This window comes from Nuphar pumila, chromosome 6 (genome assembly GCF_984573655.1).
Source record: "Nuphar pumila chromosome 6, dmNupPumi1.hap1.1, whole genome shotgun sequence".
NCBI lineage: Eukaryota > Viridiplantae > Streptophyta > Magnoliopsida > Nymphaeales > Nymphaeaceae > Nuphar > Nuphar pumila.
Genome location: NC_143254.1, coordinates 132396336 through 132460393, shown reverse-complemented (window position 1 = coordinate 132460393; position 64058 = coordinate 132396336). Strand labels below are relative to the sequence as shown.

Genomic DNA, 64058 nt, shown 5'->3' with positions numbered 1-64058 from the left:
TATAGTAATTAGATGTTCTAAAATTTGAAGATAAGAACATCGACTTTAACTCTTTCTTATAACATCTAATACTATGAAGTGTAATATATGTTGTGGCAAAACGAGTGACGGCTGGAGACAGAAGTTCTTTCTTCTTTGTGAATTTTCTCATTAAATTTAATACTCATGCATGACTATAAATGTATCTTGTAATTTTTTTTTCCTTTTCCACTGTATCTTTAAAAATTGATATCTTTTCAATATCTTCTAACATAAGATCCAAGCAGTGGGCTGCACATGGTGTCCAAAAAACATGTTTTTCCTGCTGTTAACATATTTCCAGCTGCCACATAATTTGGTGCATTATCTGTAATGAATTGCACCACATTACTTTCACCAACTTCTTTAACAACTTCTTCAAACAACTGACACAAATTTGCACCAGTTTTTTCCATGTCGCTGATGTCAACAGACTTCAAAAATACTGTCCCAGATGAGTTGTTCACAAGAAAATTAATTAAGTTTCTTCCTTTCCCATTTGTCCAACCATCTGCCATAATACTGCAACCAACCTTTGGCCACTCTTTTTTGAACTCTTTCAAAATTTCATGAGTACAAGCTACCTCGTCCTTCAAAATCTAAGTTCTGATCTCATGATAAGAAGGTGGTTTGAACCCTCGCCCATAATTTACAATAGCTTCTACCATTGCACCAAAATATGGACTGTTGCAAAGATTAAATGATAAGGCATTTGCATAAAAAAATCTAACAATGGCACAACATACATTTTTTCTTTCATCCCTTTTGAAAGCAGTGTTTATTGTGGTTTGTCGTGCTTCTTTGTTCACAAAAAGGTCCATAGGACCAGCTGCACTTGTTTTTGCATCACTGCCTGATCCACTAGCTTCTCTATTCACATTATCGTCGGTTGATGATCCAAAATAAACACTTCTCCCGATATCCAACTTGCTTTGCTCTAACTCTTCTTTCTTTAGCCTCTGATCCTTTAGATGATTCTGAAAAAATCTTTTCACGTCAGGTGGAACCGCTTTGCACATGCTTACACCATGCTTTGTGCCAGCTAAGTGATGTTTTAGCCTATAGATGCCTCCTGTAGTCTGTTTATGACAGTAATTGCAAATTACATGTCCTACGAGTTTGGGATCTTTAGTAGGATTTGGAACTTTAACTCCATGACCTCATCCTACATCTTTTGTCATTGTTCAAACTGCAAAAATACATAACACAAAATATATATTAACATCATGCATTCTGTTGACCACATTACATGAAAACAAATGCAAAATAGACAATCTTGGTGTATAAGCTATATACGAATCCTAGAAAAAAACATAATTGACGAGAAAAAAATAATAAATATAATTAGGTCAGTTTTTTAATTGGGTCTCAAAGTTCATTCAATAATGCACACTTATAGCCACACACACACATAGTAGAGATAGAGTGGAGGTGGTTTGGATCCCAGACTTCTTCTCAAAAACAAAAAGAAAACACCAACCAACTCCAAGGCACTCCAAACAAATTTTGCATCGATTGAAATGAATACCATCACAAAAAAGCACCAACAAAAGACAAAAAATATCCTTAAAAACACAAATAAAACACCAACGAAATTTGTCTTCCTTTTTTTCGAAGAAAGAAGAGCATGTTAAACCAACAAAATAACCATCCCTAGAATTCAACAAGAAGGTATATCAAGAACTTCTCCGGAGATCAACCCCAAGAAATTGTGAAAATGCCGAAAAAAAAAAACATATATTGAATATGCTAAACAGAGGTCACCATTATGTTTGAATATTTCAGATGCTTAACATAAGAAAGGGGGAATATATGGAAAATTCCCAATCAGAGGTCACCATTATGTTTGAATATTTCAGATGCTTAACATAAGAAAGGGGGAATATATGGAAAATTCCCAATCAGAGGACTGAGATCTTTTGATTCCAGCAATTCGACAGGGATAAAAAATACATATTTTAATGAAACTTAAAATATCTGAATCAGATGAGTTCACACAAATCAACACCAAAAAAAAAGATGAAACTTAATAAAAAGAGGAACCCACTAATTCTAATGAACGAAATCAGTCAACAGGGAAAGAAAACATACCAATTGCATTTAAAGATAAAAATGGTATCATTTCATTCATATTTAGATGCAAAATAACATAAAAACAAAGGAACATATTGTTCAGAAACAAACACATCTATGTATAAATCACGAAAAGCAACTAGAAAGAAAGACAGAGAAACAAAATAAAAAACGAAAAGGGTAGAAGAAAACCCAGAAAATCGTTTTAGAAGAAAAATGCTTTGGAGTTTCAGGCACACTGATACAGAACATTTGATTAAGTAATGCATGCAATAAGTGATAAGATATTTAGAGTATGAGCAAAAATTGCACCCACGGGAAACATAAAAGGTCCCTTGCTAAAATTCCTTACACACACCAATTTATCAGAATTTCAATTGTGTGTTCTCGTGAATTAAAGAAGAAAACTAGCACGAAATTTATCAATATAAGAAATTCAAGGAATGACACCACAAATCTACAATTGCAACATAGTAAATAAAAACCAAATCAATGCATGCTTAAACAATTCAGGACATCGCATATTTGATTGCATACCAAGAAATCATCATCGCTACAGTTATCCAAATAAAATTAGAAAAGGTCGTATATCCAAAGAGAGTTTCGCCTCGTGAAGCAGTATAAAGGCATTAATTAATAAACAAAAAAAAACATGCAAAGGTTTCATAATTCCAATTCATGAAAACCAACACATCTTATCCGAAAAAGGAAAACAAGGGACCGCACGATCGATCTATACATGATAGATTTTAGGAGCATCAATCTAATCACCAACAAAAAACAGAAAAAGGAAAAAACACCGATGAGGCGACGACTAATCCCAATCAAATCTTACTCCAAACAATCAATAAACCACAAAGTTGATGATGAGAATAATAGGAATAATAATAAGAAGATGATGAAGAAGAAAGAGCAGGAGGAGAAGGGATTTTCGCACCTCGACGCCTTTCCCCTTAAGAAGAAGTTCCTGAAGGAAAACGATGATCGGCGACGGGTGGTGGCCGGCGACAGCAGTGGCGGCGGCGAGTGGTCGCACGGCGATGGCTGTGGGTCGTCGATCCCTTCTCAGCAGAGGCGATGATCGGCGACGGGTGGTGGCCGGCGGCGAGTGGTGGCCGGCGATAGCAGTGGCTGTGGACGAGAGGGGACGGAGTGGAGAGAGAAGGGGCGAGGGTTTTCCCTCGCCCCGAAGCGCCTGTGTCTTTTTTAAAGACACAGATTCTCAATCTTTCGAGAATACGGGCCCGGATCCGGGTCGAACTCAGGTCTGGGCCATCCGATTTTTAATGCGCGCCTCACTTTGAGGCGCGCCTCACCTCAAGGCGTACGCCTCAAGGCGCATGAGGCGTACGCCTTGAGGCTGTTGCGCTTTTTAAGTGCACCTCAAGGCGAAAAGGGCCTCGCCTCGAGGCGAGGCGCGCTTTTTGCGCCTTGAGGCGCGTTTTTAACAACACTGGTCTCATCAGTACATGATTGCTTTCACTCACTCCATCTATCTGATATGACTGTAAGCCTCAAGCTCTCCCTCACATCAAGCAAGCGCTTCAGAGTAGTATAATGTGAAGCAAACCTTGTTTTTGTAATCTTTATTAGATTCAATTTTTTATTACTTCTAAATATTGCTAATGCTTTCGAATGATTGATGATATACTTCATAATTTCTTTACTTTGCAAATATGTCTCTCTCAACCAATGAAACTCATGTGTCAAATCCTTGAAGATCAAATTAAGTGTGTGCACAACACAAGGTGACCAAAAAATGTACTTATACGTTCGTTTCAATTCTTCACCAGCTAACTTGCAATTTGCTGCATTGCCTGTAATCACTTGCACTGCATTAGAAGGCCCCACAATTTTAAATTCAGTCTTTAAAAACTCGACAATATTTGCAGCTGACTATTGTATATTAGAAAAGTTGCTCGAATATAAGAACATCGAGCCAAAACAATTTGATGCAAATATATTTATCAGGTGTTTGTTCTTTATATTTGTTCAATCGTCTGAGACAATAGAAACTCCAAGCTCCTCAAACTTTTCTCGAAATTTACTTAACTCCTTGTAAACACACTCTTTCTCACTGTTAAGCAATGTTGCTCAAGTTTTTTCATATAATGAGGGTTTATATCTAGGCACTTTACTAACTACATATATCATCTCTTCCCAATATGGTGATCGAAGCACATTGAAAGGTATGCTATTTGCACACAAAAAACTGATAATTTTATGATTTACATGATCTCTTTCTACCTTTTTAAAGATATCGGGAATATCAATTGTGTTTCAGCTTCCACTAGAAGATGTAGTCATACTAGTAAGCTTCGGTTTATCAATTCTTGATCTCTTCAACTCAAATGCACTTGATGAAAATTTCACTCGTCGAACTTGCCACTTAATTTTTCTTGCCAATTCTGTATTTTTTGCAACTACAGGACAAAAGACATTATGAACACTTTGTCCCTTTGGAGCTCCCATGAAATGTGCAAAAAGTCGAGTATATGACCCATGATAAATATTTGTGCAGTGCCTGCACATAAAAACCTTTGTGTCATAACACTGTTGTTTTATGCATGCTAAGTGGTTCTACTTCTGGGTCATCTTCATCATAGTAGTCATCTAAGTCGTATTTTTCTTCATCTTCCTTATCAAAATAATTTTTTTCTTCAAACTGATATGGACAATCAAACCCCCTGCTCTTTCTGACATTGTCATTCCCAACAGCACTAGACGACATGCTTTAAATTGCAAAATGAATCATCATTGTCATCATAATTGTCGAGATCATAGTTTGTGATGGTCATTAATGAAGCAAAGAACAGGCAAATATACCTGCATCATAAAAGTATATGCATCAATCTAAAACACTTTAAAAAAGCTATTATTAACAACAAAGGATGGAGAGGGAAGAACACAAATCATTACTCTCATAATTTACCAATTACTAAAATAAAAAAAAATAAGCATCATTCAAGGAGATGAAAGATCTATGATTCTATAATATATTGTGATGAACAGACCAAATTAAAAAGAAAAAGAAAAAAAGAAAGGAAGTTCTTTCAAAAGTTTGCATTTATGAAAAAATGTTAAAGAAAGACAACATAACAATGAAGAAAGACAAAATTCATATTGGCCGACTATTTCTAGCAATAATGGTATTTATTTAAAATTTTAAACAACTAGCTGCAACATACTATCAGTATCAACTATTGTCATCCGTTTGCTGAATTTTGGCTTTTTGGCTATTAGGCTTCCAATTCATTTATTGTGCTGCTTATATGATATGAAGATTATGTGTTGTATCCACTAGAGATGCACAATGGATATGATATGCCCGAGCTTAGGTTGGACCGTTGGAGTTGGCTCGTTTAAGGTTGCCCCACTCTTCTGATAGAGTAAATGAGCGGAGCGGCCCGAGCCTGGGTGTGCCCAGGCTCGATATATCAAAGAATTCATGCTTAATAGGGATGATGAGCTCAATCAGGCTCAATTAGCAAATTTAAGCTCATAAATATACCAGAGAGAATTGTTTTCTTGCATAAATGACAAAAAACTAACTCTTAATAATGAGATCCTTGGTGTACAGTATACACAATATTCAAAATGGGATTTGCAATAATCAAAATGAAAAGAATAAAAACCTTGGTATACACAGAATATTCAGAATCTTTAATGGGACAGAATAGACTCTTAGACAAAGAGCATATATGGTAAAAGTGCTAAGTGGTTGTGGATACTGATGCTAATCATAACTTCTGTAAAGAAGAATTTGGAAAAACCGACTATACTATGTAACGGGCAAACAATGTTAACAATTAACAGAGACATAATACTACATAATTTTGCACTTGATATGCTAGTTAAGATTGCCAAAAGAATTGTGTCGATAAATTTCGTGCAAATAAATGATGCTTGATATGATATGGGAATGGGGTTAGTAACGTTAGACAAATTAGGTCCATAATATTCAGAATAAACAAAACCTCGGTATACACTATACACACATGCAAATAATCCCAGACCTCACGGATGCAACTCATACTGCTTAAAATGGATAGCCAGACCTCATGGATGTAAATAATCCCACGACCCAGACCTCACAGATGCAACTCATAGTGCAAATAATCCAAGACCTTACGGATGCACCTCAATGGATAGCCAAATAACCTAACTCGGCTGGGCCGAGTGGGTATTCCGTGGGAGATAGCGTGAGTTGTGAGATGGAGAGATAGAGAGAGTGAGAGGAGAGTAACATACCTGAAAATCCTCATAGTCGGTCAGTGGAGGTCGTCGGACGTCAGTCAAGGTCGCCGAAAGTTCCGGAGGTCGCAGGTAGGTGGCCAAATCTTGAGAGAGAGAGAGAGGGAGGAGGAGTCAGATGAAGCGTGAAAAACATAACCCTAAACCCCCCTTTCGAGTTTTGTTTTTCATAAGTTTTTCAAAATCTCTATTTTGCCCTCAGTAAAAAAAAAAATCTTTTAATTTTTTTTGATAAAAAAGGTTAAAAAAAAGGTAAACTTGTCCATCAAGTAAATCGTCCCCTTTCAAGGAAAACACGCTTCCTGATTTATTCATGTGCTTTCCCGTGCATTTTGGAAGCACCGCATTTCTCGCTTCCGAAGCGCATTTATAAGCGCTTTTGGTAACTCTGTAAAAACCTACTTGTGTGATAGAATCGTTATGTAACTTGAGTTGTTGAGAAAAACAAAGAATTAAAATGACATTTTATACCTCAAACAGTATTTAAGATGAGCTGAATGTAATAACTCAAACATCGCGTGACTTTTTGTTGATGGCTGACATGTTTTTTCGTAGATTGCGCGAGACTTTCATGGCATCAAATAACAATTTCCCAGCTAAACTTTCCCTGAACAACCTACTCATGTCCCATGCCTTGGGCATGTTTGGTTCCATCACATGAGAATCATTCTCTCATTTTCAGATGGCCCCAAATCTCATTATCAACCAAATATGAGATTTGCGGCTCACGTGATCATGTCAACCCGTGAGATTTTGAATCTCACTGGTTGAGTTGTGATTTCACACCTGCATTTCACGGGTTTTGTAAAAAAATCAAAGGTGAATGTTGGTGTCCTCCCCCCCCCCCCTAAACAACGTTCGTCTCCCTCATCTTATCTTCTTTCCTATATGAATAAAAAGAGCTCGAAAGAGGGGGAAGGCAGAAGCAACCAAACTCGGTCAAAAACCCAAGCCGTCGAAAAAAAAAAGCTCGTCGGAGGAAGGAAAAGCTTGCCGAAAAAAGAAAGATTGTCAAAAAAAATCAAGTGGTATTCTTTTTTTTTCTTTGCTGTTGAAGGGGGAAGGTGTGGGAGGAGGGGGGGTGCTCCATTAGCCACTTGGTGTTGAGGGGGAGGAGCTCGTTGGAATGGATTCCAGAGATCTCCATTAGCCATAGTCAGATGTGAGGCATGGCGTGGCTGCCTAGGGGGGAGAGCTCACCAGAATGGATTCTGATGAGCTCCATTAGCCCTCCCTGTGACTGAACTTGTGCTCTCGCTCATGAGATTCTATTTCAATCTTCTTCTTTTTTTGCTTTGGTTCCTTGCAAAGCACAGTGATGAGAGGAGCTCGTTTTGATTAATTTTGATGAGCTCCATTAGCCCTCCCTACGACTGAACGTAGGCTCTCGCTTGCGAGCCCCTTTTTCATTTTTTCTTTTTTGCTTTGGTTCCTTGCGAAGTACACTGAAGGGAGGAGCTTGCTAGAATCAATTTCAGTGAGCTCCATCACCTTCCCTACGACTGAAAAATGGGTTCTTGCTTGTAAGACTCTCTTTCATTCTTTTTTTCTTGCTTTGGTTCCTTGTGAAGCACAGTGAAGGAGGGAGCTCGCCAAAATAGATTCTGGTGAACTCCATCACCTTCCCTAAATCCATGGTCCATGACTCATTAAATCTATGTACAAGTCCATTAAATCCAATCCATGATCCACTAATCCAAAAATTCCATTGATACAATCCATGGTCTATTATCCATTAGATCCAATCCATGGTCATTAAATAAAAAAAACACTGATCCAATCTATAGACTGTTAGATCCAATCCATGATCTATGTATAATATGAGAAAATGAATCTGTGTCAACTTGCCAAACAAAAAAAATGAATCTCATACAAATGAGATCCCTTTCTTCAAACCAAAAAAAACATGAGAGAGAACATTCACCATTCAACATTACCAAAATACATCTAACAGAAAATTGGATGAGAGAGAAACATAAGAGTAAGACAGTCACAATTTAGATGGTAACTGTGCACAGTTCATAGTATAAGCCGATCAAACCCCCCTCTTTACTATGTAATTGAAGAGCCAGATACACATCAGACATGACCCGTTGGCGAAGCCTTCCGAAATCGAATTTGATGCTCCTAAAGAAGATGTTGTTTCTTTCAGTCCAGATCACCCACCATGCTGAAAACAACCATACCCACCACAATAATCTCCATTTTTTTTTTGTGTTGTGAAATCATGGGACTAAGCAAGAGGTCCAGAATAATGAAACTCGAACGAGTTTGAACAGACGGTGCACCCCCAAGTTTGAAAGAATAAGTTTAGAACGATCGGGCAGAGCCAAAATAGGTGAGTCATGTCCTCTACTGCCTTCTCACAAAGAACACACATGCTGGAAAATTAAATCCTCCATTTTCTGACATTAATTTGGGTTTGAACACGATCTAGAGCCACTAGTCATGCCAAAGCTTTTGCCCTTGGAGCGGGCCCCTTACCCCACATACAATCAGTGGGAAACTAGTCCATCCCAGATGGCAACAAGGAATGGTAAACTTACTTAATGAAAAACCTATCTTCGCTCGCCATTGCTCAGTGAAGCCACGGGCGGCCATGGACCGGCCTAAGATTCCTGCCACTGAAGGACCAAAGTGTCTACCACCACTCTAGCTAGAGGGACGAATGACACACTAAACTGGGCGTTGAAAGAAAGGAGTCAGGTAGGCTACCATATTTTTGCTTAACAAACGTAGCCCAAGGAGATTGAGATGTGAAAGCTACCCAGGCCCACTTCAAGACTAAACTGATGCTCCTCTTTCTCAGAGCCAGAATCACCAAGCTGCCTCGCTGCCTCGAGAGAACGATCTGTTGCCAAGAAACAAGCAGGTACTTTTTGTGAGACACGTTCCCAGACCAATGGAAGTGCGAAAGCAAACGATTAATCGTTTGTTCTATTGTCATTGGTATAATGGACATGCTCATACGAAACTCTGGTAATCTGGCCAAAATATGACGAATTAGTATCACTCGTCCTGCAAAAGATAAATATCAGGCCTTTTAAGACTGCAATCTCTCTTGCACCCGCTTTATAGTAAACATCTAAGATGAAGTTCCCACTGGCTGCAGTGAGTGCAATGATAGACCCAAGAAATTAACAAGAAGGTCGGATATTGAGCAGTTGAAGATCCTTGCAGCGGCCGATTGTAGAAGAGGGTCAACATTGAGTAAGACCAGAGCGCACTTACTCTCGTTTAGGCGAAGCCCTGAAATTGTAGAAAATACTTTAATAATGAAGCACAACCTGGACATTTGATTAACATTCGCTTGACCAAATATTATAGTATCATCTGCATATTGAATTGTGTGACCAACAAAATCAGGAATGCCCAAGAAATCCAAAAAGCCTGTTTGTTTTGCCCTTTTCACGAGAATAGGTAAACCATCTATCGTGATATTAAAAGGGACAGGGGCTAGGGGACAACCATGCCGCACACCTCTAGCCAACTTGAATTTTTCTCCTCTCAGTTTGTTGACGCAAACTAATGATACGGCTTTCGTGACCAACTCCTTAACACATGCTATAAACCGGCTGCCAAACCCCATGTTAGTTAGAGATTTAATCAGAAATCCCATGCCAGACTATCATAAGCCTTGTGAAAATTCAATTTTAGTAAGAAGTACGGTGCTCCAGTCGACTGTAAAGAGTGAAGAAGCTCAGTTGCACAAATAAAAGACCCTTGCAAACTTCAACCTGGAATAAAAGCCCCCTGGTTCGGAGAGACAAGTTGATCAATGACAACGCACAACCGATTAGCCAACACCTTAGATATAATGCAATACAGAGCACCCATCACCGAAATCGACCTGAAGTTGGATATATCTGACGTCCCTTGCCTCTTAGGAATTAAAGAGATTACTGTCACATGATATAGTTTAGGCAGCCTTGCATTACGATAGAATTCATCAAACAAGTGGAGCATGTCAATTTTAAAAATTGACCAAAAAGCTTTGAAGAAGTCAATGTTGAAACCATCAAGGCATGGGGCCTTCTATCCCAAAAGTCCGCTAATAGCATTAGAAATCTCAACTTTGGTGAATTGAGCTTGCAGAGGAACAGATTGGCTTGCCGCCAACCGCTTATAGCTCATATCGTTGATGACCCCCCTGACGCCTAAGTCGGCCAAATACAGTCTGGAGAAATAAGAAGTAATAGCTGGAAGGCAATTTTGCTGACCAAATTGGCATCCATTGTTCTCGACCGATAGTAATCGATTCTTACTATATTTATTTGATGTGTTCATGTGAAAAAATTTGTGTATTATCATCGCCATTAGCCAACCATGCAACTCTAGCCCTCAACTTTCATCTTAGCTCATCTTGTGCTCTCCGTTCTACAACGAGGGCAGAGAGGATGACGATACGCTCCTGCAACTGAAGCACTTGACTCTCTGGCACACCAATAAGATCGACTTAACATTGGGTCAGATAAGAGAGCTCAGCTTCCCACTGGCCAATGAACCTAAACTTGTTCAGGTTATTAAAGCTCATCCATCTCTTAATACATTGTCGAAGATGAAGAAGCTTTGCATGGATGAGGATGGCCGCCCTAGATCCCGTAGTCGGTTGAGCTCATGATTGTTTAACCAACTGTTGAAAGTCTGGCACATGAAGCCACCACTCCTCAAATAAGAACCTACGACACGCTTTGAAGCCAACCTCCCAAGAAACAGTCAGTTGTCCATGATCTGACATGGTCCGTGGCAATAGGCATGCAGAGACATCTGGGACTGCGTGAAATAGTTCTGGGGAGAGAAAAACATGATCAAGTATCTGCAAGCAAGGGCGAGACCTTATATTTGACCACGAGAATTGCTCCCCTACATGAGGTACCGAGTAAAGCTGGTTTCGTCAAACAAACTCCTGAAACCCCTTAATGGAGGGGTTGAGAAGAACCGGTAGACTAGAATCCTGCGTGGACAACAGACAATTGAAATCTCCTCCCAAACACTGAAGAGCTCCAAATATAACCAAAACTCAATCCAAATCAGCCGAGAGCATTGGTCGCGAGGCAAACATGATAGGGCCATAAACAAAGGTGAGAATGACATCTTGTAGCGACGACAACAAGTTTGCAGACAGAGGGATGGAAAAATGACCAATATCTACTATCATCATCTTAAGAGAAGCTTTCCAAAGAACCAGAATGCCCCCAGCAAACCCAACGACCGGTTTAAAAGCGTATGCCGCACCTCTCCATAAGTAAGATATCACTGATAACGGAATATCCTCCATTTTGGTTTCACAAATTGCAACGACGTGCGAACTTTCATACCTAATCCAATTAGCTAAAAACAAGCGCTTACCGGGACAATTCTTGTTCCTAATGTTCCAAATACACATCTTCATGACAAATAATCTGGCAGCACCCTAGTACGCCTTTGCCTGGTTGAGCGTCGAACTGAGCTGAAGCCATCTTCTTGAAGTTGGGCTTGCGAATGAGCCAATGATTTAGCTCTACGAAGACTATTTGTGTCCCTGGCCACCGATCGTGCCCGAGGAACAATCTGTTGCTGGATCAAAAAAAGCTGCCTAGGTGAAATCTGCACTCCTAGTGCCCGCGCAGCCTCGACGAAGGACATAGCCCATATGTCAAACATGTCATCAACCCCCTGCGACCCACCCCCCCGACCCTGAATTTGGGCAAGGTTGTGGATGCATGGGTTGCATGCAGGAGCCCCCCGAGTCCCTCTGACCAGATGCTCTGAGAACCTCCATGGGACATCCCCCGTCATGATCGGGCAGGTAGTCTGCCAAACATAGAAAGTGGGTTTGTTGCGGCATGCAAGGTGAAAATGAGACCATGCAGGTAAAACCCAAAAAACACGCCATGGCAGACCCCATGCACACCAGGATGCCTTCACATGGTAGGACTATCGTCAGAATATGAAGTGTAGAATCGACAGAACAAAGGATCCCACGATCATCAAAAAATGAGTGGGCGCAGGATCCATCATGGGTGATAAATGCAGCACAACTCTCGGAAGCAAGATCGTGTTGGCGGCCCAATAGTCGAAGAGGCAAACCGGATGAACGTATAGAGCCTGAAGAATTCTCAATGCAAGTGGACCCACACTCCATCTAGAGAACAGTCAGACTCATTAACTCGTCAGGGCAAATGTGATAGCTTGCCGGCTTAGAAGGACGCTTCTTGATGTCCGCTCTGGGATACAAGCGGTAGAACTTCGACGAACGTCCGTCCTCACGGAATAAACAAACAACACCAGATATCTTCAATGGTATCACCACAACAAAGCAGTGGATTAGCGACGACCACATTCCGTCGCTAACGGGCTTAGCGACGGATTAGCGACGACGAGGTGATGGTATGCTTACGTCGCGATTTTTTCGACGCTAACTGGCAACAAAATAAATTCGTCGCCAGATCCGTCGCTAATTGCGACGGAATAACGAGCGATGTATTTCGTCGCCAATCCGCCGGTACTAAATGGCGACCTCGGCTTGGCGACGAATTTACGTCTGTCGCTAAGCCGTCACTAGATTTATATGCATAGCGACAGATATTTTTGTCGCTAATCCATCGCAAACACGAAAAAAAATAAAAAAAATTTATTTGGAAATTAAATACCGAGAATGGTATAATTTATATTTCCTGTACAATTTATATTTCTTGTAAATAAAAAACAAACTACACCAAAAATTCCATATAAAAGGAATCTACAACAATTAATCGTTCCACCTTAAAATTAACAAGTTTAATTATTTATAATTCAACAATTACAATTAGGAAACAAAAATAACTAAAACTTCTTCAACACAGTTCTCTAATCATCGCCAAGATTTTGTGCGTCTTCTTGTTCATTGCCTTTATCTGTCCCTTCAGCTCCGCTACGCTGATTATCGCTAGCAACCTACACAAGAAAAGAACAATCAGTATTGATAAACAAAATATAATGAAATAAATTACACATTATATGTGATTCTATCATGTGCTCATATATGTTTTAAGGCAATAAAAAAACTTTATATGTGATTCTATCATGCTCATATATGCTCTAAGGCAAACAAAAAACTCTATATATAATTCTATCATGAATTATATGTGTTTTAAGGCATTAATAAAATTTTATATGTGATTATATCATGCTCAGATGAGTTTTAAGACAGCTAGAAAAACTCTATATGTGATTCTACCATGCTCATACGTGCTTTAACGCAGACAAAAAGTTATATATGTGATTCGATCATGCTCGTATGTGTGCTAAGATAGTCAAAAAATTAAATATGTGATTATAGCATGCTCATATGTATTATAAGGCAGACAGAAAAACTCTATATGTGATTCTATCATGCTCATATGTGCTCTAAGGCAGGCAAAAAACTCTATATGTGATTCTATCATAAATGATATATCTTCTAAGGCAGTAAAAAAACTCTATATGTGATTTTGGCATGCTTATATGTGTTTTAAGGTAGTCAAAAAAATGAATATGTGATTATAACATGCTCATATGTGTTCTCAGGTAGTAAAAAAACTGAATATGTGATTATAGCATGCTCATATGTGTTCTTAGATAGTCAAAAAAACTTTATATGTGATTCTATCATGCTCATATGTGCTCTAAGGCAGGCAAAAAACTCTATATGTGATTATAGCATGCTCATATATGCTCTAAGGCAGGCAAAAAACTCTATATGTGATTCTATCATAAATTATATGTGTTTTAAGGCATTAAATTTTTTTTATATGCGATTATATCATGCTGAGATGAGTTCTAAGGCAGTTAGAAAAACTCTATATATGATTCTACCATGCTCATATGTGCTTTAAGGCAGGCAAAAAGCTATATATGTGATTCGATCATGCTCGTATGTGTGCTAAGGCAGTCAAAAAATTGAATATGTGATTATAGCATGCTCATATGTATTTTAAGGCAGACATAAAAACTCTATATGTGATTCTATCATGCTCATATGTGCTCTAAGACAGGCAAAGCAAAAAACTTTATATATGATTCTATCATGCTCATATGTACTCTAAGGCAGGCAAAAAACTCTATATATGATTCTATCATGAATGATATATGTTCTAAGGCAGTAAAAAAAACTCTATATGTGATTTTGGCATGCTCATATGTGTTTTAAGGTAGTCAAAACACTAAATATGTGATTATAACATGCTCATATGTGTTCTCAGGCAGTCAAAAAACTGAATATGTGATTATAGCATGCTCATATGTGTTATTAGACAGTCAAAAAAACTTTATATGTGATTCTATCATGCTCATATGTGCTCTAAGGCAGGCAAAAAACTTTATATGTGATTATAGCATGCTCATATGTGCTCTAAGGCAAGCAAAAAACTCTATATGTGATTTTATCATGCTCATATGTGCTCTAAGGTAGGCAAAAAGTTATATATGTGATTCGATTATGCTCATATGTGTTCTAAGGTAGACAAAAAACTGAATATGTGATTATACCTGATAAGGACCTGCAATCGAAGATCCTCTATTCAGCACAAGATTGTTGATCTCTTCTCGGAGAAAGGGGGCGACGGTGTCATGGAAGTAGTCATTCATTGTGTCCTTAATGATCTGGCGTACATCATCACCGGAAAGAATAGGTTGCTGCTTTGAGCTTATGTTGGCGAAAGAAGTCTGTGAGTCGTAACTGGAATAAGCAATAACTGGTGAAGTGTTCAGATTACTCCCAAACCCGAACACGCGACCTTTTTTGGGTTCACCTGCTGCAGTCACCCATGCTGCAGGATCAAATGATAGATGCTGAGTAGCGTCATCGTATCACTTTACCATCTATTGCTCATATGTCTCCTACAAAATAATGTTTAAAGTATGCATTAATAATTAATGACAACATTATGATAACTTGCATATTGCAATGATTATTAATAGAATAAATACATATTGTTGTCGTTCTCACCTTCTCTGATACGAAGACTCCCATGATTTTCCGTTTATGTGTTTCAACAAACACATCCTTATATGGTACAATGCCTCCTTTTTCTGCTTCCTTCGAAGTTAAAGGACAAAAGATTTAGTTCACAAGTTTGCAACAATACTTATAAAATTAATATTATATATTAATGAGTTACCATTTTCTTTAGGTGGCTCCCAAATGTCTTAGATCCACCTGTGTGTAGATGGGCTTCGAACAGTTTTGCTCGATTTTGTGCAGCCTTCGCAGAGCGATTTCGAAATGCATCTCTCGCCCACTTATCGCACATTTCATCCCAATAATCTCTTCTGATAGTAATAGGGTCATGGCCCTTCCACTGTAGTGGATCATTTATTACGCCAGATGCTTTTTTTGCTGCAGTCTTCATATTGTGCAGCATGTCTGCAAATCGATTGACAGCCACCTTCTGCCATACCTTCCTTGCATCATTTTCTTCCACCGTAGTTGCGAAGCGATTCAAAGCCTACAAATATTTTCAGAAAGTTAGTTGACATTGCTTAAAAAAATTAAATATAAAACACATTAACTATGATGAACAACTGTATACCGTGAATGAGGACCACAATCTGTCTAACACCTCCTTTGGGTACTCTTTCCATTGAGCAACCGGTCCTGGTAGATGTTGAAGAAGTGAATTCTTAATCTCTCATACTACTTCTTGTGGCTCAAATCTCGTGTTGCACATGAATTAGTACACAATAAATATCAATATAAAATATTTATAAGATATGCAATAATTGAAAACGAAATACTTACGGTCGATTATCGATATACACTATTCGAATGAGTCTTCTTGTGCCAGACTTAGAAGACTCTGCTTCCTGTGTTGGCTCATGACTTGTGTGATCAACTGGTGTAGGTGGGTCGTGTACAGGCGAAACATCATCTGTAAAAAAATATGTTAGAAATTTTCATAATGCGCATTTGAACTAATCAAGCATCCAATTAGTTATATGATATATCTATCACAGGAGCCCGTGAAGATGAAGGTTGAGCCTGACTACTACTGGATGAGCGACCACTGTAACCTCCACGAACCATATTCTAACAAATAACATATGTCATACAATACATTCAAATAATTCACATCAAGTATTAAAATACATTCAAGTCATTCACATCAAGTATTACAATAATTCAAATCATTCACATCAAGTATTGCAATACATTCAAATGATTCACAACAAGTATTACAATGCATTCAAATCATTCATATCAGGTACTGCAATGCATTCAAGCCATTCACATCAAGCATTGCAATGCATTCAAATCATTCACATCAAGTATTACAATGCATTCAAATAATTCAAATCATTCACATCAAGTATTGCAATAATTCAAATCAATCATTGCATAAATTACAAATCATTCACATCAAATATTGCAATGCATTCGAATCATTTGTATCAAGTATTACAGTACATTCAAATAATTTAAATCATTCACATCAAGTATTACAATGCATTCAAATAATTCGTATCAAGTATTATAATACATTCAAATAAAATTTTTAATCATTCACATCAAGTATTGCAATACAACTGAATCATTCGCATCAAGTATTACAATACATTCAAATAATTCAAATCATTCACATCAAGTATTAAAATGCATTCGAATCATTCATATCAAGTATTACAATACATTCAAATAATTCAAATCATTTGCATCAAGTATTGCAATACAACTCATTCATTCGCATCAAGTATTACAATACATTCAAATAATTTAAATCATTAACATCAAGTATTACAATGCATTCGAATAATTTGTATCAAATATTATAATATATTCAAATAAATTTTTTAATCATTCACATCAAGTATTGCAATACAACTCATTCATTCACATCAAGCATTACAATACATTCAAATAATTCAAATCATTCACATCAAGTATTGTAATGCATTTAAATAGAGGTTTGTATTACAAGATTTTGCTCACTAGCTTGAGAATTCTTCATCGTCACTTGTTTGACTTTCTTCTTCTTCTTCTTCTTCATTGTTTACCCATCCACTTGGTACATCATTTGGATCACATTCCTCTATGAATGTTTCATTGGCCAATGGAGATATGACATGCATATCATGCGCAACATCGTGACCATAAGCGAAGTCATAAACATCATCTGATTGATAGTAATTGTTGTCTTCAGCTAACTCATCTTCCTGTAACTAATCATACTCAGGGTATAGTTTGGACTTCACCTTACAAACTGCCCACCATTCATTTCTATCTGACTTTTTTATACTCGGATATGAAATATAATAAACTTGTTGAGCTTGCGAGGCTAATATGAATGGTTCATATGTTCCAAACCTGGATTTATGATTTACATCCACAATGCCTGAAGCTTTGTCGAGTCTTGTTGCAGTTGGATCAAACCAATGACACTTGAATAAAGTTACCCTGTTATTTATGCCTAAGTAAGTCAAATCCATTATTTCGTCTATAACACCGTAGTAATCATGTTCATTTTCACTGTAGCTGCTACCCTTGACACACACATCACTATTCATCGTTGATTTATTTATACCGTAATCTTTTGTATGGAATCGATAACCATTTACGATGTACCCGTTGTAATATTGCACAACTTTGGTCAAACCATTTTTTAAATCACATATTCCTTGATCTTTAACATCACCATGGCGGACCTACGCACAGACATAAACAATGATCGTGATCACGATAAATTAAGTAACTTAGTGTTGTTTATAAGTACAAAATTTATGTTAGCTTCTTTACCAACTGTTTCAACCACTCCACAAACTTAGTTTCATTTTCTTTTTGTGTATCCACATATAGAACATAAAAAGATTTATAATTATGTTGCGTCTATATATACTTACTCGATGCATGGGTCGATCACTGAGTAATTAAAAAGAATATAGATGTGTGATGCGTTTTGTTCTCGATCTGTCAAGAGCCTTGATCGACAACTACCAAATGCATGCCCAAGTGGTTGAAATATCGACAGTTTGTCAACTACAGTTACTTGTTCTCTATCATCGTTACAGGGCGGGCATTTGTAACGTGTTGGAATATGAGGTTCGAAGTATATAGATGAGAAATTTGAAATCTCTTCTAAAGTGTACGCCTCACAAATAGAGCCTTCTATTCTTGCTTTATTACGAACCTTTTTTTTGAGGTCGAACATGCGTCTAACAAAAATATATATTTCAAATTTTAAATATCTGTCATTAAAGAGACAAATATAAAAAAACATATACCTTTCAAATGGGTACATCCATCAATATTGCACGGGGCCACCAACCCTTAGTTCATATGGCAAATGTATGATCAAATGTTCCATAACATCGAAAAATGCTGGCGGAAATATCTTTTCTAGCAGACAAACAGTGGTGATGACAGAGTCCTCGAGATTCTTTACATCTGATACTACGACCTACGATGCACACAATGTTCTGAAAAATCTGCTCAACTCAGACAATACCCCCATATAGGTTTGTCTAACATATCATGGAATGCTAGAGGTATCAATCGTTGCATAAAGATATGACAATCATGGCTCTTCAACCCATATAATTGTCCATCGTCAATCTTCACAACCCGAGCAATGTTAGAGACATATCCATCTAGAAATCTCAATTGTCTCAACCATTGACATATATGTTTTATCTAATCAGGTCCGAGCACGTACTTTGCCTTTGGTTTCAGTACTTTGCCATTATACTCGTTGAGTTCCAATTCTGGTCTTTTACATATTAATTTTAAATCCATACGGGCCTTCGGATTATCCTTCGTTTTTCCTTTAACATTCATTACTGTATTGAACACATTATCAAACACATTTTTCTCCACATGCATCACATCCAAATTATTTCGTATCAATAGGGTCGGCCAATACGGTAGTTCCCAAAAAATAGATTTCTTCATCCAATTGTGATCCTTCCCAAATCCATGGAAGGGTGTAGGACTGCGGGCATCTGTTAATATATCTGGAAAGTATCACAATCTTCTTTGAATCTCTATGCTAGACAATCTTGAGGATGAATCTTCTGTTTCAGCTGCGCATGCTTTAAACACATTCTTTTGTCGTCGGAACGGATGGTCGCTGGGTAGAAATCGATGATGATACTCAAACCAGCAAGGCTTCCTTCCATGCCTCAATCTAAAAGCTTTTGAATCCTCCATGCAGTACAGACATGCCAACCTCCCATATGTGCTCCAACCAGATAGCATACCATATGCAGGGAAGTCACTGATTGTTCGTAGAACAACGACCTTCATGTTGAAATTTTGTTTTTTGTGGGCATCATATATGGTAACACCGTCATCCCATAGTACTTTTAGTTCATCAATCAATGACCTTAAATATACATCAAGATTTTGGCCAGGTGAGGTCGGACCAGGGATCAACAGAGACAAGAAAAGATTTGGACGTTTCATACACAAGCTTTGTGGAAGGTTGTATGGAGTTACAAATACTGGCCAGCATGAGTATAAAGTTGATCTACCCCCAAATAGATTAAATCCATCTGTATATAGACCGAGTTTAACATTTCACACTTCCATTGCGAAGTTCTGATGAGTACGATGAAAGTGCTTCCAAGCTTCAGCGTCAACATGATGCGTGATCTTGTTTTCATCGTGTCGAACTTTATTTGCATGCCATCTCATGTGTTTAGCTGTCCTTGAAGACATATACAATCGCTGCAATCTAGGAGCGATAGGAAAGTAGCAGAACGACTTGTATGAAACTTCCTTTGATCTCGTGCTACCATTGCCTCTTATCTTTGGCTTGAACCGAGGATGCCCACATGACGGACATGATATGTTGTTTTCCTGCTCCTTAAAATACAACATGCAATGATTTGGACAAACATCAATCTTTTTGTAACTCATACCTAGAGCGTTGACCATAACTTTTGCACGATAAAAATTTTGTGGCAATTTCTCATCTTTGGGCAACATACTCTTCACAATCATGCACAAACGGTCAAAACATGATTGACTCAAATTATACTCGGACTTCAAATTCATTAGTTGAAGAATTGCAGACAAGATAATGTGACTCTCATAATCGTTCCAAAGTGGCTCATCAGCATCTCTAAGTAAATCATAAAATCTACTAGTTGCATCGTTTGGTGATTCTTCATCTACGATAGTTCTTACATCACTAGAACTCATAGCAGAACCCAGTTTTGTTCCTGCGGCATCAAATATCAAATCTGTATATGGATTATCGTGCACCACATTCACCCGTGCATCAAAATCGTTTCTAAATTCTTCTCCATGAAACATCCAGTTCTGATAATCACTCACAAAACCCTTCTTGTATAGGTGATGTCTAACGCTATGAGGTTCTACAAATCGATTGTTCTTACAAATCTTGTAGGAACACCTAATCTGACCTATGGGATCCACTGTACTGACACTTGTCGTTGCAAATTCAATAAAACTGTCAACACCATCCATATATTGATGTGATAACTCATTGTCCACTATCCTACGGTACATCCATTCACGGTTTACAGTTATTTTCTTATGATGTTACAAATAATAGCCTAACGAATTAAAAGAGAACAATCAAAATGCTACGATGAAGAAAATATCAAATTTATCATGCAATATATGATGTCATACAATAACAAGAATTTTGATGCATGCATTGATAACTTAATATTTTCATGTGCAAACTATTAATGTGATAATACAATCATTTGAAGCATGCTTTCATTATATAATTTCACATGGAAGTCATAGTCAAATTGAAAGTAACTACATGCAAGCATGGATACAATTACATCAAACATTGCAATACACCGTAATCATTTATATCAAATAAATGACAAACATGTACCTGCAGCAAACACACTTCAATATCTCACTAACTACTACCATGCCTAGCATGGACTCCGTACTCCAAAAATAAGAACACTTCCATATTCATACATTAAAATCATGCTCAGTATGATCTCCGAACTCCAATAAAGCAACCTTAAATATCAACAACTAAGTGAGTATGCGAACAATAAAGTGTTACATTTAATAAATTAAATAATATGCGATACACTTGCATCACTTACTCACCACGGGTATTTACCTGATTTGCATTGTTTTTGTCATTTACTTACCGTAGGTGGCTGGGCACGAGCTGGTTCTGTTGAAAAATCTGCAAAAAAAATGTTGTTTTAAAATAAAGTCACAAAAAAAAGGTTGTTCCGGCAAGGGGTCGACTCCCGTGCTGTTCCGACAGGGGGTCGACCCCCTTGCGGAACATAGGGGGTTAACCCTCTTATGGAACATAGGAGGTTAATTGTCCCCCTGTTCGGGCAGGGGGTCGACCACCAGCCTTTCCGCCAGTGAGTCGACCCCCTGCCGGAACAGCAGGGGGTCGCCCCCCTGCCGGAACAGCAGGGGGTCGCCCCCCTGCCGGAACAGCAGGGGGTCGCCCCCCTGCCTGAGCAGGCAGAGGGTTGACCCCCTGCCTGGAAAGACAGAGGGTTAAACCCCCTGCCGAAACAGGGGATTAACCCCCTGAAACACAGGGGGTTACCCCCCTGTCGGAAAACGTAGGGGTCCACCCCCTGCCAGCAAAACCGTCGTTTACCTGTCTCCGGGCGGCGGGGCCTGCGAACGGTGGGAGCGGCGGACGTTGGGACCGGCGAACGACGGGAGTGGGAACGGCGAACGGCATGAGCAACGAAAGAAGAAAAGGAAAAATTGTCTGGGATTAGGGTTATTCAAAATTTAGCGACGGATTAATTCTGTCGCTAAGCCAACGTAAATCAAATTTACGAAATGAGCGACGGACTATGGTCCGTCGCCAAGTTCGTCGCTACTTAGCGACAGAACAACTTTGTCGCAAAGGTTGTCGCCAAATAGTGCAGCCGTAACGACAAAACAATATGTCGCAAAAGCCATCGTTAAGTAGCGACGGACTGGGTGACGAACTATAGTCCGTCACTATTTTCGTAAGCTTTGTTCATTATAGCGACATATGTTTTTCCCTCGTTATGCCATCGCTAATTAGCGACAGGCATATTTCGTCGCTAACAACATATTTTCTTGTAGTGTATCCAGAGCGATCCTATCTTTACTGTCAAAATGGAGAGGTACCTGCCTCCAATGTACACACCTGCGCCACATCACAAAAAGATACAACAGATCAACGAGGATTAGGGACCCTGTGGTGAAGGTTTCGACATACGGGACTCACCGGGGAGACAAACAATACCCCAAATTCTCTAACGATTCGAGCCACACCTGTGACAAAACTTTTGAACGAAAGTTGTGATTGAAACAAACCGTACACCACCAGCCCCCCGGTTTCACCCGACACACATCTGCCTGTCGACTAAGTTTGCATAAAGAAGGTTGCCACACCGGCCTAACCAGATTCCACCCCTCTAATACATTATAGTTAGAGCACGACTGGAAAAAGGAGCATTGAGCGACCCCTGAATCTGGTTGTCTTCTAGAGCTTCCCTGCGAAGAGACTTGACAAACCACCGGATGTCCCCTAAATCAAGTGCTCGTCGACGCAAGCTGCGGACCAGGAACCCAGATAAGGATGCAAAGAATCTCTGAGACAACCTGAACGGGACCCTAACCAGAGCCCCCAACTTCTGGAGCGACACCGCGAAGGCCCAAGCATTACTCCCCTCCGCCAACTCTAAGAGAGCCTCTTTGTTGTGAGAAACCGATCGACTACATGAGAGACTCCAAAATCGATTGGACCCCCCAGCTTGCCTCTCATCATCAACAGAGCGAGCGAGCGCGCGCGCGCGAGAGAGAGAGAGAGAGAGAGAGAGAGAGAGAGAGAGAGAGAGAGAGAGAGAGAGAGAGACGACAAAGAATGTGGTGGCAGGCGGTGGTCGTATGGGTTGGCCGACGAACGAATCGAAAGAGGGGGAGTGGGGTGGCACCAGAAACAGGGAAAGAAAAAACAAAACAGAGATATTTAGGGTGCCGCCGGCCGGATAAGCACTGACGGTGGTAGCCGACGGGGGAGTGAGGTGGTACCGGCCGGATAAGCACCGACGATGGTAGCCGGGGGCTGGAGAGAGAGAGAGAGAGAGAGAGAGAGAGAGAGAGAGAGAGAGAGAGAGAGAGAGAGAGAGAGAGAGAGAGAGAGAGAGAGAATCTCATGAAACTATAATTCACATCATTTTGATTCTCATGAGTTTTACTTTCACATTTGTAAAGAACAACCAAACATACCCTAACAAATTTTCAATTAAACTTTTCCAATATCATTAACCCAAGGTCTATTTCATACCAACCGGGACATTGCAGGTTCAAACCCCAGTGGTACGTTGAATAAAATAACTGGTGAAGGTTTGCCTAGCCCCAGCTTTCCTGTAAAAAAAAAATTCTACTTCATACGACAACTATACACGGGTCATTTGTTTCACCCAATTTACACATGAAAATGGAGGTTTACATATCAAAACCCTTAATTTTCATATGCAGATGAAACAAATATGTCAGCTCCATTTTTGTGTAGGGTCCATCATCATGGCTTCTTTTCATGCTGACCATGCTTTTACTATGTAACATATACCACCTCCTTTGTGAATGGATTTAAAAACGCATTTTTTCACATATGGGATGGCCTTTCCATCATGGGATGCTTTTCTCGTGAAGCCTTTTCTTATTAGTGTGAATGAAACAAACGACCATTGTTGCTATTTTCTCCTTTTCAAAGAACGTTACCTAAATTTGAGTTTGTGTAACAAGAAACAAACTTACCCATATCCCACCCTTTCCTATCAATGGTCATGTGCCTGCGCTGTCTAGTGAATTGACCAAGTGTGAAGACTAGTAGACTACTAGCGCCATTAGCCACATGGTGTTGGGGGGATGAGTTCGTTGCAATGGATTCTATAGAGCTCCATTAGCCATAGTCGGATGTGAGGGATGGCATGGCTGCCTAGGGGGGAGAGCTGGTTAGAATGGATTCTGATGAGCTCCATTAGCTCTCCCATGACTGAACATGTGCTCTCGCTGGTGAGACCCTGTTTCTGTCTTTTATTTTTTTCGCTTTGGTTCCTTGCGAAGCATAGTGATGGAAGGAGCTTGTTTTAATTGATTGTGCATGGTGAGCTCCATCGTCTTCCCTATGACTGAACATGGGCTCTCGCTTGTGAGCCCCTCTTTCACTCTTTTTTTTTTCTTGGATTTCTTGCGAAGTACGGTGAAGGCGGGCACTTACTAAAATCAATTTTGGTGAGCTCCATCACCTTCCCTATCAAAACCTAGTTTACATTAGCCACTTGGTGTTGAGGGAGGGTGCTCGCCAAAATCGATTTTGGCGAGCTCCATCACCTTTCCTAAATCCATGGTTCATGACTCATTAAATCCAATCCATTATCCACTAATCCAAAAATTCCATTGATACAATCCATGGTCTATGATCCATTAAATCCAAAAAAACTATTGATCCAATCCATGATCCATTAGATCCAATCTATGGTCATTAAATAAAAAAACCATTGATCCAATCCATGATCCGATTATGTATAACATGAGAAAATGAATCCGTGTCAACTTGTCAAAAAAAAAATCTCATACAAATGAGATTTCTTTCTTTAAACCAACCAAACATGAGAAGTGAAATCTCATGAGACTCCAATTTACAGGCTTTTGATTCTAGTGAGTTTTACTTTCATATTTGTAAAGAACAACCAAATATACCCTAAACATTTTCAACTAAACTTTCTCAATATCATGCAAACCAAAGGTCTATTTCATACCAACAAGGGCTCAGCGTGGTTGGTAGGAGCTGTCAGTCCACGTCTCCTTGTGGTGGGACATTGCAAGTTCAAACCAGAGTGGTACATTGAATAATAACTGGTGGGAATCTGCCTAACCCCAGCTTTCCTATAAAGAAAGGTCTATTTCATAAGACAACCATACACAGGAGTCATTTGTTTCACCCAGTGTCAAACAAAAGAAACTGTATTAAAAGGAAAAGAAAAATGTCCCATGAATTAATCGAGTAAATCTAAATTCGAAGCTTGAACTCTACAATTGAGCTTGTTTCAGGAGAAACAACGTACCCATATCTCACCATTTCCTATCAATGGTCACGTGCCTGCCCTGCCTAGTGAGTTGATCAAGTGTGAAGACTAGTAGACTCCTACCTAAGGTGTCAAACAAAATATAAAAAAGTCCCATGAATTAATCGTGTAAAGCTAGTAAAGCTAAATTTGAAGCTTGAACTCTCTAATATATCGAGCTCGTTTAAAGCGGCCATACGTCTTAAAACAACAAATTTGAAAAAAAAAAATAATATATCCATGAATTAATCGTGTAAAGCTAAATTTGAAGCTTGAACTCTCTAATATATCGAGCTCGTTTAAAGCGGCCATACGTTAAGCAACAAATTTGAAGAAAAAAAATAATATACAAAATATAAAAAAGTCCCATGAATTAATCGTGTAAAGCTAGTAAAGCTAAATTTGAAGCTTGAACTCTCTAATATATCGAGCTCGTTTAAAACGGCCATACGTCTTAAAACAACAAATTTGAAAAAAAAAAATCCATGAATTAATCGTGTAAAGCTAAATTTGAAGCTAACTCTCTAATATATCGAGCTCGTTTAAAGCGGCCATACGTCTTAAAACAACAAATTTGAAGAAAAAAAAATAATATATATGACAGCTGTGGGATTTGAACCCACGCCCTTTCGGACCAGAGCCTAAATCTGGCGCCTTAGACCACTCGGCCAAACTGTCACGTTGTTAATTGTTGATTATTTGTTATAATAGATATGCAAATTTCACCGGCTCCTTACATGTCCCACCAATCGCTGCAAGAGATCGTGAATCTGTGGAATACGCGCCCGTCGCCATGGATTCTCAGAGCTTGTCTGCAACGCCGGCGACGGGAAATGGGTCGATGGCGTCGTATGTGGACGAGCAGCAGAGGCAGAACGTGAGCCAGGTGCTCAACTCGATCCAGAGGACGCTGGGCCTCCTCCACCAGCTCCACCTCACCGTCTCCTCCTTCAACATGGCCTCCCAGCTTCCCCTCCTCCAGCGCCTCAACGCCCTCGTCTCCGAGCTCGACTCCCTCTATCGCCTCGCCGACTCCTGCAACATCCACGTCCCCATGGAGGTCGTCAAGTGGGTCACCTCCTCGTTTTTCTCTCTCCCCCTTCTTCCTTTCACACACCAACCATCATTTTCCTTTTTTTCTTTTTCTTTTTTATGATTTGTGGTTGTGGGGAACTCGTTTTCTGTTGTTTGCGTTGTTGGGTCAGCCTGATCGATGACGGGAAGAACCCCGACGAGTTCACGCGAGACGTCATCAACAGCTGCATCGCCAGGAATCAGGTCACCAAGGGCAAGACCGACGCCTTCAAGGTGCAAAGCAACCTCCTTTTCCGCGATTTGATTCTCTGTTCTTCGCGGTCTCCGATTCTTTGTCGGGTCTTACTGAAATGGGGTTTTTTGTTTTCTCTTTCTTTCCGAATTAAGAAGCGGCAGTCGATGTTTTCGTCGGTTGTTTGAGTAAAATGCTGTGAATTACGAAGGGAAATCGTTTTTGTGGTGATTGCGTTTGTTCTACGTGATGAATAGAATCGGGGGGCTCGGTTCCGTTGTTTTTTTATCCTTGTCTCTTCCCTTTGATTTTGTTGTTTTACGTTTGTTTGCGGCGTTTCGGGGTCGGGGATTTTGCTACGATTGATGAGGTTTAGGGATGATTGTGCAAGTTGGGAATTGGAGGGCATTGTTTGTTTGCAGCCTCGAGGATTAGAGACTACAATTTGATTTGGGACTTGGAGGAGATGTCATTGAACGGTGGACGACTGAGGGTTTCATTTTTGAAGAAGCGTGGCAGTCGTTTCATGGCCGGGAGCATTCTTGGATACCAGAGTTAAGTTGGGGGGCGGGGGGGGGGGGGGGGGGGGGGGGGGTGGTGGTGGTGGCTCGGTTAAGATTGTGGGGTGTTGGGAATTAATGATTTTGAGAAGAATGGCTTGCTTTCTGTGGAATCTTTGCCTTCTTCGGATGAAGGTTGACAGATTTACAAGGATATGGTATGATATTTGTTTCCTGTAGGGTGGAAGAGGGCGGATCGGGTGCAATCACATTGCACACTTTTGTGCCGCTGCACCGGACCTTCCCCCATCTCTGCTGTACAGCCTGTCAGCTGTGGGGCCCAACAGAAGATGGAGGGCAGATCAGGTGCAGCGACACACTAAAGCGTGCAATGTGATAGCACCTGATCTGTCATCATGGGGGAAGGGCAAAACATATATTGGGGTGTTTTGGCCATGACTGAACTCATTGAATCCTACTCCTCTGTTTTAGTGCTCCTGAACTTGTTTCTCCTCCTTGAGAGAGTGGTGATTTCGTACAATAATACTTTGGCACTCGTATTCTTTTTATTTAGTTGCTTCTTTGGTGTTGTTCTGGGTTTGCAACCTAAGCTGGCATGCATGAAATTTATGATGTAACCAGGAACTCCTCCCAATAGTGGACAGTCTTTCTGTAAAACTTGTGTTAGTTTTGGAGTTTGTTTGTCTTCCAAGAATCGTTTTGGCACTTAATCTCTTTTTAATGGGGAGGAAAAAAAATACCTGCACCCTAGAAGTACAATCTGGAAATCTAGATTTACTGAAGCATTATGGAGGAATCATAAAGCCACTTTTTAACACTTGTTCCTAGATTCTAATTTCTAAACCTTGATATCAGCCATCTTGAGTAGGGCAAGTGGAGTAGCTACCCCCACAAGTGAAAGTTACACACCCTAGGGCCTAGAAGCATATTGATTTTAAAATTAGCATTAGAAATTTATGCATGTAAAGTTGTAAACTTTATCGTTACTTATATTTAACATAAAAAATTGATGCATAGTCAAATACGTGTGCATATTAATTAGATGATATCCTTCACTAGTTTATATATGTGTATGTTATCAGCTTTCTTGTTTGAACAGAAGTAGGTAACCCACTTACAGACAGCTACATTAGAGGGAGGGGGAAAGAGGAGTTGCGGCCTAGAAAGATTGGTTCCTTTTGTCCTATGCTATTACCATCTTTTAATAAAAAATATATCCTGAGTTTAAAACTTCCTACCCTGATGAGAACGAATTCAGTGATTGACCATTTACTTTCCAAATCTCATTTAAGAGCTTAGGATTTGTTTTCTACGAAGATATGCTATGCATCATCAGATAAATGTTAAATTAACTATGTTTATGGAGGATTTATTATGATCAGGCTATGGTTTCTGAATTTCAAATTTTGATCAATCCAGACACCTTGTTTCATTAGCAATAAGGAATCAAAATATTATTATCTACTGGTGTACTGATGCATCCTAGCCAAATCCTCATCTTTATCCTGGTGCCCCCATGCATCCCGGTTGGTGATGTAGAGTCACAGATTGCCCTTCATTGCTTATTGTCAAGTTAAGTACCATTTCCTAGCTTCAATCATACATGGATATGACATGGTGACAAGCAACTCGAGATAGCATTGATGTCTAACAAAGACAAATGATTAGGGTGCATTGATGGATGAAATAAAAGTGTTTCCTACTACTTGGAAAATGTTCTCTTAAAGTTGGTATAATAAACTAGCATAACATGTTCTATATCATGTGTAATAGTATAAAGGTGTAACATGTCTGTTTCCTTCATAATTTAACATGTTTTGTGTCATGCGTAATAGCATAAATTTGTAGCATGTCTATTTCATCATATAATTCAAAACATCTCAATGATGTATTAGTGTCCGTTATAAAATGGAGAGAATTGGAATAGTTTCTTGAATCAACTATTATGAGGGTGCATGTGATTTGGCAAATCTGCAGTCGAAGATGAATTTTATGATTGTTCAGATCATGCTGCTTTTTGTTGCATGGTTTTGTTAATGAATCTTTTATAGCCATCAATTTTGCAAATGACATCTCACTTTTTTCTTTTTCTTCTTGGTTCTAGAGCCTCCGTAAGCACCTATTGGAGGAACTAGATCTGGCCTTTCCTGAAGAAGTGGAAGGTTATAGGGAGATACGTGCAACTTCTGCTGCTGTAAGTTTTGGGCAACCACCCTAGCAGGGAACATTTGCATATAATTAGATTTCTGTATTGATAATCATGCTGGTCTAATATTGTTATTTGTTCAATGCATTGATTATTTTGATGTAGAAGTAGGTTGATCGACCAAAAATCTCAGTAGTGCACTGCACTCTTCACTTCTTGTCTTCGCAGTTTCATGTTCTACTTTTGCTGATTAAAGAATGAAGTTTTGGATAAGTGATGTATGTGGAATTCATGATTGATTAGAAGAATTAAAGTGCGCAATTGGGATTTAAATGGTCATATGCTTGCTTTCTCTTTGTTATCTTCTTTAAATGACCTTGAGCTATTGAGCATACTTTTCCTATGGTTTATCTGTCCTGCATGCGAACACAGTTTCTCTTTAATGTGGAAAATGTTCATTGAGTCAACCATAAAGTATTGTTGGTGCTTAAATCAATCGAAACCTCCAATTTTACTAGTTCTTGTCTTTTCCATAATTGTATGTGTTCCATTCTCATTTTTCTCTTAGATTTCTATTCTTTCTCAATTGTCTTGCATTTGTAAATAAACTTCTCTGAAAAATGGAAAAGAAGCAAAATGCAATCAACTTTTTGAAGTCTTATGTAGGCCTAAGGCTTGTACACGAGGGTGGTCATGTCTCCCTTCTTGGCTAAAGGTTTTGGCTAAATTGTATCATCTAAGCTTTGGTGGGCCCACATGCATGAGTCTGGCAGGATTTTCCTGTTGAGAGCATCAAGCTCTAAATGTTTGGAGTGGCCTAGGTACTGTAATTCCATGCCTCAGAAATGGCACTACTAGTTGAATCTTGATTGACGATGGAAAAGCATCCATTGGTGGCTCATGGACTTGAACCAAAAACGAAAAGAGAAATTGTATGATTTGACTTGAGATGATGGATAAACTCAAGTCAAGCTTCTGGGCGGACGTGAACTAGGTTGGCGGCAGTCGGAGATTGAAATAATAAGGTTTCCTCAGAACTGCTGAATAAAACAGGGCACTGCATTTGATCTTATTGGGCTTCTGCCTTGCCCCAATAGTGCATGCAATCAGGCCAATTGAAGTAATTCTACACTCAGGCCCCCGTCCAGCCCAATTACTTTTGGTCTAGTTCCAGGTCTAGCAATCTCATTCCTGGCTGGGGACACAGAAGCCATTTACTTGGCCTCACCCATCAAGTGAGTGGATGGTGGTACCTCCACCCTCTCTTAAGATGGATACACTTGCATCATCTTATATTAGGATATTCAATTATTTTTCACTTCAGCAGATTGGTACTAGTCTGCATCGCAATCCGAAAATAGACTTTGTAGATTTCGCTGCTGTATCCTCTTTTTTTTTAATAGTCTAGCTTGGGGAGAACCCCCTTGGAATTTGAACCTGAGACCCCTCGGTTATGATAGGCAACCTCACTGTCCAGCTACCCTATTTCAACCCGAGTTCAGTGCTGTATCTTGATGCCCATTGTTGTTCCGTTGGTTGCTCATCTTTGCACCTATTTCGAGGTTTAGTCACGTTCTACATTGTGTTATCAACTCTGCAGTCAGTTGTTTGGTGATTTTATTGTACTTGCTAACAGGTAATATAGGTGCTCCTGTTGTCCAATACGGAATTCATATTTATAAGTTGTATTTTTCTAATTTTCGTCTGGGTCCTCTTGTAATGTTTCTCTTGATGTGGAAATTGCTACTGTTTCTGTGAGCACTTGTTCTGATAATGGAATTCACCTCTCTCTCTCTCTCTCTGTCTCTCTCTCTCTCTCTCCATGAATCCCGTCTCCATATCCCTGGTGTCGTACCTTTGCCATGGGGTCAACCTCTCGCTGGACTAATTCCTGTGTGTTCTTCTCTTTCGTTCATTCTCCCTCTTCCTCTATCCTGTTTTTCGGCTCTCCCTCCATTTTTTCCCTTTGATCTCTCTCCATTTTTCGCTTTCTGATGCCTCTGCTTCCTCCTGAACCGGGCTGATCAGCCAGTGCTTTTGCTTTGCATCTATGTTCTGGTTTTGTTTCTTTGGCTTTCGGGCTTGTTCTTCTGTGTTCTTGGGCTCAACAATGTTGACCCTTTATCTTTAATGTTGATACTTATTTTCGGCTCTCCCTCCATCTTTCCCCCTCTCCCTCCCTCCTACCCTCTCCTGCCTCGGCATCTCCTGTTTCCCTCTATCATGTTTCTTCTTTCAGTATACGCCCCTCGGCGGCCCGTTTCTGGAGCCTCACTTCAGATCACTCATTGGGCTCGAACCAGCGAGCCCTTCATTTCATCAAGGTTGCTATCAATGACTGAGGGGCTGCCTTTGCTATCCGCCGGTAGGGTATCGACGTTGTCTTCCCTTTCATGATCAAATATAGGTTTTTCTCTTTGCTTTCGGTGTCGTTGCGCTCCTGCCTTGCCGTGAGCTCGCTTCTCATCTCGGACGTTCAACATTTTTTGCGTGGGGTAAGGCTGGAGCCTCTCGCTGCGTGCTCTGCTCAGGCAACGCTGGTTCCGCCATTCTTCTTCTGTGTGCCATCGGTTCGGACGGTGGATAAGTCGTGGCAGCAGCTTCCCTCTTCCTGGTAGCATTCCTTCCATGCTCTTCACTCTAGATCTCAGTTAAGCCTTGTCAGGTCAGGGGATTGGTGGTGTGCTGCTTGTTTCTCCTTGAATTTTCATAAGCGTCTTCACTGCCACAAATGTGATTTCTCCTTTTTTCTCGACGTCACCCGGTCTGGATGCATAGGCATTCTGCCTTCTCTTCTCCGCTCTCGATGGGGCCGTCTCTTCTATCCCAAGTCTTTGCTGGGTTAGGGCGTTATCATGCTCGTCAGAGTAATCATCGGTCAATCAGACATCTTTCTCATCGTGGGTGCAAATCGGTGATCTTCAGCAGCCAACGGATTCCTTCTTTGCAGCCAAGATTGGGTCTATCTGTGCCCCGGTCCGACCGCCTATTGCTAAGGTTTCTCAGTCCTCGTCTTTGGCTTCTCCTACCTCTTCTTCGGTAAGGGATATCCTCGTTTTGGCTTGGCTCCTCGATGCGCGTGTCTCCCAGCCGTCAGTTGTTCTGCGTGGGTCTGGTTTTTCTGGCACTCTTTCTCGAGTCTCTTTGGCGGCTCCTCCAGGTTTGCTTGAATGCAGTGGGGAATCAGACTTTCATCATTCAGCGTCGTCGCTCGTGCTGCCTGGTATGAGCTCGCATGCCTATGCCTAGGCCTGCATTGATTTCTCTAATGCAGCTCAAACAGTTAATTTGTCTCTTTCTTGGGACCTGGCACCTTTTTCATCCCTCTCCAGGACATCGGCCGTTTCGCATGGGGAAGGCTCAATGCAGTCTGTCCCTTTCAATGATTTCTCTTCTCGGGACCTAGTGCTTTTTTCTCCTCCTGAGCGGGGCCCTCAGCTTGCTTATTCTTGTGTGCCTTCTCAAGTCTCGTTGGTGACACCTTCAGGTTTGCTTGCTCGAGGTGGGCTTATGGTGCTTCTACCTTTTCCTTCGCAGCTCGTGCCGTCAGATTTGGGCTCGCAGTCCCATGCCAAGGCCTGCTCTCATTTCCATTTTTCAGTTCAGTCGGTCATTTCTTTGCATCCTTTGGACCATGCGTTTTTTTCGACCTTCTCACTTTTCAGTTGCTGCTAGGTGGTGGGGGTGAACAGTGTTGCTCATGGTGGCCTTAGTTCAATCTCTTTCTTCATTCTCTTTCCATCTCGAAATTCTACTTACCCTGTTATCCATATTATGGTGATTCATGCTATCTCCAACCAGGCCAGCAACTGTATGGTGATTGGCTTCTCGGTTACTCATCCTCGCCCCTTTTTTCCTCGTGTCCTGGAGGTTATCTCATATTTCCCGCATCCAGTTTTTTCTCCTATCATTGCCCCCGACGGTGATATGTCGGGAGGTGTGTCGACCCACTTGCCTTCCTCTCAGCTCCATCTACATCCTAGTCCGCACCTCTTCGGTGTTGAGATCAGTGACGTTGCTCGGCTGCTGGATATCTCTCTCTCCGCATCTCAGCTGCTAGCTCTATCGGCTGTCATAGATTCAACTATTTCTGGTCTTCATTTTGTTTTTTGGGATATCCTTTGCCCCCCCCCCTCCCCTTCTGTTTCGTTTGGTTCTTCACAGGATGACTCTCCTACCAGCAATGTTCGACATTCCCCAATGGTAACCATAGACATATGAGGGTTGTCTTTCCTGCCTCGGTTTCTCTTGGTTGGTTTCCTCGTAGATCGCTCAGGTCGTGACAACCACGAGTCTTTTCAGATTTTGTGCCATGAAGCTCATTTGTTGGAATATTAGGGGCCTCAATTCTGCCCCCAAGCGCTTGTTTTTGGCGAGTTCGATTAGACATGTTAATCCTGACCTGTTTGCCATTTGTGAAACTAAAATGGATGACATTCCGCTTGCGATCGCTTCTTTCATTTGGCGGGGTGCAGATTTTTTCTTTAAGCCCACGGTCAACTGTGTCGGTGGTATTCTCTTCTTCGGTAAGAAGTCTTTAAATTTATCGCAACTGGACGTGGGTCTCTATTTTTTGTCAGTTGCCTTCAACTTAGAATCGGTTGGTCAGAGAGCAGTGGTGTCTATGGTTTGTGGACCCAACCTCGCTGTCAGGAGGCCTGTGTTTTGAGATGACCTTGATAGGGTGGTTACTTCTAATGATCAGTGCCACCTTATTATGGGTGATTTCAATTGTTTGCTTTCTCCTCATAATTTCAGTTCTATCGTTCTTCCTAATCCCTCTATTCGAGGCTTCCAAGACTTTGTTCACCGACATATCTTTTATCCTCTTTCTCTTACCGATGAGTACTTCTCTTGGTCGAATAGGTTGTCGCGCCTGTGCTATCGGGTTCTTGATAGGGTATTTGTTACCCGTTCTTTGTTGGACCCCATCCCTGACGTTAAATGTGTCTTGCTTGCACCCTCTATCTCTGACCATGGTCAACTCATTACTCTTTGGGGGGGCGCCTTCTCCTTCACCAAGCGCTTTGTTTTTTAGCACTGGTGGCTTCAGGAGCCGAATTTCAATTCGGTTATTTTCGCCTCTTGGTCTAAACCTTCTGCCGAGCACTGGGCTGCTCTTCGGCTTATCAACAAGCTTTCGCGTCTTGCTAATGATATCAGGGCCTGGATCCATAATTGCAACGTTGTGAAATTTCAACATTTTAATGCCTGAGAGCGTGAGCTTTCTGAATTGTACCAGTCTATGTCTTCCCTTGACGCTTTTTCTGAATCTCAACTTTTGAGTTTCCAAGCCAGGTCCTTTGAGCTATCTATGTTGTTGAATAACTGAAGAGTCATGGATGAAATCCGTTGGAAGCAGCAATCCAGGGTGAATTGGCTCAAAGTCGGTGATGGCAACACTAAATTTTTTCACTCATATGTGTCTCATCGTCATCGAAGAAAGGCCATCCCTTTTATCTTCATTGGGGGTGTCTCTTTCTCTAATCAGCTTGTCAACTCGGCCGTCACACGCTATTTCAAGTCTATTTATGCCTCTTTAATGGTTGCGGAGAAAAAAATTGGGTCTGTCATGCTACGGGCGATCCTCATGACCAAGCCTGTGCTTTACAAAGAAGATTCTCGGATGTTAAGATCCTTCGTGCTATCAAGGATCTGTCTGGTTAGAAAGCGACCGACTTTGATGGGTTCCACAGTGACTTTTTCAGGATTTTCTGGGATTCTGTCAAACCGAACGTGGTTAGCCTTCGATGAGTTTTATCGCAATTCCAGGCTGCCCTACCCTTTTCATTTAGCCATTATTTTGCTTATTCTTAAAGATGTCGACGCTTCAGATATCTCTTGGTTTCGCCCGATTTCGGTGACGAGTTTTTTTTATCGTATGATTGCCAAGGTTTTGGCAAATAGGTTGTGGCTCAGCAGATCTTTTCGGACTCTCAGTTCACCTCCATCCATAATAAGAGGGTTCATCATTCTTTTATCATGGCAACCGAGGTTGTGCACTCTTTGCATCTTTGCGGTCAGCCTTCTTTTGTTCTTAAATTAGATTTTCATAAGGCCTTTGATTCTCTGCAATGACCCTTCTTATTTCAAATGTTATCGAACTTCAGGTTTGGTCGTCGGTTCTTTGGTTGGGTTAGGGAACTAGTCTCGAATGCCTAGGCTATGCTAAATATCAATGTCACTTTCGGGTAACGGTTCAAGCTGGAGTGGGGTCTGCGTCAAGGTTGCCCTCTTTCGCCTTTATTGTTCAATGCGATCGCCGAGGGTCTTGTTGTGCTGTTTAAGCGAGCTGCTACCTGCAGTTTCATTGATCCCTTACCGGTCCAGGACTTTCATGCTCATGCTCTTATTTATGTTAATGATATGATCATTTTCGGTTGCGTTAGTGTTCAACAGATGCGTCGGTTCAAGCTTATTCTTCACCTTTTTCTCTCTCTTTTCGACCTTTCTCTCAATGAGCAAAAGTGTTTCATTTCTATGTTTCACGTCTAGCTCTCTATGTTAGCTGTTGGGATGAAGATTTTTAATTGTGTTGTATATGAGCTGCTTATGTTTTACTTGAGTTTGCCCTTACAAATTAAGCGCCTTTCCTCTGTGGCCTGGGTTCCAACGCTTCTTAAAGTTAAGCGCAAATTACTCTCGTGGCAAGCTTCTTATCTCTCATACGTTGGTTGCCTAACTTTAGTGAAGCACATTTTCTCGACCATTTCGGAATTCATGTCCATGTTTTTTATGCTTGTGGGTGTGGAGAAGCAACTGACGCGTCTGCTGGCAAGCTTCCTTTGGTTTGGGTGTCATCTCAAGGGTAAACGCCACCTGGTTGGCTGGCGTTCGGTGGTCTTGCCGCGTTCTATGGCCGGTTTAGGTGTTCCTGCGCCCAGACTCAGGAGTATTGCCTTGGTCTCTAAGCAATGCTGGCTTGCTCATCAACCCAATAATCCTGCGATAGTTTTTTTCACTCCAAGTATGAGCCTCCTCCTTTCGTTTTTCCTCCGCTCGCGGCGTTGAGTGTTTTCCCATCTGCGTAAGTCATGGATGTCAGCTTTAGCTTTCTTTAGCAACAATTTTGATGATCTTGTCGATATTGGTAATTGGGTGCATTGGGCTATTGCTCTTACCGAGAAGTTTCTGCCCAACAAAGTCTATAGATCGTTGCTTCTCCCGGGGGCAGCCTGGTTGCCCGAATCTGCGCTCTGGGCGAAGGGCCCTTCACCCTGTTTTATGGTTCTGGCCTGGTTAATCTTGCACGATAAGGTCCAAACTCACTCTACCTTAAAGATGTGAGGCTTCTAGCTTCCGAGCTAGTGTGTGCTTTGTCATGCTGCTGAAGAATCCTCGTTCCACCTCTTCTGGTCTTACCCTACCTTTGTGGAGATCTTTCGTAGGACTTGGAGGCACCCGGAGGTCCTGGTTATGGAGGAGTCTTTTGCGCTCGACCTCATCTTGGGTCTGGTCTGCCTTTGGCGCAGTAAGCGGTGGTGGTTAATCTGGAGTTCTTGGTTGTTTACCACTTGATGGTTCATTTGTTTGGCATGCAACGATGCCCTTTTTCGAGCATCTTTGGTTGACATTAATCATCTTGCGTATTCATCTTCTCGAATCCTCGATCTAACGTTTCCTCCTGCTGTCCTCCGCTCCCTCCGGACCTTATTGGTTTTGCGGCTCCTTCGTGAGCTGCTTGTTTTTGGTTTATTTTGCTCCTGCTTGTTTATGTTTTGTTTTTCTGCTTTTGTTCTCTTTGGGTTCAACTTTGTTGACCCTTTCTGTGGCTATGTTGAAATCCTGTTTCGTCTCTCTCTCTCTCTCTCTCTCTCTCTCTCCTGGTTTCAAGTTCATATGCTGCCCCAAGTTTCAATGCAGGAATCCAAAAGATTAGCACAGGCACAAAGCATTTTACCGAATGGCGATATGAAGGTCAAGACAGAGAATTGATTGATGCCAATATGGTTGGTCTCTCTGTAACTTTGATATTTCATATGCACTCGAAGCACTTGGCAAACTCCATATACTCAGCCGTTTCTGATACTGTTATGCTGCTGGTTGATCATAGTTTTATGTTTGTTTCAAACTTGCAGATGCTTACACGAGAATTTGGCCACTTCAATTGGGATGTACCGTTCACGAGGACTAACAAAATGTATTTTCTGACTCCAGGATGATTAGTTTTTTCCTTTGTTACTTTCTGAATTGATCTGTTAGGTTATCTACGACTGTCACTTGTTACAGCTTGTTACATAAATAGTTCTTGCCTCTGCCATGCATATTTTATAAATGGATGAGCTTTGTACTACTTTTGAGTAAATTACAAGAATCTACCCAACTCATTGTATAATTAGGGGAAGCTAGCCAAGTTTTCAGTTATTGCGTTTGTCCGCTTTGTTTTTAATTTTTTTTTCAGTGACATGTTTGGTCCTAATTCCTAAAATCTCCCAATGGACATGTCCTCATTTTTTTTATGAAACAATATTGAGATGGGACGCAATTGTTCCAAAGGAGACAAATTTGTCCTGTCTGGACAAAACGAACTTGTCCTGCCTGAAACCTAATAACACCCAAACATGACCCAGCTCAAACAGGAAACTCGCGAGGTCTCAGGTCTTGGTGAAATATTTTCCTTGGAGCTTAGCTAAGTCCAACTTCGTTACCTATATGCGTTGGCTCGGGACTTCAAGTTTAGCTCATCCCCCCATAAGAGACGAGTTGTAGTGCAGCGGTCAAGCCTCTTTCAGGCTATTCATGATCTAATAGATTCAATAGATATTACTTTTAGATTTTGTTTAAATCACTTTTTCACTATTCTTTGTCGTCAATCAAATTATGCAAAACCATAGTTACCAGAAACTTCTTAAAACCTCGCTCGTTTTGGAAGTGAAATTACATGCTTGTAAAGCTCTATGAAAGGCTCTTTTAGCAAGTTTAGCTGTGTTACATCAATCCCAATTTTGCAAAGGTAAAGTTCTGCATTAGAAATTTAGAACTAGGGGTGGAACCAGACCCAGACTTAATTGGAGATGATAGTACTGGGTCTGGACCCGAGTCCAATCTGACCCACTGTAATAGATACCATACCTGGATCTTATAAATATTACATGACCCAGACCCAGATCATACCCTGTAAAATAATATTTGTTTATCTTTTTTCACATTGAAAATTTGTGGATCTTAGTTGGAACTCAAGCCAGGCCCTGGCCTGGTATGAAATTGTACAAGCCATACTCCACTCCATATATTAATCGGACTCTTTGGGTCTGACCCGGATTCTAATCCGTCTTTATTTATTACCAAACCTTGACCCTATAGGGTCTTGTATGGGTCGGGTCTATGTCAAACCCAACCCATTGACACCCCTAATTAGAACCAGTAGGGTTCTGCCCTAATGTCAGTTTAACTATTTAGAAAAAGTGAAACGTTCAGGAAAACACCTAAAGTTTAGTGATAGTAAAAAAATGCACCTAAGCTTAAAACCACCCCTATATTTTTGTTTCATTAATAAAAAATAGTCTTCTGTCAATTTAGGTGGGGTTATCATTAATCCAAGTTGAGTTAATAGGACAAAGTTATTGATTTATCCTCGAAACAATATTTTTTAAAAATTCAAAAACACAATGTTTAGGAAATAATAAAAATTCAGATAACTTTTGGCGATTGTAGCACACATTTAACATGAACTTTAATGAAAGTAAACTCTGGGTTTTTTTTATTCACAAAGAAAAAGTTTAGGTGGTATCCCATATGTTTACCAGGGTCCTGTGTTCGATCCCTCTGCCACATGGGGCGGGTGTTGTTTTCGTAGGGGGTCCGCCTAACCCCAGCTTGCCTTTCAAAAAAAAAAAAGTTTGTGTGTGTTTTTAACAATATTGAAAACTTAGGTCTGTCTTTTATTTTTGCCTAAAAATTCGGGGTGGTTTTTACATTTTCTCTAAAAGAGAAAACTCTATGCAGTATGCACAATGCACAAGTGGTTTCATGATTCGCTGGGAACTTCACTTTTGTGCTACACTAAACTGAGATTTGAGGATCTCACCCTACTCAAACCCCAGATGGAGTCAGAGATCTGTTGATTTTGGACCTTTTAGGTTGAAACAGGAATCTCATATCCTTGGGATCTGAAATACCTCATTCGAGAGGGAGTTGGATCAAAGTGTGGGGCATGCCTTGATCTGTGTTCCTGCAGAGGCAACTGTCCTTTTTTTTTTCTCGCACAAAACCAAAGTGCTCACTATTAGGGGTTTAAATGGGTCAGAGTCGGGCTGGATCTCATCATATCTGAATCTGAATCCAAAATGCAAGCAGTATATCTGAATCTGGATTCAGTTCTAACAAGATAAGGTTGAATTTTGTTTATCAAAGTATCATTCTGACCAGAAACAATGAAGCAGCGGGAGCTCGGATTGTCTGATAGGAGCGGTTAGTGTGCGTTACCTTGTGTTGGGGATGTTGCAAGTTCAAAACCCAATGGTCCGGTTGTATAACTGCTGGGGGTCTCCGTCTGCCTAACCCAACCTTGCCTATCAATAAAAACAAAAAATCTTTAGGAGGGCGTTTGATTGCTTGGACAAATGCCACCTAGACGTGTGGGGCAGCGTTTGTCCAGAGCTCGTGAGAGTCCCACAGCGTCCCCTTGTGAAAAGAAGTGGCAGAGACAAACAAACACAGTAGAACACCTGCGCAGGGATCGCTTTTCCCCCATGGGGGTTTTGTCCTGCGAATCAAACACAGGCCTAAATATCTAGCTAATTGGTGGACTTCCGACCAAGGGGACTAATTGTTTCTGATTAAAACCTGCAATTTTTCAATGTAAAAATTGATAAAAAAATGGTTTTACTGGGTCCAAGTTTGGTTCATATAGTTCTTATCGGGTTCAGGTATGGTTTTTCTTATAGTGAACCCGATCAAACTTAGGTTCATACCCAATATTATACTGAAAATCTAATTCAAGTATGATTCCACTTGACTCAGAACCAAACCCGACCCGTTGACACCCCTAATCGGAAGCAGGCAGCTTCTTTCCGCTTCATCTCAGCACCCGGAAGTGGTTTGGCCGTTGCCTCCCGGATACTCTAAAATAAAAAAACGTAAAAATGATTAAAAAACAAAAAAATATCTGGGTCATTTTTCGGCCAGTCACCAGCCTAAAAATGGCGGGGCTGGTGCCAACAGGCAAGGGAGGCAATAGTCTTTCCATTTTCCGGCCGGTGGTTAGACGGAAAATGACCAGAAATCATAAAATTAAAAACAGGCACTAGTCCGGCCGCTTCCCTGCTGATGGTTGGTCAGATATGATAAAATAAAATAAAATTGAAAAATGCTAAAAAATATTGAAAACAAAAAGAAAAAACCGCTGGGCTCTTTCCCGGCCATCCGCAGCCAGAAAATGGCCAGGATGGTGCCACCCGACAAAGCAGGCATGAGTCCCACCATTTCTTGGTCAGTGGATGGCCGTGGTGTGCCGCCCTTGACAAGGGGCACTAGCCCGACCATTTTCCGGCCAGCTATATATATAAAAACTGGAAAAAAATTCAACTTTCCAGCCAATCACCAGCCGGAAAGTGGCCGACCAGTACTGCCCCCGCCGGGTGGTACCAGCCCGACCATTAACCGGCTGAAAATGACGCAAAGGGGACCACGATAATATCAGGAGAAATTACCTCAAAGTTTAAAACGGCAATAACTAGCGAGAATTTGAAATGTTCATAAATCTCGCATTTTTTTCAGCAAAATCTCGGCAATAAAAAATAAATTAAAAAATATTTAATATTTTTTTATAATAAAATATTAATAAAAATTATTTAAAAATAAAAACACAGTTTTTCACGATAGATAGCTATTTAAAACGTAAATATCGCGTTTAAATAAGGGTATTTATGTTTTTCATAAATATCGTGACATTTTTTAAATTCTCGCGAGAAATTGCCGTTTTAATCTTTCAGGCAAATTCTCTCGATATTATCGCGAGATTTTCATAAATCTCGTGATATTTGTCACTACTGGTCTTCAATCAAACAGCAATCGTGATATTGAATATGACATACAAGTCCACAAACTCCTCTCTCTCTCTCTCTCTTACGGGGCAACCCCCTTTCAAGCAGTACCAAATTTCGAAACATGATTGGTTCTTCGTCCGATAAACTTCCAGGTCACTTGACAGGTAGCGTCCAGTCCATGTCACACGGTTAACGTCATCTTTATTCCTTGTTTCGTCGCCGAGTCGTGCACGTACCTCCTGTTGACGGGTACAGCTGGTATTCTTCGTCTCGGCTAAAGCCTCCCTGATAGTGACAAAAGTTAAAAACGACAAAATATCGTTTTTCAAAAACTCTTCAGAATTTGAAATTTTTTCATAAATCTTGCATTTTTTTGGCATAGTCTAGGAAATAAAAAAATTATAAGAAAATATTAATAAAATTTATTTAAAAATAAAAACATGGTATTTTATGATAAATAGCTGTTTAAAACGTAAATATCGTGGTATTTATATTTTTCATAAATCTTGCGATATTTTGAAAATCGTGCAAGAAATTGTCATTTTAAACTTTTGGGCAATTTTCATAAATCTCACGATATTTGTCACTATGCCCTCCCCTCTCTCTTTTGGCGTTAGTATTGGTTTCCCTCGGCTGTATCCTAATCTAATATCCTTAATTTGCTACCACAGCCAGAGTCGTTCACGTGGCCAGCAAGGTGGTTGTGAGGTTGCTGAGATGAAGATGCTGGATCAAACCTCACTGTGCACGGGTTCGTTTGTAGCTTCCACGTAAGGCAGGGTGGTTGTGGGACCTCACTTTGGGGTTTTTCTTTTCTGCAAGGGTTTCTCTCTATTAAAAAAAATAAAATCAGATACGGACCTAATGGTTTGTTTAGTTAACATTATGTTTTAGATTCTCTGCGTGCATTTGTCGTATAGACATGTTTTTAGTTTTAAGCGCTGCATTAATCAGCGGCTAATAATGCACCAAAATATATTGATTAAAAAAAGTCATGTTATTAGGTCAAAACCACTCTAACCAAAGTGCGATTCCTAATAGATCTGTAGTGTCACGTTAGTTAAATTAAACTCACACTTATGTTTTTGGATAAATAGTATGGTACTGTCTATATTTGACAATATTTCCCTTTTTTTTTTTAACCATTTATCTTTCTTACTATTATTCCTGCCATCGTCATGAAGACTTAGTCATCATTATCATCATTTGCGTCAGGTATCCTCCTCGAAGCAGAATGAGACTGATTCCTCTCATCTCGGCCGTATGTCATCACCCATTCTCCAAAGCAGGTTATATGTTCCCCCCCCCCGAACAGGGCAGTTAGCTACATCTCATGTTCGGGGGTCCCAAAGAGCACCACGTATGTAAGCATGTGCGTCTCGTATCCCCATGTTTGTCAACATTAATTAGCGTTGGAGTTTGATGTGCTTGCAAAGACTTAAGTACCCTCTCCTCCATTGGTGCAAAAAAAATGACGGTTCTTGAAAAGGAGTGGTTGTAAAGACTTAAGTGCCCCGTGATTATTTAAGACCCAGTCTCTGCACTGCAGGATTATCCTAGAAAAAAATCTCCCCTGGAGGAGGTCATGAACATCAACTCTCACACACTCTCTCTCTCCCTTCTATTTCTGCTTCTGTGCACATCCATTAGAAGACCATACATTGCTCCAAAAAGCACCGACTGACCTGTACATTGACTGTTGTGGAGCCTGATTCAGAGTTTTTACCCTTACAGGAGGAGGGTTTGGGGGCTCATCCCAACGTGGGTAGCATCATTCAACTAAATGAGTTGTAAATCCTGATTCAGAGTTTTTACCCTTACAGGAGAGGGGTCTGGGGGCTCCTCCCAGCGTGGGTAGCATTATTCAACTTAAGAGTTTGTGGAGTCTGATTTAGAGTTTTTACCCTTACAGAAAGGGGAGTCTGAGAGATCCTCCCAGTGTGGGTAGCATCATTCAACTTGAAGAGTTGTGGAGTCTGATTCAGAGCTTTTACCCTTACCGAAGGGGGGTCTGAGGGATCCTACTAGCGTGTTCATGGCCTTTTTCCCTTACACGAGGGGGGTCCGGGGGCTCATCAACCCTCTCACTCTCTCTCTCCCTTCTATTTCTGCTTCTGTGCACATCCATCAGAAGATCCTACATTGCTCCATCAAGCACCGACTGACCTGCACATTGACTGTTGTGGGTCCTTACTGATGAGCTGCCTCTAAATTTATTCGACTCTGGGTCCTTACTGCACTTGAAGTTGAGTCATTGTATTTTTTGTTGTTTGGTGGGTGGTGAGGCCTCCTCTACTCTCTCAAGACTCTTAGCTTGGGCAATCTTTCTTTTGATGATTGTGGTTATAATGTATCATTGAAGTTAAAATGGGGAATGAAATGACAATATAAATCACTGAAAATTTACAGAAATAAACTAGACTCAATAACGAAGACACCACTTTTTACGGATTTGGAATATGACCTCCGGTTAGGGAGATATGACCCTGACAAGTTGGTCCTAATTCGGGTAGCGATTTGCTTACTGAATAACACTACAAATCGCTATAGTGATTTGCGGAAGACACTACAAATCGCTATAGCGATTTGCGTAAGAATCTACAAATCACTATAGCGATTTACGGAAGACACTACAAATCGCTATAGCGATAGCGATTTGTAGTGTCTTCCGTAAATCGCTATAGTGATTTGTAGTGTCTTCTGCAAATCACTATAGCGTTTCGTTGGAGACCCAAAAATACTACAAATTGCTGTAGGAAAGCCCGATAATACTACAAATCATTGTTGGAAGGCCCAAAAAAAATTTGGTCCGGAGGGCGCTGCCCCCCGCCAGGGGCGGCCCCCCCTGGACCCCCGCCCGCTGACCGCGCAGCGGGATCTGCGCCGGGGGGGAGCCCCCGGACCCCCCCCCCTGTAAGGGCAAAAACTCTAAATCAGGCACATAAGTAGAGAGAGAGTGAGAGGGTTGGTTTTCATGGCCTTCTCCAGGAGAAACTCTTTACCTCCATTGATTTCTTCTCTAGAGAGAGAGAGAGAGGGTTTTACAGTGTTTTACGAAGAAGGAAGAAGAAAAAGATGACGATGGAGCAATGTAGGATCGTCTGTTGGATGTGCACAGAAGTAGAGAGAGAAGGGAGAGAGAGTGAGAGGATTGATGTTCATGGCCTTCTCCAGGAAGAAGTCTTTGCCTCCATTGATTTCTTCTCTAGAGAGAGAGAGGGTTTTACAGTGTTTTACGGAGAAAGAAGAAGAAGACTTTGAAGAGTCAACATCATCCTCGACTTTTTGGATGGAGGACATGTTTGTCCTTTTTTTGAACAGAGAAAGAAGAAGAAGACTTTGAAGAGTCAACATCATCCTCGAATTTCTGGATGGAGGACATGTTTGTCCTTTTTTTGAACTGTTTGTTTTTTCTTTTTTGAATAAAGGGCATTTTTGTCATTTTCTCAAACCATCACTTTATGAGAAGAATAGCAAGAAAGGGTACTTAAGTCTCTGCAACAACACCAGAGTTCGATGCAAAGTTATGTCAACATACACGGGAATACGAGCCCCATGTGCTTGTATACGTGGTGCTCATTCAAAGCCCCGAACACAGGCGTGGGATTCAGTGAATCATCGGGGGCGAACATACACCACCCTCTCCCCATTCTCATACCCCTCTTAAATCTTATCATTCAGAAAAGTAGCCTACCGTGAGCAAACATGCATTTTCGGATTTTTTCATAAATTTGACATTGTAGGTGTATTTGGCATGATCAATTTACTAGGAAACAACACTTGCATCATGTATTTTCGATAAAAATATGAATTTGTAAGCCTTGCATATTTATGAAAATTTTAGATTGTCGACTGTTAAATCTTATAAAAACTTACCTGCGTGTCAAAAATATAGGATGATTGAAGAGTATATTCCTAATAAATCAAACTTGTACATCATGGTCAGAATTTAAAAAAACATGAAAAAACTCTTTCAAAAACATGATAAACTGTTGGTAGGCTAGAAAAGTGGTAGACCTACCGCAAACAAACAAGTATTTAACATGTTTCTCACAAATCTGACCTTTAACATTTGTTTGGCATGTTTGATTTGAGAGGAAAAGACACTTTTTTTTTTTATTTACACGCACACACATAGGCTGAGCCAGACCGCAGGCTGGCCTGGGCATGTGCGGCCGGCCGCCCACCCCTAAGGTAGGTAAACCATGCAAAACTTGTTACCATTTGGTGGCCCTCGCCGCATGGCATCAAGGTCTTCTCTCTTTCTTCATCTTTTTTTATTAGTCGAGAAGAAACCATCATTATGGTTTGGATGTGGGCTGCGGTGCCACATTGACCTTGAATGCTCAAGGTTCTCCCTCTCTCTCTCTGCCCACCAAGAAACAAGAAAGTCTCCTCCCATGCTTCAGCCTGAGTTCGGTTCCACTCATACCCTATGTCATCCTTCATCTTCATATATACCCCTCCAAAAATCCTATGATGCAGGTTGTTTTGATTAAATATGACCTCGTAGATGGATTCAACACGATCGATTTAATAAGAATCAACTCTTGGATTATATTTTTTCAATTAAAAAATGTTTTTTTAAATCACAAAATATTGTATTTTGTCGACCGTTGATATTTGAATCACTAAAAAATCCTAAACACAAGTCAAATTTAGACAATTTAAATGTTGATTTTCAGTAAATGAATGACTTAGATCTATGGAGTCCTATTTGGTCAAAGCAATTTGCATCATTGAAATCCTAAGGAGGGGTACGAAGCTAGGGATGTAATAAGGGATGGTTTTTTTATATTTATAAGGAGAAACCGCCCCCCAGGATGAGAGACCAAGTAGCGCTGGCTCTACCGGCTGTACTTATGATGGCACATCAGATTTTCCTTGTGCCTACTCTCTCTTTGATCACTTGACCATACGAAAAATAGAAAGGTTTAAGGCCAACTTTCTTTGAACAAGGATAAGAGCAAGTAGAAACTTGAAGTTTTTTGTGCGAGAAAGCCACATATCACCATCGCTTTTGTTAAAGAGGCGTGAATGGTCTGACGTTTATGAAAGACTCATCAGGGTGGACCAACTATGATTTGAGATGTGTGGGGTTTTCCTATTTTAACTTCTTCCGGTTGGCAGGCTGGAGAACCGCACACAACGACCCACATTCTTTGGGTATATTCCTCACTACACAACCCTCCTACTGGACTCGGACCACGTAAAGCGAGTAATCATGAGCCGCCGTGGAAATATGTCTGCAGCTCTGCGTTAACTAATAAGCCAAACTCTTGCCGACTACAGAGAACCGCTTTCATGGACCCGCACTTGCATTACCGAATTGACTTCTCACCGGCACTTGTAAATATTCAAGCATAAAAAGTCATGTTTTTTTTTTAAAAGAAAAATACCGATCAAATGTCAATTTCTGGCAAAAACAGATCATGTGGGCTCATACCCAATTCACATACTTAACAGTTTATAAACTCTCTCTCTAGCATGGACCCATTTCTCTCTCACTCTTCCTCTCTTGGCCTCTAGACAACCATGTCTCAAAGCCCATAGCTCTCTCTCTCTCTCTCTCTCTCTCTCTCTCTCTCTCTGCTGATGATGATGAGAGGCAAGCCGCAGGGTCTGATCGATTTTGGAGTCTCTCTTGTAGTTGGCCGGTTTCTCACAACAAAGAGGCTCTCCTGGAGTTGGCGGATGGGATTAATGCTTGGGCCTTCGCGGTGTCGCTCCGGAAGTGGGGGGCTCCGGTTAGGGTCCCATTCAGGTTGTCTCAGGGATTCTTCGCATCCTTATCTGGGTTCCTGATCTGTGGCTTGCATCGACGAGCGCTTGATTTAGGGGACGTCAAGTGGTTTGTTAAGTCTCTTTGTCAGGAAGCTCTAGAAGACAATGGGATTCAGGGGTCACTCAGTGCTCCTTTTTTTCGGCCATGTTCCAACAAGGATGTATTAGAGGGGTGGAATCTGGTTCGACCGGCGTGGCAACCTTCTTTCTGCAACCTTAGGCGACGAGCGGATGTATGCCGAGCGAAGCCGGGGGACTGGTAGTGTCTTGTCTGTTTCAATCACAACTTCCATTCAAAATCTTTCTGTCACAGGTGTAGCTCGGATAGTTCAAGAATTTGGCGTATTATTTGCCTCTTCGGTGAGTCTTGTATGTCGAAACCTTCACCACAGGCCAGGCATCGGGTCCCTGCTCCTCGTCGACCCGTTGTATCTTTCTGTGATGTTGCGCAGGTGTGTCCCTTGGAGGCGAGCACCTCTCCATTTTCGACAGTAAAGATAAGATCGCTCTGGGTCCCATTGAAGATATCTGGTGTCGTCTGTTTGTCCCGTGAGGCCATCCGTTTGCCAAAGTTCTACCGCTCGTATCCTAGAGCGACCATTGGGAAGCGTCCTTCTTAGTCGTCAAGCTGTCACATTCGCCCTAACGAGTTAATGAGTACGACTATTCTCGAGATGGAGTGTGGGTCCACTTGCGTTGAGAATTCATCGGGCTCTGTACGTTCATCCGGTTTACCTCTTCGACTCTTGGGCCGCCAGCATGATCTTGCTTCCGGGAGTTGTGCTGCATTTATCGCCCATGATGGATCCTGGGCTGGTTCATTTTTTGAAGATCGACGGGTCTTTTGTTCTATCGATTCTACCCTTCGTATTCTGACGATATTCCTACCGTGCGAAGGTGTCCTGGTGTGCATGGGGTCCGCCCCGACATGTTTTTTTTTACCTGCATGGTCTCGTTTTCACCTTGTATGCCGCAACAAACCCACTTTCTATGTTCGGCGGCGTGCCTGCCAGGTCAAGACAAGGGAAGTCCCATGAAGGTTCTCGGAGCGTCTGTTCAGGGGGCCTCGGGGGTCTCCTGCTTGCAACCTGTGCATCCACAACCTTTCCCAGATTCGTTAGGTTCGGAGGGTGGGTCACAGGGGGTCGATGACATGTTTGACATATGGGGTATGTCCTTCACTGAGGTTGCGCGGGCACTAGAAGTGCATATTTCACTCGGGCAACTTTCTTTGATCCAACAACAAATTATTCTTCGAGCATGATCGACGGCTAGGATCGCAAATAGTCTTCGTAGAGCAAAATCATTGGCTCGTTCGCAAGCTCAGCTTCAAAAAGATGGCTCCAGCTCATTTTGACGCTCAGCCAGGCAAAGACGTCCTAGGGTGCTTCCTACTTATTTATCATGAAGATGTGTGTTTTGAATATTAGGGGCAGAAATTGCTCTCGTAAGTGTTTGTTTTTAGCTAATTGGATTAGATATGAAAGTTCGAACGTCGTTGTAATTTGTGAAACCAAAATGGAGGATATTTCGTTATCAGTGGTGTCTTACTTATGGAGAGGTGTGACATATGCTTTTAAATCAGTCGTTGGGTTTGTTGGGGGCATCCTGGTTCTTTGAAAAGCTTTCCTTAAGGTGGCGATAGTGGATATTGGTCATTATTCCATCTCCCTTTCTACAAACTTGCTATTGTCGCTACAAGATGTCGTCTTCACTTTTGTGTATGGCCCTGTCGTGTCTGCCTCGCAACCAACTTTCTGAGCTAACTTGAATCGAGTTTTGGATACATTTGGAGCTCTTCAGTGTTTAGGAGGAGATTTCAATTGCTTGTTGTCTACGCAAGATTCTAGTATGTTGGTTCTTCTCAACCCCTCCATTAGGGGGTTTCAGAAGTTTGTTCGACAGAACCAACTTTACTCGGTGCCTCTTGGGGGGGAGCAATTCTCATGGTCAAATCTGAGGTCTTGTCCTTGCTTGCAGATACTTGATCGTGTATTTCTCTCCCCAGAACTATTTTATGCAGTCCTGGATGTCACTATATGCCTGTTGCCGCAGAACCTGTCCGATCATAGACAACTGATTGTTTCTTGGGTCACAGGCTTCAAAGCGTGTCATAGGTTCTTCTTTGAGGAGTGGTGGCTTCGTGTAGGGATGGCAGTGGACCAAAGTGAAGCGGGGGACAAGGTCTCCACCCCTGCCCCCTCTCTAAAATTTAACCTTCATCCCCAGTCCACCCCTGTGGCGGGGGAGACTTTGGACCTCCACCCCCGCCCCGTCTCAAAATATTAATCCCCGTCCTCACCCCTGCCTCGTCCCCGCCCCGCCCCTGCCTCATCCCCCGTCCCCTCCTCGTCTCGTCCCCATTTTCTTGAAAAGAATTCAGGTTGTAATTATGTTTGGTTGGTTTCTTCCCAGATTTCTAATAAACTACACAATGTATCAAGCCATTCAAGTATAAAATTTGGAAAATGTACCTTCTAACTAAAGATCCCAGCGAAATCATATTGCAACACAAGAGATACTTAAAAACACAAATTATTTTAGTTAGAGAAAGATTCTACCAAATTTGAATAAGGTTTCGGCCTGCCCAATCTGTTGAACCATTTTGTTTGGAGTCAATTCCATCTTTTTTTGGCCATTTCATCAAACAGTTGGCATGCAACTTCCCTTCCTCAGAAGTCCCACAAAGACAAATGGCAACATTCAAAGAAACAACTCTCAACAAATTTCAGTCCATTCATTGATGATGACAGCAGGCCATACATTATTTCTTTTAATCACATTATGAAGTAATTGTCCGAACGAATAGTTTCTCTCCCTAATAACGAAATAGCTTTGTGATAACTCTATCAGAGAAGAGTGGTCGGGGTCTTGTCCTAATATCAGAGTCTGCAGGAAGCATTGCTACATTAGAAAATCTTTCCTTCTCTGGGAATTTTTAACACAATAGACATTGTTCCATATGCTCACCAGTACAATTCCTGATAGAAAAGCATGACAGAAACTAGAGAAGAAAATCTTGAACCAAAGCTCGGATCAAGGACTAATCTTCAAAATGGGAGCACTGCTTCTAAGTTTCGATCATGGCCTTCTCTACAAATGAATTAATCCTCATTCAAAAGAGCAAAAGAGATTATCAACTTATGATCTGTTTCCCTTATTCAAACAGAGCAAAAAAATCCATTTACCTTATCTCTCTCCTCTGGACGGCGATGGCTCCGACGGATAAAACATAGGGTTAGGGTTAATAAGAGAAGAGTATTTATGAATGTGGGTATTTTGTAATTTTATTTTTTGATTTAGGGTATTTTAGTAATATGGGGTGGGGTGGGGGAAAGTGTCGGTCCATCCCTGCACAGGGATGAATTTTAACCTTCATCCCTGCCTCCATCCCCGTTTCATGCCCTCCATCCTTGGTTCAAATGGGGCGAGGCAGGGCCCTGCTTTCCTCTGGTCCATTGCCATCCCTAGCTTCATGTGTCAGACTTTCATCAGCTGGTTGGACAATCGTGAGCTCAACCTGCTACGGGATCTTGGGCGGCCTTCCGTATCTATGCAAAGCTTCTTCATCTTCGGCAACGTATTAAAGAATGACTCAGCTTTAATAACCTGAACAAGTTTAGGTTCATCGGTCAGTGAAAAGTGAGCTCTCCTCTCTGGCCCAACGTCAGGTCGATCTTGATGGTGTGTCAGAGGGTTAAGTGCTTCAAATGCAGGAGCGTATCGTCGTCCTCTCTGCTCTCGTTGCAAAATGAAGAGAAAGAGATGAGCTTAGATGGAAGTTGAGGGCCAGAGTTGCATGGTTGGCTAATGGTGATGATAATACATGATTTTTTCACATGAATGCATCAAATAAATACAGTAAGAACCGGTTCCTTTCAATCGAGATTGATGGATGTCAGTTTGGTCAGCAAAATTGCCAGCCAGCTATTACTTCTTATTTCTCTAGGTTGTATTCGGTTGACTCACACGTTTGGGGGGGGGGGGGGGGCATCGACGGTATGGGTTATAAGCGGTTGGCAGCAAACCAATATGTTCCTTTGCAGGCTCGATTCATTGAAGTTGAGATTTCTAATGCTATTAGCGGCCTCGCGGGATGGAAGGCCTCAGGTCTTGATGGTTTTCACGTTGACTTCTTCAAAGCCTTTTGGTCAATTGTTAAAAGTCACTTGCTCCACTTATTTGATGAATTCTATCGTAATGTAAGACTACCTAAACCATACCATATGACAATCGTCTCTTTGATTCCTAAGAGGCAAGGGGCGTCAGACATATCCAACTTCAGGCCGATTTCGGTGATGGGTGCTCTATATCGCATTTTATCTAAGGTGTTGGCTAATCGATTGCGCGCTGTCATTGATCAACTTGTCTCTCCGAACCAGTGAGCTTTTATTCTAGGTTGAAGTTTGCAAGGGTCTTTTATTTGTGCAACTGAGCTTCTTCACTTTTTACAGTCGACTGAAGCATCGTACTTCTTGCTAAAATTAGATTTTTATAAGGCTTATGATAGTCTGGCATGGGATTTTCTGATTGAATCTCTAACAAATATGGGGTTGAGCAGCCAATTTATAGCTTGGGTTAAGGAGTTGGTCACAAAATCCATGTCGTCATGTGGTTTGCATCAATGGACTGAAAGGGGAAGAATTCAAGTTGGCTAGAAGTGTGCGACAGGCTTGTCCCCTAGCCCCTATCCTTTTTAATATCGCGACAGATGGTTTACCTATTCTCATGAAAAGGGCAGAACAAATAGGCTTCTTGGATTCCTTGGGCATTCCTAGTTTTGTTGGTCACACCATTCAATATGCAGATGATAGTATAATATTTGGTCATGCGAATGTTAATCAAATATCTAGGTTGTGCTTCATTATTAAAGTCTTCGTTACAATTTCAGGCCTTCGCCTGAACGAGAGTAAGTGTGCTCTGGTCTTACTCAATGCTGACCCTCTTCTCTAATCGATTGTTGCAAGGATCTTCAATTGTCCGATATCCGACCTTCCAATCAATTTTTTGGGTCTATCATTGCACTCACTGTAGTCATCGAGAATTTCTTCTTTGATGTCTACTATAGAGCGAGTGCAAGAGACATTGCAGTCTTGGAAGGCCTGATATTTATCTTTTACGGGCCGATTGACGTTAATACACCATGTTTTGGACCGATTACCAGATTTTTGTATGAGTATATCCATTATACCGACCACAGTAGAACGAACGATTAACCGTTTGCTCTCGCACTTCCTTTGGTCTGGGAATGCATCCCACAAAAAGGCCCCACTTGGTTCTTGGCAACAGATCGTTCTCCCGAGGCAGCGAGGCAACTTGGAGATTCCGGCTCTGAGAAAGAGAAGTATCATTTTAGTCTTGAAGTGGTCCTAGGTCGCTTCCACATCTTCATCTCCTTGGGCTACGTTTGTTAGGCAAAAATATGGTAGTCTACCTGACTCCCTTCTTTCGACGCCCACTTTAGTGTGCCATTTGTTCCTCTGGCTGGAGTGGCGGAAGACACTTCGCTTTTTCAGTGGCAGGGATCTTAGGTCTGTGCATGGTCGCCCATGGCTTCACTGGGCCATTGCGAGCAGAAATAGGTTCTCTATTAAGCAAGTTTACCATTCTTTGTTGCCTTCCAGGCTGGACTGGTTTCCCACTGATTGTATGTAGGGTAAGGGGCCCGCTGCAAGGGCCAAAGCTTTGGCGTGGCTAGTGGCTCTGAATTGTGTTCAAACCCAGACTAATGTCAGGAAACGGGGGCTTCAATTTCCCAGCATGTGTGTTCTTTGCGAGAAGGCAGAAGAGGACACGACTCACCTATTTTGGTTTTGCACGATCATTCTAGACCTATTTTTTCAAACATGGGGTGCACCATCTGTTCAAATTCGTTCGAGTTTCATTATTCAGAACATCTTGCTCGATCCCATGATTTTGCGACACAAAAAAAAGGAAGATTATTATGGCGGGTTTGGTTGTTTTCAGCATGGTGGGTGATTTGGACTGAAAGAAACTACATCTTCTTCAGGGGCATCAAATTCGATTTTGGAAGGCTTTGCCAACGGGTTATGTCTGATGTGTATCTGGTTCTTAAATTATATAGTAGAGACGGGGGTTTGATCAGCTTGTACTCTGAACTATGCACAGTCACCATCTAGATTGTGGCTGTCTTACTCCTATGTTTTTCTCTCATCCAATATTTTGTTGGATGTATTTTGGTAATGTTGAATGTTCTCTCTCTCTCTCTCTCTCTCTCTCTCTCTATATATATATATATATATATATATATATATATATATATATATATATATATATATATATATTTGTGTGTGTGTGTGGGGGGGGGTGCTTGCGGACTATTTTCTCTTAAATTATCTGACTTCTTTAAAAGACATATTTGCATGTGTTTTTGTTTTGTTTAAAGTCATAGATGTGATCTATGTGCTCTATTTAGTAGAAAACATGTATTGGTTTAATTATTTTTTATCTGAGATTTGTTTGTAGCACTAAAAAAAACAACAATATATATTTTACCAAAAGAATGATTAACTAAAATGAAGATTTTTTGTTAAATTAATTCAATTCAAAGTATAGCTTTTAATAAATAAGAAATGGTAAACACATTTACAGGTTTGAATTATGTAAAAAACTCAAGCAAGAAGTATGAGACAATCTAGGAGATAAATGGTATGGATGGTACACATTTCCCTCTCTCTCTCTCTCTCTCTCTATATATATATATATATATATATATATATAGGGAAATTGAAACCTACAAAATGTATATGAAAAATGCTATTGGATTTTCTGTAATTTTTTTTTGAAATTCTGATTAATTTACTAGAAAACAATACAATTGGGTAATGTATTTTGGATAAAAAAATGGTATTTGGAGCCTCAAAATTTGTAGGCCGTTGGTTTTTTAAACCTTATAAAAAGCTAGCCATAGAATCAAATGGTCAAAGAAGTGATTTCTATACAAACAAGCACATAGATCACATTTGTACGGTCAAAATTTTGCAAAAACAAAAAAAATCTAATAGCATATTTCGTTTAGTACAATGCTCATTTTGTAGCTCTCTCTCTCTCTCTCTCTATATATATATATATATATATATATATATATATATATATATATATATATAGTCCCCATACAGTCCTAAACTGTCCTAAACACTTATGCAAATAGTTGCACATGTTTTATGCATAATCCTAACCGTTAGACGTGCTTACCATCACTTTGTTCATTAAAAACCATCTTTGGATCAATTTGATGAGAAACCTCAATTACTATTTTATTATGTTTTGGTGCAATATGAGCTGTCTACTTTGATCTTTCTAAGTACATATCTAAAAACAAATAAGGAATAACCTAATATATATATATTCTACTGAGTAAGCTATCAAGAATATATTCAGTTCGGAATTAGCAAACACTAGAAACTTTGTTCTTTTGAAGCCGTTTAGGAAACATGACTGTTTATGAGCTACTCATTACTCTCTCTCTCTCTCTGTGTGGGTGTGTGTGTGTGTGTGTGGGGGGGGGGGGGGGTAATGGTATTATATTTTGGTGATTTGAGATTACTAAGTAGACATAAGGAGAGAGCAGTTGCAGACTTGCAGTTATATTGTATACAACCGATTGTCGTTTATATTCAAATCCCATCGCACATCTCACTTGAGAGCTGTGAGTTGTGTGAGCATGGATTCCACACACGCCTCCATCAATTGAGCTGTACGATGATGATGTTATATAACGTCGTATACAATACTATGGCAACTGCTCTCGTACCCACAGCAAAGATTGCTCATAATTGAGTCGGTAGGAAGCCACTCACTATATAGGTCCTCATTCATCCTTTTGCTTTGTTCTCCATGAAGCAAGCAAGCTGCCCTTGAAGTGCATCTCCCTTGCAAGTTACTAAAATTCTCTCAAGACGTGGCTCAACTCAAATCAGCAATTAAAAGAAAACAAAAAGAATAACACATTATTAAATACGAAAAAACAACAAAACAACAAGGAGCATTTCACACGCTATGTGATCTAATTGGTCCACACGAAAAAGCCCATAAAACTCATCCAAACAGTTGTTTATATTAAATGATTACTTATATACACTAACCAAACCTCATCTCTCAACCATTCTAATCATCCTCTTTTACTTTTCTATATTCCAAGGGCACCCCACCCCTCAATCACCCACTGCATATTTGCCCATTTTTAAAACCCTTGAGACCTCCCATGCCCTCCGAAAAGTACGGCCAGCTTCGACCTTGCGGCAAGGGACATCAGTGAGATTCGAACTTGTGATGTCCCCTCGACTTGGTGACATTCACAAATCGTCCCTACCAGCAGAGCCCTTGTATGCATCCTCTTAATTAACTATCGTTATATAATAAAGGAAACTAAAGCAACACACGCGCAATGATGGAGAAGGAAGAGTACAGCACAGCAGAAGAATCAGACTCGGTGGTGAGCATAAACCTCTCGCAGAAGAGGAAGAAGAGGAGGTTCACCGATGAGCAGATCAAGTCCTTGGAGAGGATATTCGAGACCGAGACCACTAGGCTCGAGCCGAGGAAGAAGACTCAGCTAGCCAGGGAGCTGGGGTTGCACCCTAGGCAGATTGCTATATGGTTTCAGAATAGGAGGGCTCGGTGGAAAGCAAAGCAGATTGAGAAAGATTACAGCGTGCTCAAGGCAGATTATGATGCTCTGCTTTCTAGTTTCGAGTCTCTTAAGAGAGAGAAGAAAGCTCTATTAAAGCAGGTAAATGTTAATTAGATGTTTACTTGCATATGGGCTTACTATATTGTCTAGCATGGTTCACTGGTACCGGTTTCAGAATCCTGGAGGGCTACCAGTCCTGCAGTTGCCCTTGTTTGTGGTGTCCGTCGGTGTAAAATTTCAGGTCCCCTTTACCCACCAAGGAGTACACCCACCTTTTTTTTGTTGGCCTAATTACGGAGAGGTACTTAACCCTCGGGTTACAAGCTCGTGAGTCATGGATACTCTTTTTTTTTTTTTTAACAATGAAGAGGAACCTGCTTAGGGTCGGAATCACTTAATAGGCCTGCTTCTTAGATAGTAAATCCCGGGTCAGTGCACTTCTCCTTGTGGTGGGACGTTGCAGGTTCAAACCCCAATTGTACGTTGAATAATAATTGCTGGGTTCTGCCTAACCCCGGCTCGCCTTTCAAAAAAATCATGGGTGAGTCACCACAGGGGCTCTACTTGTCTGGTAGAAGCAGCTAGTGCACGTCTCCTTGAGTTGGAAAGTTGCAGGTTCAAAACTCAATGGTATAGTGTAACTGGTAGGGGGTCTGCCTAACCCCAGCTTGCCTTTCAAAAGAAAAATTCGGTTTGAGTGCCTTAACTCGCAAAGAACACCGACCAAGCAATTCACCAATATTATCCCAGGCGCAATCAATCCTAGAAAAGAAGTGATCCATGGATTTTTTTATTTTTTTTACTCTGAGAAACCGCTCCAGGATCGTAGACCTAATCACGCTGGCTCTTGCATAATAATAATCGTGCCAAGGCTTAAGATTTTTTTAGTAACTTTGTGCTTTTCATGTTGGCTTAGTAGCCCATGGTTCGAGGATAGATGTCAAATGGGTTGTGTGGTGTGTCAAGCCAATTCAACGTAGGGGCTTGACGCAGGTGAGCTTGGTCTGGCTGGTCCATTATTTAAATTAGTAACTGGCTCCGCTTGTGTTTAATTTGCAAGAGCTTTGAAGAACCAAACTTGGCCCATGCCTGCCATAGTACAAGGTCTTTGGAGAGGGATTTTAAAAAATGTGCAATGTGATTACACCTGATCCAGTTAGGTAGGTGTAAATCCAGCCATTCCTAGTTCAGGCCTCCGGCACTAAAACCCTTGAGGTCTCCTACGTACCAATGCCCTCTGAAAGTATTTGGACCTTCAAACTCGCAACATCCGTCAACTTGAACGCCTCATAAAAGTAGTATTTTTCTCTCTAGTGAAAAAATCATTAGTTCTTTTGCAGTTGCAGAAGTTGAGTGGTCTCTTAGACAAGCATCCCAAGTTAGGTTCCACAGAGAAGAGCGATCCGGTTTCTGCTAGGAACAGCGAGGAGGGAGACTCGGAAGTTGGGCACGGGAAATGTGTGATGGCTAAGGAAGAATCGGATTTGAGGTTGGTTTCGTCCTCAGAAAGCGAGTGCAGAAAATTTCTAGAGAAATGTGAAAACAAGGAACGGGAAGAAGAAGAAGAAGATTTTGTGGATATCAACGGTTGTGAATATGACCCATTTGGCCTTCCAGCTGATAGATCCTACGGCTTGGAACCCTCCTGCTGTCCTGATCAATCTTCGCAATGGTGGGAGCTATGGCTTTGAATCTGTCACTGTAAAAATACACAAAAGGAAATAAAGAGAGAAAATAAAGTGGCGTTTTAGTGGCTTCGAGAATTCAAAAACACTGTAAAGAAGATCACTAGAGTGCAGGTTGGTGCCTGGTCCAAGACCGGACACGGCTATGGATGTAAAACAGTGTTGAAGCCATCTGCTGCTTGTTTGGATTATAATAATAAGTGGTATGTACAAAGGAATCTAAAAGATGTTCACAATTAGTTTTTTTTTTGTTTTGAGAAGAAAGAAGAACACAATTAGTTGGAATTGTTACACGGATTCAGTAATTGAAGGACTCACCTTCCATGGTTTTAAGATTCGGTAACCGAAGCAATCACCTCCCATGGTGATCGCATGTGTACAATTTAGTGAGCCACTGTACCTGACCGTGATGCCAAGTCTAAATGATGCTTCTGGGCACTATTGTCCACCAGGCAGAAGCGGGGATCCGTCGAAACCCACCCCGTTTAGGGTTGGAGATTGCAGCAGCACACGAAACCTGTGCAATCAGATTGCACCTGATCCTCCCTGTAACTCACTCTTATGGGCTGCTCGCCCATTGTGCTAAAATTGCTTTTAGAAAAAATAAGGGGTTTGAGGTGGTCTAAAAGTATGGGTCCGAATGCTCTCTCTCTCTCTCTCTCTCTCTTTCTCTGTTGATTAAAATGAAGACCTCCAAAAGTATCGTTCGCCCTTTTCACTTTTTCTTTTAATTTTTTAATTGTCATCTCTTAAATAAAAAGAAAAGTGTTAGTCATTCCCATAGTTGGCAAACTCTGCGTGTCAACTCGCCCGAGTTGTCTTGTATCTCCCTTTAACCGAGTCAAAATTTTAATACAACTCGGTTTGGGCTAAACTCGGCTGAGTCAGCAGAGAATTGACCGAGTCTTCGGGGTTTTGTTGGGACTCGCCCGAATCAGACGAGTTACATCTACTTTTTTTAATAAGACTAATTAAATTCATTTAAGAAGTTTAATTAGGCATTGTTCCTTCCACCACAGTGACAAACGTTAAAAACGACAAAATCTTGTTTTTAAAAAACTTGCAAGAATTTGAAATTTTTTCATAATCTCCCATTTTTTTGGCAAAATCTTGGCAACAAAAAAATAAATTAAAAAATATATAAATTGTTTTTTATAAGAAAATATTAATAAAAATTATTTAAAAATAAAAATACACTTTTTTTTCATGATAAATAGACATTTAAAATGTAAATATCACATTTAAATTATGATATTTATGTTTTTCATAAATCTCATAATATTTTAAAAATCTCGCAAGAAATTGCTGTTTTAAATTTTCAAGCAATTTCTCGTGATATTTGTCACTATGCCTTACACCCAATTAAACACTCACTTTTAATAACTTTCTTTTTTCACTACATGCAGTTTTCATTTTCTTAGGAAAAGTTACTTTCTTAATTAAGTTTAATCAATCCATTCTTTTTAAGAAATTTAGGCACCGGTTCTCACACCCAATAGAGCGTGGCTTCCTTAATGACTTTACCTTGCATGCAAATTTCATGATTTTTTAAATAGTTTTACTTTTTTATTAAGTTTAATTATAGACTTTTTTTTAATAATTTTACACACCCCATCTATTAAGATCCAATTAGGCATTCCATCTTTAATAAGGGTGTCAACGAGCCAGTTTACCTGGACCAAACCCTATAGGGTCAGGGTATGGTAACAAATAATAAGACCCAATAAAGACCCGAGTCCAGGCCCAAAAGTCCGATTAATACATGGACCCGGGTATAGTTTGTGAAATTTTATACCACAACTTGGGCCCGACCTGAGGTGTTCAAGAAAAATGACTTCAACATGTGCTTAGTCTACAATTATAATCTCCATCTTGACGGCTCTTTACCTTTAGGATGAGTGAGCATCTAATGTAATCACCATGAGTGATATCTCATCACTTAGAATCTTTGATGTAATCCTTCCCATCTTGACATTTAATTCACAATGAGAACCTTTTTTTTCAAAAAAAAAAAAATTGAATGTCGAATTACATTTGACCTGTTGACATCCCTGACCAGAATTCAAAATGAGATAAGAGAGTATAGGTAAAGACACGGGGTTGGATGCTTGAATGTTAGGCAGTCAAGTACTCAACCTAAAATTGGCTGGGTATGAGCTGCTGCAACGTTAGGCTCAACCTAGCCAAATTACTAAGTGGGCTAAGCTTTAGATGAGGGTAAAAAGGCACTTCAATGGAGTTCAATCTAACCCGATCCAATCATAAATCGGGTTTTAGAGGTCCCAACCCAATCGACCAAAATCCGGCCTAAAAAATCTTTGGCCAGACCAAAGTTGAAGGTGGGGGCGTTCGAATGTCTCTGACTTCTGAAGATCGGAGCTGATGTGGCTAAGGCCCCACGACCATGTCCTGAGGTTTTTCATACATTGTTGTCCCTATCCTTGTGAACAGGCCGATTCATATCATATTGGCAGGAAGATTGATACGAAACAAGTTGATTAGGTTTGTTTTTTTAAATAATTTTGAAAAAAAGGTTTAAGTTTTTTAATAATTTTAATATTTTTCTTGGCACGTGTCGTCTGCTAGTTAAAAATTGATTGATTCAGCTCGATTCGGTTCAGAATTAAAATCGGCATATTCTTTGAATCATTTTGAAAATCGATTTAAGGTCGCATACGATCATGACAGGTTTCAAACACCTGCTTTTTTTGCCGAAGATGAAAGCTGGGGTTAGGCTAGGGGTGTCAATCGGTCGGGATTGGTTCAAACCCAGGTAAAACCAAACCTAGACCTGATTTCAGATGATAGTACCAGGTCCAGACCTGGGTCTAATCAGACTCACCATAAGAGAAACCATACCTGGATCCTATAAAAATTCCTTGAACCATACTCGAGAAAATAATAAATTTTTTATCATTTTTTATATTGAAAAATTGTGGATCTTAGTTGGAACTCTGGTCAAGCTCGGGTATGGTATGAAATTTCACAAACCATATTATTGGACCTGATCATGCATATATTTTGCATTTTATTCATTCATTTTTATGCATGATCCGTTGAAAAATCGCATTAAAAACTCAGTGTTATCATTATTTTCGAGAAACAACATTGAAATTGAAAATATCAGAAAATTGCACAATTCAGACCTTTCCTTGCATTTTTCAGTGTTTGGTTTTATTTAAAATTTTTTAATTTGTAGTTTAATTAGATTAGAAGTTGGTAAATTAATTTTAATTAGTTTAGAAGTAGTTTTTGTTGAAAAACAAATTTTTGAGGAAGACCTTTTTTGGAATTTATGAATTTTTTTTGGACTTTCATAGAAAAACATGTTTTCACCTAATGCTTAGTATAAATAATTTTTTTTCAGCAAGAATCCATGCCTTATCTTTTTAAAGACAAGTCCTCTGTCTCCCTCTCTCTCTTCTCTTCTTCCCCCATTTCACTCTTGACTGGTTTCTCTCTCGATTCTTCCTTTCCCTTTTGTTTTATCTTGCTTTTAATCTCTGCTATCGACTGCTTTTCTTTGTCTCTATCGTCGGAGGTATGTACAACCTGAAGGTAACACTACAAGAAAAATACGTATTAGCGACAAATGTTATCTGTCGCTAAACACATTAGTGACAGATTTTACAACGAAATAGCGACAGATAGAATCTGTCGCATAACCCTAGTTGCTAAACTGTGACGGAAATTATCTATTGCTAATCCATCGCTAAGTAGCGATGGATTAGCAGCGGATCTTGTCTGTCGCTAATTCGTCCATAAATAGAGACTGATTTGGTTATGTGACGAAATTTAATCCATCGCTATTCTTTAACGAGGGAAACATATCCGTCGCAAACCAACGACCGTTTTAAATTGGTGACGAAGTAGCGACAAATCATATCCGTCGCTAATTTAAAAAAAAGTAATTTTTTTAAATATTTTGAAACTTGAGAAAAATCTCTTGTTATACAATTCATATAATATGCTTATTAAAAACAAAGTACACATAAAAAATACATATACAGGTGAAACAAATTTAACACAAGTTCTAAGTTAAACAAACTTTAACTACCAAATACAGTCCTTGCTAAGTTATAATTAGTTACAAGTACGTCAAACAAATTAAACAAATGAATCTAATCCTCGCCAAGATTCTAGGCATCATCCACTTCATTTTCTTGATCTACCCTTCCCTCCATGCATCCATCAACTCCCTTACGTTGATCATCTACAATATCCTACAAGAGAACCAAAATGTTAGTATTTATAAACAAAATATAATGAAATAAATTATATGCAATGCACCTAATCTAATGCAACGAAGTAAATAGTTGAATGACACATAGACTAGCAATAAACTGAAGGACATTAACAGAATTCAGATATGTGTTCTAAGGTTTGGAAAATTTTTTATAGTGATTCAATCATGCAGATATGTGTTCTAAGGTTGTCAACAAATGTCACAGTGATTCACGCATGCATATATGGTTTATAAGGCTGTCAAATAAATGTGTTATGTATCACAATCATGCATATATGTGTTACAAGGCAGTAAAAAAACTTATATAGTGATGAAATCATGCTTATATGTGTTCTAATCTTTAAAAAAACTTTCATAGTGATTCAATCATGCCCATATGTGTTCTAAAGCAGTCAAAAACTTTCATATTGATTCAATCGTGCATAAATGTGTTCTAATTTTTTTTTATAGTAATTCATCATGCATATGTGTGTTCTAAGGCAATAAAAAAATTTCACAATGATGAAAGCATGCTTGTATGTGTTCTAAGGTTATCAAAAAACTTTCATAGTGATTCAATCATGCATATATGAGTTCTAAGGTTGTCAACAAACTTTTATATTGATTCAATCATGCATATATGTGTTCTAAGGTTGTCAAACATCTTTGATATTGATTCAATCATGCATATATGTGTAACAAGGCAGTTAAAAAACTTTCATATATGCTAATATCATGCACATATGTGTTGCAAGGCAGTAAAAAAACTTTCATAATGATTCAATCATGCTCATATGTGTTCTAAGGCAGTTAAAAAATTTAATATGTAATTCAATCATCCGTATCATGTTCTAAAGCAGTCAAAAAATTTTATAGTGATTCAATCATACATATATGTGTTATAAGGCATTAAAAACTTTCATATATGCTAATACCATGCTCATATGTGTCCTAAGGTTGTCATAGTGATGAAAGCATGCTTGTATGCGTTCTAAGGTTGTCAAAAAACTTTTATAGTGATTCAATCATGCATATATGTGTTATAAGGCACTAAGTAAATTTTATAGCAATGAAATCATGCATATATGTGTTGTAAGGTTGTAAAAAAACTTTCATAGTGATTCAATCATGCATATATGTATTATAAGACTGTCATAAAAATTGTATAGTGAATCAATCATGCATATATATGTTATAAGGTGTCAAAAAAATTCAGTGAGACAATCATGCATATACTAGATTGAAATCTAACGACATGAAACAAATGCCATGAATCTTTATACCTGACGGGCACCAGAGCTCATGCTGAATGCAAACAAAGTTTCTCTATCCTAAAAAAAGTTGCACAACTCATTACAGACAATGTTAGGAATGACTTCATTTAAAAAGTACTGCTATTTATCCTTAAGACACTGACAGACACCATCCCAAGATATAACAAGGTCAACCTGATGTTGGGAGTTGATGCTGGAAGGAGAACTCTGAGAGCCATGACTGTAGGAGAAACCGACTGCTGTGATGTTCATGTTACTCCCAAACCTGAACACACGACCATTTTTGGGTTCACCGGTTGAAGTCACCCATGTTGTAGGATCAAAAGGCGGATGCTGAGTGGAGTCATCGCCATATCGTTATACCATTTGTTGCTCGTATGACTCCTACAAAGTAATGATTAGAATATGAATTAATAATTAAGAATTACAATGTTTATGATAACATAATTTATAGTAACTTGTATATTATAATGTTAATTGGTACAATAAATACATACCGATGTCGCTCTCGCCTTCTCTGATACAAAATCTCCCGTACTCTTACGTTTGTGTTTCAACAAACACATCCTTTTAAGGCACAATGCCTCCTTTTTCTGCTTCCTGCAATGTTAAATGATAAAAAATTTGATTGATAAGTATGCAAAAATACTTACAAATTTGACTATATATATTGATGAGTTACTATTTTCTTCTGGGGGATCCCAAAAGTCTTAGATCCACCTGTATGTAGATGGGCATTAGGCATCTTTGTTCGGTTTTGTGCATCCTTTGCTGAGCGGTTTCAAAATTCATTGCTCATCCACTTGTCGTACATGCCCTCCCAATAATCTCTTATGATAGTAGAAGGCCCATGGCCCTTCCACAACAGTAAATCATCTATCCCACCAGCTACTTTTTTTGCTGCAGTCTTCATATTGTGCAACATGTCAGCAAATCGGTTGATAACCATCTGTTGCCGCACTACCATCACATCTTTCTCTTCATTCACAGTGGCGAAGTGATGGGAAGCCTACAAATACTTTCAGAAAGTTAGCACACATGAGCATAACAAAAAATAAATATGAAACACATTAGTTATGATAAACAATTGCATATCATGAATAAGGACATTAATCTGTCCAACACCTACGTCAGGTACTCTTTCCATTGCGCGACCG

At 40.3% G+C, this 64058-nt stretch overlaps 2 protein-coding genes and 1 non-coding gene across 3 annotated transcripts; 2 read left to right on the top strand and 1 right to left on the bottom strand.

The window, feature by feature from the left end:
* Window positions 1–22402: 22402 nt before the first annotated feature.
* LOC149836296 (mediator of RNA polymerase II transcription subunit 10b-like) lies at window positions 22403–37622 on the top strand. The gene is made up of 5 exons (XM_090009749.1): window positions 22403–22410; window positions 26071–26427; window positions 26565–26667; window positions 29252–29341; window positions 37372–37622. The coding sequence occupies exons 1-5, from the start codon at window positions 22403–22405 to the stop codon at window positions 37453–37455; spliced, it is 642 nt and encodes a 213-aa protein (XP_089865875.1). The 3' UTR covers window positions 37456–37622.
* TRNAL-UAG (transfer RNA leucine (anticodon UAG)) lies at window positions 25958–26037 on the bottom strand. Its single transcript has one exon. It is a non-coding gene; the product is annotated as a tRNA-Leu (tRNA).
* Window positions 37623–55471: 17849 nt separating the features above from the next.
* Window positions 55472–57408, top strand: LOC149836295 (homeobox-leucine zipper protein HOX21-like). The gene is made up of 2 exons (XM_090009748.1): window positions 55472–55816; window positions 57058–57408. Exons 1-2 carry the CDS (start codon window positions 55472–55474, stop codon window positions 57406–57408), a joined length of 696 nt encoding a protein of 231 aa, XP_089865874.1.
* Window positions 57409–64058: the final 6650 nt, after the last annotated feature.

Bases quoted from the DNA above. Each gene is read 5' to 3' on its own strand.
- LOC149836295 (XM_090009748.1), top strand. From the start codon at position 55,472: ATGATGGAGAAGGAAGAGTACAGCACAGCAGAAGAATCAGACTCGGTG. The intron at 55,817-57,057 runs GTAAATGTTAAT...GTTCTTTTGCAG, and splicing joins AGAAAGCTCTATTAAAGCAG to TTGCAGAAGTTGAGTGGTCT.
- LOC149836296 (XM_090009749.1), top strand. The intron at 26,428-26,564 runs GTGGGTCACCTC...TTGTTGGGTCAG, and splicing joins GTCCCCATGGAGGTCGTCAA to CCTGATCGATGACGGGAAGA. The intron at 26,668-29,251 runs GTGCAAAGCAAC...TCTTGGTTCTAG, and splicing joins GCAAGACCGACGCCTTCAAG to AGCCTCCGTAAGCACCTATT.